At 36.9% G+C, this 72,089-nt stretch overlaps 1 protein-coding gene across 1 annotated transcript; it reads right to left on the minus strand.

Moving 5' to 3' along the window:
- Nucleotides 1-18,262: 18,262 nt before the first annotated feature.
- LOC112703354 (uncharacterized) lies at nt 18,263-20,878 on the minus strand. Its single transcript, XM_025754773.2, has 4 exons — nt 20,256-20,878; nt 19,447-19,584; nt 19,124-19,303; nt 18,263-18,772 (listed from the first exon to the last, which is right to left on the minus strand). Exons 1-4 carry the CDS (start codon nt 20,742-20,744, stop codon nt 18,689-18,691), a joined length of 891 nt encoding a protein of 296 aa, XP_025610558.1. The 5' UTR covers nt 20,745-20,878; the 3' UTR covers nt 18,263-18,688.
- Between the last annotated feature and the right edge of the window lie 51,211 nt (nt 20,879-72,089).

The following is a 72,089-nucleotide window of genomic DNA, read 5'->3' on the forward strand; positions in this document are numbered from 1 at the left end:
ACTAAACCTTACAAGTGGTGCCTCCAAATCTTCAACACAAAATTGCCACTAATTCCAAGTCATGAGTTGGGTAATTTACCTCATGTGGTCCCAGCTCACGCGATGCGTAAGCCACTATGTTTTGGTGTTGCATCAACATGCAACCCAAACTCTTCAAAGAAGCATCACAGTATACTTCAAATGGTTTATGCGGTTCTAGAAAAATGAAAACAGGCGCTGAAGTCAACTTTTGTTTCAAAGTCTAAAAACTCTCCTCAAACTCTGACGTCCACACAAATGGTACCTCCTTCTGGGTTAACATAGTCATCGGTAGTGCAATCCGGGAAAATCCCTCGATGAATCTTCGGTAATATCCGGTCAAGCCCAAGAAACTTCTAATCTCCGTCATCGTAGTCGGTCTCTCCCATTCTATCAGTGGCTCCACTTTCCAAGGATCAATAGCTATTCCTTCTTTGCTCACCACGTGACCTAAGAACTTCACATCTTCTTTCCAAAACTCACACATTGACAATTTAGCATACAATTTCCACTCCTTCAGGATTTGCAACACAATTCTCAAGTGTTCCTCATGCTCCTTTGCTGTCATAGAATAAACTAAGATGTCGTCTATGAAAACCACCACGAATTTGTCCAAAAAGGGACGAAATACTCTATTCATGTAATTCATGAACACAGTAGGTGCATTCGTCAACCCAAAGGACATCGCCACAAACTCATAGTGTCCATAGTGCGTCCTAAATGCAGTTTTCGGAATGTCATCTTCCTTCACCCTTATCTGATGGTAACCGGATCTCAGATCAATCGTGGAGAACACCACAGCTCCTTGCAATTAATCCATTAAGTCGTCGATTCTAGGCAATAGGTACTTGTTTTTCACAGTCACTTTGTTTAACTACCGGTAATCCACGCAAAGTCGCATTCCTCCATCCTTCTACTTCACTAATAAAATTAGCACTCCCCACAGAGATACATTCGGTCCAATGAACCTCTTGTTCAGAAGCTCTTCTAATTGAGTCTTTAATTCTGCCAGCTCTATCGGAACCATTCTATACGGCGCAATCAACACTGGTCCGGCTCCCGACACCAAGTCAATTGAAAATTCAATCTCCCTTTGAGGTGGAAATCAGGAATATCCTCTAGGAACACTTCTGGAAAGTCTTTAACTACCAAAATTTGATCTAACCTCTGATTATCACCTAACGTAATTGCAGGTAACAATATATAACCCTGACACTCTTCTCCACAACAGTTCACCATCACAAAGTTCAGGTAATAGCCCCTTGCTACCACTACCCCTCCTTCTCCTTCCGGCATAAACCAAATAGAACGCTTAAAGAAATCCAACAAAATCCAATTCTTGGACATCAAATCAAATCCCAAAATCATCTCCAACCCAACCATTGGCAAACATATTAAGTCATGAACAAAGTCTCAATCCTCAAGCTTGAAAGATAATTGCCTATAACCTAACTTTGTCAAAATTGTCTGATACGGAGTATGCACATGCAATCAAAAGCTAATTTTGACATTTTCAACCCTAGTTCCTTAACCTTATTAAATGCAATGAAAGAATGCAAAGCCCTAGTATCATACAATGTAACCAACATTTTATCACCAAATAAACAGTTACCTCTCGTCATAGGATCCGCCTTAGCATCATCATTGGCATTCACAACAAACACTCGCCCTTGGTGCTGATTCTGACCCGCGTTTAGGTTCCTCCCACGAGTACAATCCTTCGCCATGTGACCAAGCAAACCACAATTGATACAACCACCTAGACTCAACTTGCACGAGTCATTTAGATGAAAACGTCTACAATGATCACAAGTTAAATACGGGAAAGCCTTACTCTGATTACCTCTCCCTCTCACTTGGTAGTACTGATCAAAAGTGGGTCTCCTAACATTGCCTTGACCTTGAGGGGCATGTTCTCCCTTTTGAAGTTCTGACCCCTCGACTGAAAGTATTTGCCACCTCTACGGTTAGGGTTTCCTCCTCTAGGATCTCTTGATGTTGCCTCTTTCTTTGCACACTCCTCAATAACCCTCTCCTTGTTCACAAGCTCAAAACAGATCCGAATCTCCAAAGGAGCCACAACAGTCATATTTAATGCACTTCTAACTCTCATAGGACTCTGGGGCACCTTGACACAGCCTAGAGAACCTACTGAGTTCCTCAAACCTACTAGCGTATTTGGCCACAAACAACGAGCCTTGCTTCAACTGCATAAGCTCTAACTCCCTTGCTTCTCTCACGGACTCCGGAAAATACTTCCTATAGAAGGCTGTTTGAAATACGTCCCAAGGAATCTCTGCATTCGAAAGTCGCAGCAACTAGCACATTCCTTGCCACCAATGTTGTACCTCTCCTAACAATTGATAGGTCGCAAACTCTACATATTGGTTAGCCAAGACATGCTGAGCCTGTAGTGCACGCTCAAAGCTCGGAACCAATCGTCCGCTTCAGTTGAGTTGTTCGAACCTCTAAAAGTTGGTAGGTGAACTTTTAGAAATAAAACCAAAGTTATTGGAGCACCTCCCAAGTCATCACCATTTTCGTGTCCATTCCCATTTCCATTTCTGTTTCCTGCCGATTGACCTAACCTCTGCACATCTTGCAAAGTTGTAGCAGCATTCGCCTCTATGGTATTAGCAAGATTAGCCATTGCCGCTATAAACTTGGCATGATTATCGGCCAGTTGTTCATTTTTAACCTCTCCTTGTGAACGCATATGACCTCGTCCACGAGTAGCCATTAGGGTTTCTATCTACACCAAACAATTGATATCGAGGTGATCAGTCTCAATATCAAAAGTCTAGTGCTTCAATTATCCCAAAAAGGCACTCACAAACAAGCATGCTATGCAATATCCATGAGATAACCTAAATAGCATCAAAGAAAAGACATAGAGCATGTAATGAAACACAATCGGTCCATCCCTCAGGCTCACGAGGACGAACCGCTCTGATACCACTAAATGTAACACCTGAATTATCCTATCCCTTACCTCGCGTCATAAAGCAAAGGTTAATCAAAGGCTATGACAATTTTAAAGCTAGTACATATATATATATATATATATATATATATATAGAAAGAAAATAATAATTCTAGAACCCCAATGAAGAATTAAGCTCAAAAATAGAGTTTGAAAAGCGCAAAACCTTTACACGAAGCTACAACTTAAGGCACAAGATATACATATAGATATCAAGACATATATATAGATATATAACAGCATAATAGTATAAAGATCTAGCCACAGTCCGCGAAGTTTAATCCGGCTAAGATAATACAAAGTTATTGAAAGTAAAATAGCTTATACAATAATTCTCTCAAAATAAGCCTCTAAGGCATAGATAAATACAAAAATCAGAGATCTAATCAAAATAAATCAAAAGACTTCAAAACATAACAAGGATCCTCCGCTCTGTCACCATAAAAGCAACTCATCGAGATGGGATGCGACCTAAATCTGAAAAACAACAACAGAGTATGGAATGAGAACCGGAGATTTTCAGTATAGTAACAGTACCCGGTGATGTAAGATATAACATTCATGGATGCTAGAGGCAATCCTAGAGTTTCATATCCATCTTGAGATTCAGACTTAAAACATAAGTACTTTTAAAACCATTACTTAAAACTATGGAGAAAAATAAGGGGATCTAACTTAGTGGATTTCTAATCTAACAATTCTCTGCTGTCCCACAGCCTTTGCCTGCCAAACCTCCATGCAATCTCATTTCCACCGCCTTCTAAACCTCCTCAATCCCAATAGAAAACACAAATTGTAACAATTCAAGTAAAGCACAAGTATTGCCACACATATATATTTATACATCAAGTAATTCAATAAGCATTTAGGCATGTTAAGCACTTAGGCAAACAATAAAAGTCGGCAAAGCAAACAAACAGATAGAATATGCACATGATGAACGCTTGTCCTATTTGGTTGTGATATCACATTTTTGGTTCAACTGCCAACCTGACACATCTCCATGGAGATGTCACCCTTCGGTCTCAGAATGGAAACCCCTGAGATATCGTGCCCGGAACACGGTCCAGGATAGAGTGTTTGCATACTCAAGTGATTCCGAAGGGATGTGAGCGCGATACTTTTGCCACGGACCTCACATCTCAACATAAGCAGGATAAACCTATCGTCCTTATGCCATCGCCACGACCTCGACAGGGGGATTAACCTACCGTCCCTACTAAAAGCATAGCGTCTCAACAACCTCATTAGTAATTCATCATTCCACTCCGAGTCCAGACTCATCTCAACCACCATAAATTCATAATTTTCACAACTTATTATGTCAATTGTTATTACAGCACTCAATCATCTGTCTCAACTAATCCATCCTCAGTATACCAGAAACCTAAGTCTCTGTCTTCTAAAGTGCATACAGAGATTTATCTATTTAAGTCTTTAACTCATCATTGGTAGTATTAGGACTTAAGCACTAGATAGTATTCTTAAATGGCTTTTAAAGAATGTTTGGGAAACTAGAGAACCTTTGAAAACAAGGAAAAATAGCTTTTCAGAAAAATAGGGGCAGTCGCGTATGCAACCCCCTGCTCGATTATGCGAGTGCCCCAACCCAAATGGGTTGCTCGCGTCGCGTGTTAAAATTCGTGTATGCAAAGGTTGAATTTTTGATAGCTCGCATACGCATGCAGTACCTCGCGTACGCAAGATGCCCAACCCATATGGTTTGGTCCCGTTGCGTGCACTGTGTCGTGTACACAAAGGTTAAAAGTCTTCTAGCTGGCGTATTCAAGCAGTGTTCGCATACGCGAGTCACCCAATCCGAATGGGTTGGTCGCGTCGGGTGCCTCTTATCACGTATGCAACCCACACTAGACTTAAGAAAAATGTTGCAGAATTCAGTATGCACAAAATCACTAATGGATCACACCAAGCTCAAACCAAGCCACCAATTCAGCTCCAAATGCTCCCAATATCACAATTATCAAGCTTTACACAATTAATTCAATACCTAGGGTTTCTAAATACACAATTTTGCAAGGGATAAGAGCAAGCTTACCTTTCTCGATGGTGTTCGGAGTACAAACCACCAATAACCCAACCTTAAACACCACCTAAACAATTGAAAACACAAAATCTACTCAAAATCAAAGCCTGGATTTTCGAATTTTTGGAAAGAAAGGCTGAGAGAGAAATCAAAATTTCCTTACCAGTTTCTTGGGTAGGTTATGTAGAGCTCTTCGTGGTGATCGCGTGACAGAAAACGGTGTGGCGATCGGAGCTCCGTAACTTAAGTTATGAGCTTGGAAAGTTGTTTGTGAATAGTGACAATGGAGGTTTCTCTCCTTCCCAACTAAGCTGCATGTGTTTATTGTGTTTGTGAATTATGTGTGCTGAATGGGTCAAGTTTGGAGTGTTAAATGTGTTGGGCTTGGGCCCAACTTGGGCCTGGGCCAACCCGTTAGTGTTTTTAGCCCATTTGGCCCAATTTCGGGCCAAACCTTTAAAATTAATGTCCAGTTTTTAATTCTAAATGTTTTCCTAAACTTTTCTACTATTTTTATTATTCTCGCACAGTATCGAACAGACTTAAGCCGATACTGTCGGTTACTTTATTGGTTCCCATTTTTATGCGGTTTTTCGTAGAAAATTACATTTTCTAACTCAGAAAAATCTACTGAATCCAAAAATTATATTTAAATTTTCTAATTAACATTCTAAATTTTTTAAACCTATTTTGGGCAAATTTAATTATTTAATTAATTGATTAATTAATCGCGATTCTTACATATTTAGTAAAGTATTTAGAGAGAATTTCTTTACCTTGATCAGTTTGCCTAGCCTTAAGTTTGCAGCTTGTTTGATTTTTCGTGAGAGTTTTAATAGTTTCAAAAGCATGCAAAGCTTGCTATTCATTAGTGAGTAGATACATACAAGTAAATCTAGAGTAGGCATCAACAAAATTTATATAATATCTATATCTATTTCTAGACAAAATAGGAGCAAGACCTTATATATCAACAAATACCAATTCTAACAGAGAATGATAAATTGTATCAAGTTTAGCAAAGAAAATTTGATGCATTTTAGCCATACTATAATGTTTACAAATATTCATAGATGTATGATCATATTGTGGAAGTAAGGAACAAAGTCTTAAGACATTCAAATATTAGGTATAGCAATATGTCGAAGTCGTTTGTGTCACAACTCAATCATTTGATTTTTATTTATATGATGAACAACCTGAGCAATTTTGGTTACAATGATGATTATAAGTAGAAAAAGAATTAAAAAATAAATTTGAGGTATATTCATAGAATCAAAATCTAATCTTTGAACATGAAGATTGTCAAAACTATATTTGCCATTTTTATCTGTTCCTTGGAGAAGAAGCTTTCAAGAATCCTAATCACACATTAAGAAAAACGGAGGCCAAAATTTGAAAGAATACATGATTATCTGTAGTAAACTTGGAAACACAACAAATTTTGAGTTATAGTAGGCACATGTAAAAGATTTGTAAGCAAGAAATGAATTTTATGATTTTTATCAGTAAGATAAGATGAACCAAAAGTAAGAATTGGAGACCTTGTCCATTACCTAACATATATACAAAGTATTTGAATCAGGCAATGATGGTGTCATAGTGAGAAGATTTGAAGATTCTAAAGTAACATGATGACTAGCTCCAAAATCTGGAACCAAGATGATTCACTTGTAGAGATTAAATTAAAAGATAGGCTTGAGGCTCATGAAAATATGAGGGTGGTGGTGGAGGATGCATTGTTACATAAGGAACTTGTTGTGGTGATTGTGATGAACATGATCCTCTAGCTTGAAATTTTGAATCAAAGCAATGAAAACAAATTTGCACTACATGTCTTTCCTACCACAAAGTTGACATTGTGGCCTTACGGAAGAATAGAAGAATCAACCACCTCCATGACCATTTCTACCACCACGAGCTCTACGGTGGAAACATGTACCCTACCCATAGGTATCCAATCTGACCCAACCTGATTGGGTAGGGTTGCCAACCTGATCCGCAATGGGTAGGGTAGGGTGCGGGTAGGGTTCTCGTGCAGGCCGAATAGGGTGCAGGTTGAGCCTCAACCCTACCCAACCAACGCGCACCCTATATACATATATGTTATACACTTATATAAAAATATGTTTCAAGTAAATGTTGAACCAAAGACCTCTCACTAAGTGCAAAAGATCCTTAGCCATTAAGAAAAGAACATTAATTGATAATTTAATACATTTTTTACATAAAAGTCAGTTTTATTTTAAATTATCATCAAGTTATATAATAATGTTGCATCTTTTAGGTAACCCACGAATAAGGTCGGGTACCCATGGGTTAAGAACGGGTAGAATTAGGATTGGGGTATTCTCAACCCACGTGTAGGGTTAGGGTTGAATCCAAACCTTACCCTACCCTACCCATTGCCACCCCAAAGAAGGAACACCTTTTTCTAGTTGATAATTGTATGGTGTAGCAGCTTGAGCAAGATTGGCCATTAGTAAGCCAACTTGATGTCTCTTAAATCGTCATAGCATATCATCAATGGATTTTAGAAAAGATTTGACTTTGGAAACCTTATAAGAAGACAATTTTGACATTGTTAAAGTAATAAAAATAGTGTATTCCTTTGGTTAATGGTGACAGGCCAAACGTCGGTTTATAATTTCTCAATAAAAGAAATTCCATTGCAAGTATAGTTCCAAACCAACAAATGACTCGTAGCGAAGTTTAAAGTTCTTTGTCACAAATACAAACCAATAAAAATCGAGAATATTCGATCTCGGTTCGTCTCTCAAAGGAATTGCAGCGACGTGTGCGCATTATCGGCTATGAGAATCGGGGTTTTGTAGATAAACAGGTAAGAAATTAAATAACAAGAAAATAAATCTAACAACTAAAGGAAGATAAATACTAAACGACACTCCTGGCAACGATTGAGAATCAAAGCTTCCTATCCAATTCATTGACCACAAACATGGTGATTACCTAGAGTTAATCCCATTTCGTCATCACCAACATCGGGAGAAAGTCAAATAGGCATAGTCAATCTTAATCCATAGGTCTTACTCATTAATGGAAACAAGAACAACTAACAACCGTAAATCACTAATCAATAGTGGACATCAACGATTCTCATCTCACTAACCATGACATGATAATTACAAGAGCAAACCCAATTAGTCAACCTCTAATGGTGAGGTAAGTCAATCGGGCCTAATTAATCTTAATCCATAGGTCTTACTAGTTGATGGAAATGAGATTAATTAAAATCTCCAAATTATCAATGAATTTGGACATTGGTGAGTCAAGCTTACTTCAATTACTGAATTCCAAGCCAATAGTGCAAAAATATACCATATAACTAAGAGAAGTATTTTCCCAAACATTTGGAAGAAAAAAAGTAAAACATGATAAAATTACAATAATGATAAAATCTAAAACTACTAAATGTAACAAAGCAATAACAATAATTCAAACAAGCAACAATAAGCATGAAAACATAAATTGCATTAAAGAAAATCACAATTAACAAGAGTTCAAAAACTAAAAGCAACAAAATAGAGAAATTAACATGATAAACTAAGAAAACTAAGATGCTAGAACAATAAAAAAGTAAGAAAAACTAAATAAAGACAAGACCAAAGCCTAAATTTAAGGAGAAAACTAAACCTAAAATCCTAAATTCTAAAGAAAATTGAGAGCTTCTCTTTCTAGAAATCTAACCTAAAATATGCTAAAAGCTAAACTAATTGCTCCTCCTTCATCTTCCTTGAGTTTGGCCTAAAATACTTCAAAAATGAGTTAGATTGGGCATAAGAAAGTCCTGAAATTGTGGCCCACGTGTTCACCTAAGTGAAATCACGTGTCAGCAGTCATGCGTATGCATGAGGAATACGTATGCGCAACATGGAAAATTTCCAAAATATGCGTACGTATGAGACATACGTATGCACAACTTGAGATTCATGCGTACCCTTAAGGCATGCGTATGCACAACCCTGAGGTGCTCAAAACTTCTTTTCTTTATAAATTTTCTACTTTTGCATGCTTTTTCTTCACTTTTTCAAGCCATCCCTGCCTTCTAAGCCTGAAATCACTCAACAAACATGTCAAGGCATCGAATGGAATTAAAATGAATTAAATTTAGCAATTTAAGTGCCTAAAAAGCATGTTTTTAATCATTAAGCATAATTAGAAGAAATTCACAAAACTATGCTATTTCAGTGAATAAATGCAAGGTAAGTTGATAAATTTCACCCAATTCAATCTAAAATTTACCATAAAATAGTAATTTATCAAACTCCCCACACTTAAACAATAGCAGGTCTTCATGCTAAACATCAAGAAAGACAAGAAAGGAATATTAACATTTATTCGATACAAACTATCTATATGCAATCTATCTAAATGGATGCAACTAATCTACCTAATACTATCTACATATCTATATGTATCTACTTAGTTAAAATAAATCAATTTCCAAAAAAGCATGTAAGCCATCAAGGACTAAAGACAATAGCAACCAATTCAAATCTAACAATTGATTAGAGTCATTAAAAAGAATTTACAACTTGCAAGATAAGAGATAGTACTAGGTAGAAACATAGAATTGAGCAATCAAATTAAGCATAAGGCCAAAATGGACAAACCCTACCAATAAATTACCATCTCTTTTAAACTAAAAGTCAACACAGCATAAGCAGGGTCTCCAGTAGTGGTTTCACTGAGACTATGATCAAATTGGTTCAACAGTTATTATGAGATCATCTACAGTCATATATACACTAGCTTAGTTTGAACACCCTAAGAACATTTTTTTCACCTTCAATTTTAGGGGAAAAATTATTTTCAAGAGCTATATCTTAAATTTTTTATTACAAGTTATTATTTCAAACACAAACTAACTTAATCAAGTAAACACTAAAAAGCATGGCAAAAATTAATCATGTTGATAATTCTCTCACTTAAGAGATATATACAGTAAAAAAATGCACATGATACAATAGCAACACATATTTAAAAGGAAATTGCTTTATCAGCAATTGCTTCTTAATTAATACTATCATCCATAATTAAAATTAATAAATCAATCATGAAATTAAAAGAAGCAGCAGCACATTGAGCAATCAAATAATCATCAACAAGACCATAACTGAACTCAACAATAAGCATTCACCATTCATCACTAATCACACTAAACCTTTCACCAAGGATTAACCAGCAACTAGCAATTACAAAATAGCTATTATACTAACATTGGTACATTATGAAACAGAGGCAATAACTAGAGCGAAATTACAAAACAGAGCCAGCAACCAGCAATTAGCAACCATTTAACAACAATTACAAAATAGCAATTACACTAACATTGGTACATTATGAAATAGAGCCAGTAACCAGAGCGAAATTACAGAACAGAGCCAGCAACCAGCAACCAGCTAACAACAATTACAAAATAGCAATTACACTAACATTGGTACTTGGTGCACGGAATTAAACTTCGCACAACTGAACCAGCAAGTGCACTAGGTCATCCAAGTAATACCTGAGTGAGTCAGAGTCGATCCCATGAGGATTGTGATTTAAAGCAAGCTACGATTATCTTGTAGATTTTAATCAGGTAGAAAAGTTGTTTGATTTTTTAAAAATTATAAATGTAAAATAAAGAAAATGTTACTCAGTTGATGGTGAATGCAATGATATGAAGATGGTTAAGGTTTGGAGATGCTTTGTTCTTCTGGATCAATTCAGTTTTACTGTCTCCTCTAATTGTGAATGATTTCTTCCATTGCAGGTTGTATGTGATCAACGCCTTTCTTGAGAGGTTGCCAATGCTCCTCCAGATTTGAACCCCATGGTTAGTGCGGATCCAGTCTGATTGAGGGTGAAGTTCCTGTAGTCCATTCTTCTTGATGATCCTACTCAATGCCACAGACAAGGTCGAATCTTCTGGATCAGAGAATGATGCGCCTTAGGTTTTAGCCTCTACCACAAAACTCTAATCTCCCTATACATCGGCTGAACTGGTGTCTCTAGAAGTCCCCAACAAAGTCATGGATTAGCCGTCTAAGAGATGTATAATCAAGCTAGTGGTTCATCATTGTCCGATGAAAGACTCACTTTGAACCCATGTAGAATGAGATAACCTTGTGGCGGTTCAACGCATTCATAATGATGAAAAACAAAGATACATCTTAGAATAGAGAATCAAACACAAATTGAAGATAAAACAGTAATACTTAATTTATTAATCCATAAAACTCAGCAGAGCTCCTCCCTTCAACCTAAGAGGTTTAGAGACTCATACTGATAGAAAATGCAATGTAAACGTGTAAAGTGTCTAAGGTCTCTATTTGAATCCTGATATCCTCTGATAGAATAAAAGTTCTCAAATAAATACTAGACTAATGACTAAGGATTACATAAGAAGGGTAAAACAGTATTTTAGTGCTAAAATCCACTTCCGGGGCCCACTTGGTGGGTGTTTGGGCTGAGCTTCATTAAGATCCACGTGCTAGGAGGCCTCTATGGCGTTGAACGTTGGCTAAGGGGTCCTTTTTGGGCGTTAGACACCGGTCTCTTCTCCTTTGGCCGTTGGACGCCAGAATAGGGCAGATCACTGGCGTTGAAAGCCAGTTTTGGGCCTTTAATTCTGAAACAAAATATGGACTATTATACATTTTCAGAAATCTCTAGATGTTAGCTTTCTATAGCCGTTGAGAACGCTCCATTTGGATGTTTGTAGCTCTAGAAAAGCTCTTTTGAGTGCAAGGACGTCAGATCCTGACAGTATCTACAGTGCTTTCTCTGCCTCTAAATCAGACTTTAGCTCCAGCTCCTCAATTTTAGCAAAAAAATACATGAAATTGCATAAAAACACACAAACTCAAAGTAGAATCTAAAAATGTGAATTCTGCACTAAAACCTATGAAAACTTGATAAAACTTAAACAAACATGCTAAAAACTGTATGAAAATGATGACAAAAAGCGTATAAAATATCCGTTCTTCAGTACATTATGAAACAGAGCTAATAACCATAGAAAAATTACAAAATAGAGCTAACAACTAGCAACCAGCAATTACAAAAAACCACAAAACATTAAAATGAAATTTTGAACAAAATTTTCAGAAATTAAAAGGAAGAAGAATTGAGCATTCAGAAACTAAACAGAACCATTAACCAGAGCAAAATTAAAAGGAAGAGCCAGTAACCAGAGTCACAAACCTTCGACAGAGAACGGACAACAACCGGCGAGATGACGGCGAGTGGCGACCCAATGGTGAGCTTCTCCAAGCCATGAATACAGAATCCAAGGAGGATGGGGACGGCGTGCCGAGCTACTTGGGTTCCGAACCGGGGGAAGAGGAAGAAGCAGAGGCATCGAGAACCTAGAGACGGTGGCAGCAAAGAACCTAGAGCTAGGGTTTTGCTTCAGAGGGGGGTGTTGAGTTCAGTTCACGAATGATTTGTGGGGGCGGGTAGGTGTTGGGGGAAGGGGGTTCATGGATGTTTGGTTTTGTTTTTTTTTATATATATAAACAAAATGGAATTGTTTTCTTAGAACTGGCCGATTACCAGTCGGGTCCAACGGGTCGATTCGGCAGTTTTTGCACGGTTCTCTTTCCAGCGGTTATGGGTAGCAGACCGTACCGTTTTCATCGTCGGTTCCTAGTTCGACTGGTTCAACCGGTCGGTCCGATCTGGTTTTCAGAACCATGGTGTGAACATTGTGAGGCTAAGTGAGCTACAGCTTCGATTAAGGTAGCCATGATGTTTTCTTGCCTATTTCAAGTTTCACTTTGTTCTTGAATAAATGAAATGATAGTGTCATCTATGAGTTCTTGAAGGGGAGATGAGGGTTCGCTGTTTAAGAGAAAGGTTTCAAAATTGAGAAGTGGTTTATATTGGTGAGAATATTGAGGTGGTGCATATGGGGTTGGTGTTGTGATGGTGGTGGTTCAACAATTGCTCGTTCATAACGGTCACAAGGGTGTTCATAAGGAGGTTATGGATTTCGATCCTGTGGAGGTGTTTGGTAGTATGGGGCTTGTAAGTATGGTGCTCGTGGCCTATGTTAAGGAAGGGGTTCATAGGCATCTAGTGGTTGTGGTTGATAACCATAAGGAGGTCCACCATAGCCATTAGGTTGGTACGCATCACTGGGCAGATTGTAACCATAACTGACCGGAGGAGGTTGCCAAGAAGGTTGTCTGTAAGCATACGGCTCCTCGCTCAATTGAATTTCTGATCCATAATGCGATCCATCATTGAAGTTCTTATTTCCTGCAACATAGTTGTAACCAAACTCATAGCCAAAAGGGTGAGAATTCATAGAGAAAATAAGAAATAAAAATGGAAAGCTATCAAAAAACAAATAAAAACACACTTTTAACTACTAACAAAAATCAAGAAATAAGCAAAAAGCAACCTATTCACATATTCACATATTAACAATAGCCAATAACAAGCACATATTACAACTCCCCGACAACGGTGCCAAAAACCTGGTGACAGGCCAAACGTCAGTTCAGAATTTCTCAATAAAAGAAATCGCGTTGCAAGTATAGTTCAAAGCCAACAAATAACCCATATCAAAGTTTACTTTGTCACAAATGCAAACCAATAAAAACTGAGAGTATTTGATCTCGAGTCATCTTTCAAAGGAATTGCAGTAAGGTGTGCGTATTATCAACTATGAGAATAGGGGGTTTTACAGATAAACAGGTAAGAAATTAAATGACAAGAAAATAAAGTTAAAAACTAAAGGAAGATAAATGCTAAAAGATACTCCTGGCAAGGATTGAGAATCAAAGCTTCCTATCCAAGTCATTGACCACAAACATGGTGATTACCTAGAGTTAATCCCATTTTGTCATCTCCAACATCGGGAGAAAATCAAATAGGCATAGTCAATCATAATCCATATGTCTTACTCGTCAACGGAAACAAGAACAACTAACAACCCTAAATCACCATCAATATTGAACATCAACGATTCTCGTGTTACTAACCACGACATGACAATTACAAAAACCTAATTAGTCAACCTCTAATGGTGAGGTAAGACAGTCGGGCTTAGCCAATCTCACTTTTGCATGTTTTTCATCACTTTTTCAAGCCATCATTGCTTTCTAAGCCTGAAATCACTCAACAAATATATCAAGGCATCGAATAGAATTAAAGAGAATTAAATTAGCAATTTAAAGGTCTAAAAAACATATTTTTAATCATTAAGTGCAATTAGAAAAAATTCACAAAACTATGTTATTTCAGTTAATAAATGCAAGGTAAGTTAATAAAATCCACCCAATTCAATACAAAATTTACCATAAAATAGTGGTTTATCAATTATCCATCAAGAATAGCAAATATGTGATAATCTTTTTGTAATTTGTAGCCAATTGCATGTAAAGAGTCGACTAACTATTAATTTTTGCTGAGATATTCTAGAACTGAACCAATTTTCTAATTGATTAAAGATGGACCTTTAAACTCTAAATTCTTGTTGCTGAAGATTAAGAGAAATAATCGTTGAGGGCGTTCCAGATTTCATAAAAGTGATGACAATGAAGAATTTTGTTGGAGTAGTTATTGAGGCAAGAACCGAAGTTGAAAGTGTAAGTTTATCAAGTCTCTATGTTTTGAATTATGCAATTTCTACTATTATCTTTTAAGAAGCATCTTCTTCAAATTATTGTGGAATCTTGGATATGCACAAATGAACTTCAAGGCTAAGACTATGAACTGTGAATAGAACCCGGTGCCTCTAGGTGTTGAAGTTATTATCATACAATTTATCTCCAATTATTGGAGATTTGGATTTTTTTGAAGGTGATGAATCTGTGAGTGTAATGAACATGGCAGGAAGAAAGAAGAGAGAAAAAAATAGAAAGAGGATCGAGGAGGAAAAAGAAGCACGCAATAGCTTTTGATAACATAAACGTTTTCTTAGAAGCTTGGTATGGAATTGAACTATAGAAGAATAGGAGTGATAGATTACTGAAGCAGAGAAAGAACAATGAAAGAAAACTTAGAGTAAGAATGTTGAACGTATATCAATTCTATTTCATATTGAAAAATGATTATTACCATCCTAATATTTAGAGATTCTAATGAGTCATATATATAGAATGCTAATATCCTTACATGACTTAAAAAGGCGAAACAGAAATAATAGATTCTCACTCTTCATAATAGAATTTCATTTTCAACTTACTACCCTTAATAATATTTCTCATAAAATTAAAGATATCCCACTTAAGAATTAAATCTCTAAACCTGAACATTCTCTTATTATCATAATATTATATTAATTTGAATATTTTTGACACGACAATAACTTAATTATAAGATTTAAAATGATATAAAAATTTAATTATTAAAAATTTTTAAATTATAAAAATTTAATTATAAATTTAATAAAATTATAGAACTAAAAGAGTAATTTAACTTTTCTTTTATTATTATTTTTTTTACAAATTATATATATTCTACAACTATGTGCAGAATAATTCCTCATCCTCTTCTTTTATTTGGACAATGTATGGGACTGGCACACGCAAGTTAATAGAAAAGCCGTACATGATTTGCTATTAGATAGTACACATACTTGCAAATTGCAACATGTAATATATATGAAAATCGTTTGGTCGAAGCAAGTTTCCTATTTATTCAACGATTTAAGTAAATAAAACTTATATTCTTTTATTATATGTATTTATTATATTATTTAGTTTATTTTTTTTCACATTAGATCTTAAACTTCTATCATAACTGAAGAATAATATAGACACACACTACAACACTATTGGCAGTTAACGATAATTCTGGAACAATATTGTGGTTATTAAATAATGCTGAAAGATAGGTTGCAAAAAAACGGTTAGTGGCAGTTTATGCTAATTGTTGAAATAACCGTCACGTAATATGAATTAATTTTGTGACGATTTTTGTTCACTGTTATAATTATCATTCGAAATGTCTATTAATTTTACAGCAATTTGCAACCGTCACTAAATAGTAAGTCAAGAAAAAATATCGCTCACTTTGCGGTGGCCGTTTTAGCATTTTTGTTACTTTTTCATTGTTTTGCCTCTTTCATTTTATCTCTTTTTCCAACTTTAATTTATTATAAATTAATTTAAATAAGAAACTTGTAACAAAATAAAAAAACAAAATACCATAAGAAATTTAATTATATATACGCAAGCATAATATATATGATAAAATTGTTATAAGTGCACCAATTATATTCTTATAAATTATAATCAGATGATTTTTAACAAAATAATATTAGATAAATATTTTTTTTAGACAACATAAGTCAACTACTTTTCCAAAATTATTTTATTTATCTTAAATTTTAGACTTAAATCATAAAGTTTTTTAATCTAAAATTCTAATTATAAATTTAAACACTAAAATTGATTAATATAACCAACTAAAATAATTAGTTTCCTATATTTTTTTTAATATTAACTAAAGAAAAGCTCCATTTCAATTATTTATTTCCTCCTTGATTATTACCAAATATCCTCTCTCTTTATGTTCTTTCTTTGTTTTCGTTATTTTTTTATTATTGCCTTCGTAACCCACTAATTAACACTTGATACTCTGTTGATTTATCTGTGATATATACTTTACATAATAGCTGCAGAAAAAAATATTAATAAACAACATATATAGTTAATCTTTGGCTTAGATTGAAAATATATGCTATAAATTATATTATATAAGAAGATTAGTATTTCTTCATAACAACCATAGGCGCAATTTCTAAAAGCATAACAACTAAAGTTTAAACAGTAAAAACAAATAAATGAATAATAATGAAATAAATTATAGAAATTTTAAAACCAAATAATCAAAATAACTGAATACTTATATTAAAATAAATAAACATCAGAATAGTGCAACATGCACATCAGAAAGGATTATTTTCTTTTAACTAATTGAAAAAAATTCTTACCTTATGGTGTTTAATTTAGAGGCTTTCTGAAAACTTTAAAATAATAAGTTATAACTTAACTAAAATAAATTTAATTATACCAATATTATGAACTTACTAGTTATTTTAATGTTTTGTGAGATTTTGTATATATACATATTTGAGATTTTATTAATATTATAAAAGTGTTATCATGTTATATATATATGATCCATATAAATATAAAATATATATTAAAAAATTGTGAAACAACATATATATTTTTATACAAATACAAAATAACAGATTTATTATCACTTTTTGTCTATACATAACAATTTTTTTTTTTATAAATATGAAAGAGTTAAAGTAGTTTAACTGCATAGGGATAATTTGTTTAAAACAATTGGACAAGTGGATTTGTATAGCTGAGCGTGCCATTATTCAAAGTATAAATAAATTTACCAAACTAAGATGTAACAGAAAAGCATAATTAAAATTAAAAAAAAAAACTCACAAATCTGAATCTAATTTTCTGTCTTAATATATAGGATTTTAGTATCAATAAATGCAATTCCCTATATTTCCGGATGAAAGAGAATTTAGCATCTCAAATGTTAAATTAAATCTTTCCATACATCCTCTTAATAGTTTATTAAGTATTTAATATATATATATATATATATATATATATATATATATATATATATATATATATATATATATATATATATATATATATATATATATAACAAAACGCTTGTGTTGTATTTTCACAAAAATGTAATAATAATACTATGCTAATTGCGTTGGAAAATACTACTAATCCTATAAATATATTGATTTTTCTCAAGAGAAATTAATCAAAGTATAGTTAGATCGTTGTCATTTTCTTTCTTTTGACTAATTTCTCTTTTACTTAAAATTGGTGAAGAGGTTATTCTCCAAAAAAGCTTAAAACAAAATTTAACTCAAATTAAAGATCGACAAATATATTCATAGATATCCTAGAATATATGAGAGCTAGAATTTCCGATTAGTGGCTTTCAGGTAATCATCACAATGAATGAATTACATCAGTAGAAGAAATTGACTAATTGAAACAGTAGTATTTGATTTGAAGAGATTGTGATGACTTATAAGCTAGCTAGCTAGGTTTATGTATTGGAATATTTTTGTGTCTACTCAAACTTAAAAGCCTTAGTCTCTTTCATGGAATATTATATCTCAATCAACACAAGTATCTAGTCAAACTAGACCCATGTAGAACAAGAGTTCCGTAACAAAGTAGATGCCTATGAAATTAACATGGAAGCAATAATATTATCATTAATTATTAATAATCTACATAGCTATGCTAGCTGGTTATACCGCCATGCATAATTAGAGTTTACAACTACGTGATTAATTATCAAAGAAAAATTAGCAAATATAGTTATAGTGAAATTTCTCTCTCTCTCTCTCTCTCTCTCTCTCTCTCTCTCTCTCTCTCTCTCTCTCTCTCTCTCTCTCTCTCTCTCTCTCTCTCTCTCTCTCTCTCTCTCTCTCTCTCTCTCTCTCTCTCTCTCTCTCTCTCTCTCTCTCTCTCTCTCTCTCTCTCTCTCTCTCTCTCTCTCTCCACTAATTTAATTAAACCCTCCCTAGGAAAAAAAGAAAATAAAAAACACCATATGTGCTTGAAAAGCAAGGGTTAATTATGTTGAATCATACTGATGATGCTAATTAAGCTCTACATGTCTTCTGGTGAAGAGTGAGATAAATAGACCAAACTTGCCATGGCTTCTTGCAACCAATCCTCCTCATCATTCTTTAACTGCCAATAATAAAAAAGACTAGATTATTGTTAATTTCAACTTTTAATTATGACATGCCACAAATTATTATTATTATTATTATTATTATTATTATTATTATTATTATTATTATTATTATTATTATTATTATGTAATATGACAGATTGATTAGTGAATGAATTTAAAAGAGAGCTAATTATCAGGGAGATATTGAAACATTTTATACATAGTTCATGGATAAATTAAAAATCATTTAAAATAAAATTAATTTTAAATGTTAATTATGTCATGTATGTATAGATTCTCTTTAATTCTCACATACATATCCGTATTAACAGTACATAACAGAGAAAGAAAAAAATGAATGTTACCTGGAACTGGATTGATTCACCACCATAAAACTCTTCTTTCAAATCATGATGATGATGATGATGATGATGATTCTCATTCTTCTTTGTAGCCATGTCTTCCTCACATAACAGCTCATTGTTCCTTGCAAACCTTCCCCGAACTCGAACTCGCCTATCGGCTAATGTTTTCCGGCATGCATACTATACATAGAACAATTAATAAATCAATAATGGTTATTGTTTTATAATTGAAAATTTTTAAGTCTAAAAAAAATTAATAAATATATAAAGAAAAGGGACAAGCGTGTGTATGAAAAAAGCTGAGAATAATTATTAGAAGAGACCTTGATGGTTTTGTTAAAGTTTCTTTGATTTCTTTTCTTCAAATATCGGAGAATCCTTTCCTTCCTTTCTTCCTCTGAGTACCTTCCTACCTTTATGTTAGGTTCTTCAATTGCTGGCATTTGATTTCCTTGAATTCCCTGTCGCATAATTTTCAAAAGATTTAATTAACATTTCATCATTAATTAATTAAACACCATATACAAGATCACTGAATACTTCTTAAATTTGATAAAAAGAACTTCAAATTAAAATACTCTTTCAAACATGAAGTGAGATATTATTTTAATTTAAGAAACTTAGTTCTAGCTAGAAGAAAAATAATATCTTAAACTTAAAGAAAAACATACGTATCATATGCTAATTATTGTTTTGTAATAAAAATAATTAGTTAACATCATGCCATGCACTGTCCCTTCCAACCAAGGTTTTTAATTATGATTAGATCTCCACTCTGCACATCAAGGAAAAATGAAAAAGTTGAAATTTTAAATTCAATAAATTGGCAACCGCAGTACACCAATATTGTGCTCGCAACTATAATTTAAAAGGGAAACTCATGTAAATTGTTTTGATGTAAAATTGATGGTTAAAAACTAATAATTTATAATTTAATTAAACATAACAATTTATTTAATATTTTTTAACAAAACGAAAATAACCAATCAGTTATAACTCAAAAGGCACTCATTTAAGACTTAAGAGGTCACGGATTGAGTCTCTCTAATTTTTATAAAAAAAAAAAAACATCAAACGAAAATATAGTCTCTGTATCTAATTCAAAACAAATATAAGTATGCATATTGCGTACCCAATTCTCTCTTGTAGCGTTAGAATAAGTAGGCGGTTTAATATCCTCCTTGAAACCACAACATTCTTCTCCGAAATCGCCAAGACCAGACCGGTAGCCGCTGCTGAAGTCTTGAAATCCGGCAGTGGCGCCGCCATAGAAGCCCATTTTACAGTCAGAGATGGCCGGCACAGCCATATCGGATAAAACACCACCGCCGCCAAGTTGCTCCGCGAAACTTGGCACTACCCAAGAAGAAGAATTCATGGCGTCACAATCAAGTGCTTCATTATCAATAATCAAAGAGTTGGTGGTGTTGTTGTGGTTGTTAATGAAGAAGCAATCTTGACCACTACCCCATATAGCGAAATTGTCCATAATGATTGATGAAGCGTTGTTGTTGTTATTGTTGGGTGCATGATAAGGAAAATCAACAAGATCGGTAGTGAACGTGTAGTTTGAATAGAACTGATGATGAGGGATTGAAGAAGCCATAGTAGAGAGGGGCATTAATGGAATTTTTGTTTCTCTTATTTATTATTTTTGGCTGTGGATTTTGGGCTATTGATTATTATAAACGCGAGGTTTTTGTTTTGGAGTTTTTGGCTTTCTGGCTTGGGATATTGTTATATAGTTGTTGATGTGTGTTAATGTGTGTGTGTGTGTGTGTATTTATATAGAGAGAGGGGTATTATTGTGAAAGTGTGTGTTAGTGGGTTGAGGCAAGTTGTTGAGGCAAGTTGCTAAAGCTATAATTAGTAAAAATGGGTCATTATTAGGCAAGCTTCGAATTTTGGATAGAGAAAAAAAAAATTAACAAACTAGTCAGCTAAACTATTGTGGAGCTTTGTTTAGCTTCTTATATATATATACTAAAAATAAGTCACAAAAATAATTACTATTATAAAATATATATTAAAAATAATTCAAATAAATACATATATTTATATATATAAACACATGGTGATTAACTTTTTTTTATCTATATATAGAGAAAATGTTTAAAAAAATAATTTTTGTCCTCATAAAATTTTAGTGATTTTAGTACAAGACAAAAGAAATAAGTCTATTTATAATTAAGCTTAACTTCAACTCCGGAGAAGAAAAACCTTAGTTCTTGGAATAGTAACATGATTTCATGACTTCTGCATTGCTACTACTGTTGTTTGTTTTGAAGCTTCTTTACTTGGGTTTCTTTCAACTAAGAAACTGTAAATGCGTATATATAGAAGTGGGCAACATAGATATTTTATATCGAGTTTTTATGGATAGCTCTATTAACAGAATTGTCAAAAATAATTACAAAATTATCTTCTTTTAAATTTAGTATATTTTAAAACTTTTTTACGAAATATTTAATTGTATATTTTCTTTCAACTCAATAATCGCAAGTCTTAATTTATTTGTATAAATAAAAAATTTGTGGCCTTCTAACATTTCTCATACACAAAAGCAGTAATTTATACAATATCAACATATATGTATGGAAAGGAGATCAAGTTATTTAATAACTAATCTGAGAAAGAAATTTGCATTACAATTCTGATCAATTTAGAAAGTAAAATAGTTGCATAGCATAGATTGAAAATAAAATAAAATCGACAAAAATCTTAACCAATTTTATTGATTTTATTTTTTAAATTGATCTAAATATATTCTAAACACCCATTATTTAGTTATCTAATTGCTTCATCTCGTTGTCACCATAAGTGAAAATTTTATTTATTGTGTAAACTAGATAAGTGAGAAAATTATATTTATACATATCTTATTTGTAATTGAGATTATAATATATAGCATGCAAATATAAATGATTTCACTTTTGTATAAATGAATAAATATTATATTGTTCTAAAAATAAGAATTAGGGTTTAAGCGGAGAGGGAAAAGGAAAGTGAATAGGAAAAATTATAGACGACTTCACTAATTATTGTGTTATCCTATCCAAAGAACATGAAAAAGGGGTTATTTATAGCCAATGGCTCAATTCCTAACTGACTCAACTTTAGGTTATATTTATAGAAAACATTATAATAGATATTGAAACTGAGGAAGATATTGACCCCAAAAATGAAAGGAGCACAACACGTCTCTGCAGAGATACCAGCCTGACCTCTTCATTTTTAAAGGAATATTACTTGCGTTTTAGAGATCCAAATGATGTGAATTTAGTAGCGTTGGAAAGTTTTCATCTAGAACTTTCCAATAATATATAACATTTCATAGTGAAAAATAAATCTAGAGGTGAAAAATCCCATTCTTTCAGCATCACAAGCTGGGCGAGGGCGTGCCACGCCAATTCCTTTCCTAAAAAGGGCGTGGCACGCCAGGTCTTGAGTGTGTCCCGCCAGTTCTAATAGCCAGATCGGAAGATTTAGTGCATCATTAAAGACGTGGCATGCCAAGCCTGGACGTGGCATGCCGGGGTATTCGACAGACTGACCTTTTCACCTTCAATTGGGCATAACTTGAGCTATAAAAGTCCAAATGAGCTGATTTCAGCAACGTTAAAAAGCTAACATTCAGAGCGTTCCAAAGATGTATATTACTTTATAGTGGGAATGAAATTGGAGTACACACATTAAGCATCTTTGAGCCCCAAAAATACTAAGTTGGCACTGGAAGTGGCACTGCTCAAGTGAGCGCCCAAATGAGTGCCCATACATGCAAAGAACCCCTGGGGTATCATTTAGGTTCACTTAGAGTTACTCAAAACCCACTTAAACTTCAAGTAAGCAAGTCTATAATTGTCAACCAATCAAGACCGCAAGAAGCGTCTAGAATAGTTCACTTTTCATTTCATTGTATTTTGCTTTCAATTTTTATTAAGTTTGTAATTTAGGAGAGCCTATATAAAGGCCTTAGTTTTATAGGAAATGGGGGGAATCTATCATCATCCTTAAAAGGATAGGGGGAATCTATCATCATCCTTAAAAGGATACACACTCCACTGGGAGTGGGTCTTCGGACCCCTCCCTTCCACCCTTCTCTTCTCCTCCATTTTCTTTCTTACTTTGTAAATATTTTAGTTATGAATTACTAACTCTTTCCATTGGGAAAGAGAGCTCTATTGCTATTTGATGGAATGATTGTTTTTATTCTTCTTCTATTCATCTCTATTTGATTTACTAGAAAGAATTTTGTTCTTCATTCTAGCATTCAATCATATTGGGAAAGAGATTGAATGAACTTGAGTTTTATGTGAACCTTGGAAGAGGAATCATAAAACCATGCTTGAAATCATTTCTCACATTGAGTGAATTTGGGTTTCGGGATTAGATAATTGTGACGCTAGATCTACCCACTACTTGGATTTATGAGGATGTGTGGTATAATCAGGGACCAAGCTGCATCTCTTCTCATGAGAAATCAGACCAAGAAATTGGCTATTGATTAAGATTGGGGAGATTGAGTTACCAAGAAATTGGGACTCAATCACTCATGATTGCCAAGAGGTCAATGAGTTGCATGATTGAAGATGAGATGAAATCAATTAATCCGGAGAATGCAATATCTCTTGATCCCCAATGTTTATTTTATCTTTCTTTTTTATATTTACCTTATGGTCATTTATTTTCCAGCACTTTTACTTTCTTGTACTTTACATTTATGCCATTTACTTTCTTGCACTTTATTGCTTTCCTTTACTTTCATGTCATTTATAATTCTTGTTGCTTATCACTTTAATATGCTTGTCTAACTAGAATAATCAATCAACTATTGCTTGCTTAATCCGTTAATCCTTGTGAGATCGACCTCACTCTTAGTGAGTTTTATTACTTAATACAACCCGGTGCACTTGCCAGTAGTTGTTACGGAAGATTAATTTTTTTTCCGTATCAACATGTACAAAACCAATGACCTTTTAATCCACATCGATGACACAAATTTTTCATATTTTTAAATTATTGCTTGAAGTACGCTTCTCATATTTATTCTATTTTTTGTTATGAGTAGAAACTCTACTGTTCCATTTGCCACGACCTTGACCACGGTTTCGACTACTATTCTGACCATGATTTTTTTTATGTTCATATGATGTTGAATTCACTTTAGAGAAAAAAATTGAGCTAGTAGGTGGACTTCATGATTTTTCATTAATAATTTATCATTTTGTTCTGCCAATAGAAGAAAACCTATTAGATCAGAATACCTTTTGAAATCCTTTTCACGATATTGTTGTTGTAACATTACATTGAAAATATGGAATGTAAAAAATGTTTTTTCATTAAGTCCTCATCTGTGACTTTTTGGCCAAACAATTTTAATTAAGCTTATTTTGAAAAGTGTAGAATTGTGTTCACAAATTGTTTCAAAATATTGTAGCATTAAATATATCCACTCATAATGAGTTTTAGGCAATAGTATATGGGTAGTGTTAGGGAGCCAATGGCCTAAGTGTACAATGTGTACAATGGGCTAAACCTACACTATCTAGAATAACCATCCGAATACCAGGGATAATAAACATCTCATGTCATAAAATCACTCATCCTAAAAACTTAAGTTAATTTTGGAGTTCACCAAGGATCGAACCCTTTACCTTTCGGATCTAGAACTCTAATACCATGTCATGAATCCACTCATCCCAAAAACGTAACCTGACAAGACAATATAACACTAATGGTCATATCTCTAATACTTCCTAAACCTCCATTGTACACATTGTACGCTTAGACCATTGGCTCCCTATACTTTTCCATAGTATATTCTTTTAGTGTTCATATCTTTTTTTAAAATTTGTCCATAATTCTTGTGGATATTTAATAGTCAAGTATTCTACTTTCAACCATTTATGAAAGTAATGACGAAGAAAAATTAATGCCTTAAGTGTTCATATCTACTTCGCTTGATGATTCTAGTTTTTTTTTTTTTTTATGGTATTCCCAAACTTTTTGAATACCAAATAACTTTCAGCATCAAGTGTTCAATCTAAATAATTTTTGCCATTTAAATCAAGAGCGACAATTCAAGCTTTTATAAATTTGACATAATAACTCTATTAACAAAAATAAATAAAAACAAATAAATAGTTAAGAATAATAATATTAATAATGTTATCAAAAGAAAGAAAAATAAGTAAAAGAAAAAGAAAAATAAATCTATTTACTTCAGAATATAAATAATTTAAATAAATTATCAAAATTATACATTCATTGCTAAGAACGTAAATAAAATTGTCATTCACGTGAAGGAATAATACTTGTAATATATTTTTTTTTTAAAAAAAATATTTGTCGTTCACTTTGAGGAATGATTATTTAGATGATTAATTATCATTGACTTTGAAAAGTATTTATGTTCATAATTAATTATTATTCACTCTAGAGGATAGTTATCTACATGATTAATTATCATTCACTCCCGAGATTGATATTAGTATTAAATAAAATATTTTATATAAAAAAATAAAAAATCTAAAATAATTAAAAGGAAAAGTATTAGTGAATGAAAAGAAAAAAGCAGTGAAAAAACTGATTATAAAAACAATCGGGAATGACAATAAATATAAATTATAAAGCAATAGAAAATGTGTGATTATTTAATTAACCATTAAGAACATGAAATAAATAACGTAAACGGAAAATATGTATTACTGCTAAATATATTAGGTTTAAAGATAAGTTTACTAAAAAAAAAATACTGAGTACCATTAAAATTACCGTCGAAAAAATAATAAAATTTGATGATACAGTGGTTATTGCCGCATTTTTGATCGGAATTTATCCGACGCAATAAACATTGCTGGAAATATGATACCAGCAGATTTTTGCGTCTGTCGGTAATTTCTGTCGGATTTAGCAACAGAATATGGGTAGTAAGAAAATTGAATCTGTTGAATATTATCATCAAATATTTTCTAATGGTAATATTAGCGTCATATCATATGTCTCCGCGCTATCTTACTCGTGGATTAATCCAACGGTAATACCGATGGAAATTGCTTTTATCTTTTTTTTAAAAAAAAAATTGACTGGACTGTTACCGTTTGTATATTTCGACGGTAGTTTTTTTTATTTTTTAATAATCTTTTTCCGTCCATCTATAATGTACCCTGCCTAGTAATTAATAATTAAAACAGTGCTTTAAACCTGATGTGACATATCAAACATATAAATTAAAAATAAAGAATGATGGAAATTGAAATATCTGAATAATGGAAATTGTATTACATTCTTCTCAAAGTTTGGTAAAAAAATACATTAAACCTATTTAGATTCTTCATATTATTCCTCTGGTTCACCATTCTCCTCTTCCAAGGTAGTTTTTTGATCATCAAACTTGTCTCCCTCTTCTTCGTCGGCATCGATCCCGTCTTCTTCTTGAAGATTGTAGTCCTTTGGTTGTAGTGCATCATCATCATCCATAACAGCCGACCTAAGGGTGATCGGCTTATCGGTATCAACCACCGTTTTCAAAGGAGTTAGATCATCAATTTGGTAAGGTTCCTGACCCTCTGTCCTATCATCATATTTGATGCGGTCTCTTGGCTTAGTTTTAACCATAATTACCCAACTAGACTTGCATGAACCCGAATAAGGCAAATAGTATACCTTTCATGCATTTTGAGGTAGAATGAAAGGTTCGTAGTACCTATATTTCCTGGTTACATTAACTTCAGTAATATTGTAGTCCTTGTGCTTTCGTGTTCCTCGTCGCAAACATGGATCATACCATTCACATTTAAACATTCACACCTTGTACGTTGTGCGACAGAAATCTCTAATTCAATTATGTTGTGCAACACACTAAACCAATCAGAATGACACCGCCTAAATCCCCACGAACCCAAAATCCGGTGTTATCTATTTTCTTTCTAATCAAATACTATAAAGAATGGAACCGATACCCATTAACATTGTATCTCGGGTAGTTAGTGCCTTTATTCATTGGACCTTAACTAAGTGCAACTAATTCTGAATCTGTTGTGTCAGTTAGATGCACACTGACGTATTTTCTTAACCAACATGGACAATTGTTCATTGAGGTATCATGATTTGCCTCTTAGAATAACCTATATGATAGATTAGGAACAAGAAGTCTTGATTAGATTAAAAAGTTAGTATCTTACTGATTGCAATATATACAAAGACTTAAAAAACTCACCCGAGGTAGGTGAAATCTAGTCACAATTAAACAACACATGCAGATGTGCGGCATCGATTTTCTTCTACTCTAATGAGTAGTCACTGCTGGCACCCATTGCAGCTCATTCGGGAGCAAATATTGGATATGTTCTACTTGACGAGGATTCTCCCCTCTCATTGTACCTTGCAACCTTTGTCATACATGACTCAACATGAGGCTGAAAATAGAATGAGCAAAATGCGGTTGTTTCCTTGGCTAGGAATACTTCGCAGATGCTGTCCTCAATCCGAGCTCTGTTCTTCACAACGCGCTTGAATGAACTAATCATTCTCTCAAATGGGTACATCTACCGAAATTAGACTGACCCATATAGTATTGTTTCGTATGGTAGGTGGATTGTTAACTGTTCCATAACGTCAAAAAATGATGGAAAAATTATCCTCTTGGCTTATAAAGTATGATGAAAATGTTCTTGTCCATGACAGTGAGATTATTAATGCTAAGTTTTATAGCACATAACTCCTTAAAGAACTCACTTATTTCTCTGAGGGGTTTCTAGATGTTGGTTGGAAGTTCTCTTAATGAGACAGAAAGCAAATACTCCATGAAGAAATAACAACCATGACTCTTCAGTCCAGCAAGCCTCCCCTGTGACCTGTTTGCATACCTGCTCAAGTTAGAGGCATAACCATCAGGAAACCTTAATTCTCTAATTCACTTACAAATATTTTCGAACCAAGTTGTCTTTCCAACAAGACAATTCCCGAAATATACTCTGTTTAGTCCAATTATGCTCCCTGCCATATTCCAGAGGTCTCACACATGTCCCGTTATCGATGATCTTTGGAATTCTACTAACACGATGCGAAACTTGCCTACCACCCAACCTCATGGGTGCCTCTTGTTGTTCAGTTGTATTCTTTTTGAATGATTTTCTGTTGTGCCGAAAAGGTTTATCCATGTTGAGGAATCTTTGATGGCAATTAAAGCACGAACTCTTACCACCATTCGTCAACCAAAATGCCTTTGTATCCTCCATACAAATAGGATATGCCATTCTGTCTTGAGTGGACCAACCTGACAGCATCTCTATGCAGAAAAGTTGTTAATGGTCCACAATAATGCAGCACGCAGTTGATAGTTTTCCTTTGTCGAAATATCATACGTTTCTACACCATGAATCCACAACTCTTTTAACTCATCCACCAAGGGCTGCAAGAAGACATCTATTTTGGCCTTTGGATTGCTAGGATCAGGTATGATGCAAGTTAGGAACATGTATAGCTTCTTCATGTACATTTTGAGACTCAGTTTATAAGGTGTCACGACTACAGACCAACTAGAGTACGCATTACCAAAACTAGAATTCGGTGCGAACCCGTCAGAGCACAAGCTACTCTAACTTTTTTTTAGCTTGCTAGCAAATGTAGGATGGACCTGATCAAAATGCTTTTAGGTTTCTCCGTGTAATGGATGCATCATAATTCCATCATCTTTCATGTTTTTACTATGCCAGATGAGGAGCCGAATTCATTGATGCACACAATTGTTTTAGCCTAGGGATTAAGGGCAAGTAGTGCATTCGTTTTATTGGAACTTTCTTTAACTGACGTTTACCAATCTGGTCGCTTTCAACTTAGAACTTTGATGATCTACAAAATCTACATTCAGTTAGGTTTGCATCCCTCTTGTAATAAAGCATATAACCATTTGATGACTTGCATCATTTAACCTTTTTTCTTATCTAAAAAAACCATAAAAGAGCATAATCTCATTTGATCATTACAATTCATGCACTAATTGATGAATATTATGGTATATTACTTTGAAATGGATTGTGCTGAATTTCAGGTGAAAAGAGCAACAAAAGGGAAGAAAACAAAAAAATAAAATTGGACGTGTGAAACTGACGTGCCACTGGGAACAAACGCCATGAAAATGTGTGGGCGTGGCACGCCAGTATTGATTTCCAAAAAGGACCCTCAAAGCCTTTACATGGGCGTGGGACGCCAGGAGCTAGGTGTGGCACGCCAATAACGATTTCCAGAGAAGCATGATTGAATCTTTTACATGGGCGTGGCACGCCAGGAGCTGGGCATCGCACACCAGTATAGTTTTCCATAGAGCAATGCCGAAGGCCACAAAAGGGGCATTGCATGCCAAGCTAGGCGTGGCACGCCAAGTCCATCACCGATTATAGGCGTGCCACTTGAACCACTGGGCGTGGCACGCCAGTTCATCAATCCAGAAGGGACAACCACTTGGGCGTGCCACTTGGATTCGAAGGCGTGGCACGCCAGCTCCAAACCATCACTTGGGGCGTGCCACTTGAAGATCCAGGCGTGGCATGCCAAGCTTAAAAGAGCCACCTTAAAGTGTACGTGCCACTTGAGCATCAAGGCGTGGCACGCCAGTATAAGTTTCCAGTGAAGAGGTAGAAGGTCTAAGCACTTAGGCGTACCACTTGGTGTCGAAGGCGTGGCACGCCAAGCTCTCATCCTCACTTGGGCATGCCACTTGGCGTCGAAGGCGTGGCATGCCAACTCTCATTTTTCATCTGGGCGTGCCACTTGAATGCTGGCGTGGCACGCCAGCCATTGGAGCATGGAAGAATGCTGGGCGTGGCACGCCAAACACTGGGCGTGGCACGCCAGACACTAGGCGTGGCACGCCAGTTCTATTTTCCAGAGAAGAGAGTGAAGCGCATACAAGGGGCATGGCACGCCAGACCCTGGGCGTGCCACGCCAGTTCAACTCTCCAGAGAGGAGAAGAAGAAGGAAAAGGCCTGGGCATGCCACTTGGGCTCAAAGGCGTGGCACGCTAGGCCAACCAAAGCTTGAGAAGACCCTGGGCATGCCACTTGGGCTCAAAGACGTGGCACACCAGGGACACCAACACATGGGGCGTGGCGCGCCAAGCCAAATTGGAGGCTGGGCGTGGCACGCCACTTAAACGCCTGTCACACGCCAAGCTGGAAGGTCACGTTTATTGAGTTTTCTTTTCCCTCCAATTGTAATTTTCTTTTCTCTTTTGTATTTTCTTTATTCTAGTGATAGGAGTAGTATAAATAACCCCTTAAAGTATTGAGAAAAGGGGGTTGTTGAGTAGGAGTTTTGTTGAAGCATAGCTAGATTTACTTTTCACATCATCTCTTCTACCTCTTGTACTTTTCTCTTAAGCTATGAGTAGCTAACTTCCCTCTCATTGAGAGAGGGAGCTCTGTTGTACTTGATGGATTAATGATAGTGAATTTCTACTTCTCTTCATCTTCTCTTTGATTTGCTAGAAGGAATTTCCTTTAAATGTTAGTGTTCAATCATCTTGGGAAAGAGGTTGAATGCAAAATTGGTTTCATGGGAACCTTGGAAAAGAAAACATGAAACCATGCTTGAAATCCCTTCTCACACTTGAGTAGAATCTGGGTTTTGGTGATTGGATATGGTGACATATAATCCACCCATTACTTGGACCTATGATGATGTGTGGTATAATTAGGGACCAATCATATCTCTCTTCATAAGCAATTAGACCAAGGAATTAGCTGATTATCAAGATTTGAGAGATTGAGTCACCAATGGATTGGGGCTCAATCAATCATGATTGCCAAGAGGTCAATAAGTTGCATGATTGAAGATGAGATGTGTTGGATTTAATCAAAAGAGAACAACATCTCCTGATCTCAATGAATTTCCCCTATTCTTATCTTCCACATTCTTTATAGATTTCTTTACATTCTGTTAATCCCCAGTCCCATTTACAATTAAGTCATTTATGTTTCTGCACTTTACATTCTTGCCATTTTCTTTTCTGCACTTTACTGCTTCTCTTTACTTTTGAGTTATTTACATTCCTGCTTATTTTCAATTCTGCAATCACACTCTATATTACTCAGCTTGACTAATTTACCCATTAATTAAAATTGGTCGAATCTACCAATCTCTGTGGATACGATCCCACTCCACTGTGGGTTATTACTTGATGACAATTTTGGTGCTCTTGCCAAAGAACAGATTCATTATATGTGTGTAGTGAATTTCGGTCATCACCATTCAAATAACAATAAATTTTCACTGAATTTAGATCCAATTTCGAAACTAGCTTCTTTGCTTTGTAGTGGTTTTGGGGAATACAGTGGTCCCGAAAGATACCAATTCATTGCAAAGGGTGGCCCACTTATCCAAAAGACTCTTGTGTATGATTTGACTTTGACTTAATACTCATCATTCTAACACATGCATAAAAATTCAAATGAATGCATCCCTTGAACAACAGTCTCGCAGCAGATTTTAACAGATGATATTATATCTTTGCCTTCGCGTTAGGCTCTTATTTAGCCTCTTTCTAGCTGTTTTAATAAAAGAGTTAAGTAGATTTATCTACATTGCAAGGAGCTAAGTTTGGTGTTTCACTAAGAACACATTGCATCCTTCAGCATAATTAGTCACTAGTTCCAAACAATCAGAGAAACTAGCTAACAATTGTTTAATTTTTAGTTTATTTCTTAATAAAAGCACTTGATATTTCTTGCATGTATTCACTCTGCTGCATATAGAAGTAGGCAAGGAACTAAGTTTGGTGTTCCCTAATGAATCCATATTTGACGATATATTTTGGTTTGATTTGAGTGGATTTCATCACATAAACCCATATTTATTCATGTAAATAGCATGCTTTTGTGTTTTCTCTCTAAATTGTGCTTAATTGTGAAAACATGCTATTTTGAGCTTAAATTAGTGATTTTAATCCCACTTTTATGCCATTCGATGCTATGACATGTTTGTTGGGTGATTTTAGATCCTAGAGGCATGTTTGGCAAGGAAAAAGTGGAAGGAAGCATGTACAAAGGCAGAGAACATGAAGAAAACAAAGGAGAAGCACACATGGGAGTGTGTGTGCGCACAATCTACTGTGCGTACGCACAAGAACCACAAAGCCATGTGTGCGTATGCACGACTTCCTGTGCGTACGCACAAGAAGTGTGCGTACGCACAGGTCCCAGCGCGTGACTCATTTAATGCAAATTGCTGGGGGCAATTTCTGGGCCTCCAGAGCCCAGTTTTTAGACTTTCTGAAGCTGATTCTTCCTATATCTAAGAAGGCCTCACTCCATGTGAAAAGAGGGGGGGGGGAATTAGGGTTAGTTTAGCATTATGTAGGTTGTTTTCTAGAGAGAGAAGCTCCCCCTTCTCTCTAGAGAAATTAGGGTTCTTAGTTTATTTTCTTTGCAATTTTCTTTTTTTAATTCTTGTTTTAATCTAGTTTCTTCTACCTTTCCTTGTTTTCTTGTCTTAATTTCATTATTTTATCTTGTCATTTTCTCTATTCTTGCCATTTTTATGTATTTGCACTCTTGTTACTTTAATTTACATTTAATGCAATTTTATGTTTCATGCCTCCTTATTGTTTAATTGAGTTGTTATCTTACTTTTCTTCTCTTGGTAGATGTAGCATTTATTATTTCTTGTTATTTTATCATGCTTTACTTTCATGCTTCCCAAGTGTTTGATAAAATGCTTGGGTTGGTTTTAACCTAGTATTTCTCACTCCTGGTTGGAAAATGTGTGGTTTGGGTACTTGAGTGGTGGATGTCTATTCTACATTGTGTGAGGGTTGTTAATTAATTTGGTTTCCCTTAACTCTAAGTGACCCATAAATAGTGTTGACTTAGGACTTAGGGATTAAGATTAATTATGCCTAATTGACTTATCCTCGATGTAGGGTTGACTAATTGGGATTAATCCACACACAATTACTATGTTTGTGGTCCACAACTAGGATAGCAAGCCCTAATTACCCAATTCTCACCAAGAGCTCTTTTTACCATTTAATTTCTATTTTCATTGCTTTTATTTGATTTCATTCAATTATTTGCATGCTTGTTTCATTTATTGCCATTTGCATTCCTTGTCTCATGCCATCAAATCCCCATGTTCCCTCCATAGCCAATAATTTAGCACTTTAATTGCAACTCCTAGGGAAAACAACCCGTGACTTAAAACTCCCGGTTATTGTGTTTTGATCGTGACATATTTTAGATTAACATTTGATTAATTTGTTGTTAGTTTGGACTATGCTACTAACGAAGTGATTCTTATTTTGATTGATTCCAAACTATACAAGGATTCTTCATTGTCAAATTTGGCGCCATTGACGGGGAGTTGCAATTTGTGCTTATTTTTGGAAATTGTAGATATGTTAATATGTAAATAGCTTATTTTGGTTGAGTGTACATATGTTGCTTACTTGTTTTTGCTATTGTAAATAGCTTATTTTGGTTGATTACTTGTTTTTGCTAGTTTTAGGAGTTCATTTTATTTGATCTTATTACCTTTGGTTTTTATCTTCTTTTTATCCTATGAATTCTCATCCATTGCATTGTGAGTTTTGTGCTAATGTGCTGTAGGAATTAGGAATTTCAAATGCTTGTTACCAAGATGGAATTAAAGGAATTCACAACAAGATTTGGGTGCACAAGCTTTGGAATCTCAAAAGCCTTGGAGGATACAAGCATGGGTGTGATTTCAAGGAAGTTTGATGAGAGCTCTCCATCAGTCCAACTTAAGGACAATAAACCAAAGTGTTAGGTGGGAGACACCCCACCATGGTAACACTGTTCCATCCCTTTTTCTTGTATATAATTTTGGTTTATTACATTTTTTTCTATCTTGGTTAGCTTAGGATTAGTTTAATTTTGACTTTAGTAGGTTAATTTGCATATGGATGATGATTTTGTGAAGTTTTGAATGTTTGGGGTTGAGTTTCATTTAGTTGAGGTTTAATGCCTTAGATTTTGAAGAAAATTTTTTGAAAAATAGGGCATCTATGCGTACGCATGAACCTGTGCGTGCGCACTGACGAATGGGTTTTCTATCGGTAAAGAAATTCACAAATATAATTGCGTTGTAAGTATAGCCTCTAAACCAACAGAAAATTCTTCCGTACAAAAGTTTTGTTTGTCACTTAAGCAAACCCAATAAAAATAAAAAACCGAAGTATTCAAACTTCGGGTCATCTTCTCAAGGAATTGCAGGGAGGTGTGTTTTATTATTGGTTATGGGTTTTTCCAAGAATTTTTAAAGTGAGGAATGATAAAATAATTAACTATAAATTAAAGGATGAAAATTAACAAGAGACTTTATGTAATTAAAATAGAAAGCCTTGACCCAGAGAAGATTAATCTGAAGTTCTATCCTTGTTGGATTTCCCAAGATTAATTAGTAATGTGTTGTTATTCCACTTACTTATCCTTCATTGAATAAAGGAAAGTCAAATTGAGAGCCAACTTTTATTCATAAGAAAATAATCCTTTCCCTTGGGAAGGGTTAGTGTTAGCAACTAGAAAGCTGGCCAACAACTTCCAATTACCAATTAACTCTTGAGTATTCCAACTCAAGGGTCTCAAATATTAATCAACTCCGAAGTCAAGTTGGGATCTACTTGGTTAACATAAATGCCATTTTCATAAATCATAAAAGAAGTAAAGAGAGAACATGGTAATTGAAATTAATGGAAGCAATTAAACAAATAATAAAATTAAATGGAAAAATACTCTTTGCATTAATAAATTAAAGAAACATTGAACCTGTGATGAATAAGTAGAAATCCTAATCCTAAAACTAAGAGAAATCCTAATTCCTAAAACCTAAAAACTACATCTAAATTATGAAAAGTGAATTATCAGTCGTCTCTCTTCATTCCTCCACTTTGCAGCCTTTAATCTGTGTTTTCTGGGCTTGAAACTGGGCCGAAAATAGCCCAGAAATCGCTGGGGGCGAAATCTGCCACGCTGATTTTTGTCACTGCGATGCGTCCGCATGGAGCATGCGTTTGCGTCATGTAGCTGTACAGCTACTATGGCAAATTATATATCAAATCGAAGCGCCGGACGTTAGCTTTCAAATGCAACTAGAACCGCGTCATTTGGACCTCTATAGCTCAAGTTATGGTCGTTTTAGTGCGAGAGGGTCAGGCTGACAGCTTTGCAGTTCCTTTAACTTCTTGTATTCCTTCCACTTTTGCATGCTTTCTTTCCATCCTATAAGCCATTCATGCTCTGTAATCTCTGAAAACACTTAACACACATATCACGGCATCAAATGCTAATAAGAGATGATTAAATTTAATATTTTAAATCATAGGAAACATGTTTTCACATATATCATAAAATGAAGAAGGAATAGTAAAACCATGCAATTTACATGAATAAGTGGGTGAAGATTTGATAAAAACCACTCAATTGAGCATTAGATAAACCATAAAATAGGGTTTATCAACCTCTCCATACTTAAACATTAGCATGTCCTCATGCTTAGCTTAAGGAGATAAAATAAATGAGTAGGGAAAAGCAAGACTCATGCAATGCAAACTATGAATGTGAATGCAACTACATGCTAAGATGTTACTTGGTTAACCGCAAACAAGTTCTTCAAGACAAATACAAACCAAATTCCAATAATTTAAATCGTACAATAAAAAGCAAGTAAACTTGTAAGAAGATAGCTCATGAAAGAAGGGAACATAGAATTAAGCACTGAACCCTTACTGGTAGTGTATATCACTCTAACTCTCAAGTGTCTAGGGTCAATCACTCTACTCTTCCCTAGTCATGCTTTCTCAACCTTGTTCTTCATCTAACCAATCAACAAATATTTAGCATACCAATGCAAACATCATGAGATCTTTTTAGGGTTGTAATGGGGCTGAGGTAAAGGTAAGGATATATATATATATACATAAGGCTAAGTGAGCTAACAAAGTGAATCCTTGATTAGTCTAAGATCTCACCTAACATATACATACTTTATATAATTTAAAATGCTTTACCTAGCTACCCAAATTTTTCCCACTTTTGTATTACATGCTCATGTATCAAACTTATTTTTAAATTTTGTCCCATGTGCATTGATTCTTTTTATTTTGTATTTGGGGTAATATTTTTTTTGTTTTTATATCCCCTTATTTAATTACTTAAAAAAATTTATTTTTTATTTTTTTTATTTTTTTATTTTTTTTTATCAATGCACATGGTAATTTAATTATTTTGATTTCACATGAGCATGCTTCCCAAATTTTCAAACAACTTATTCAATTTAATTCCCTACTTTTTTTTATCATCCCATGTTCCCATAAAGTTCTCCACACTTAAATTATATACAATATCTATCTTAAGCTAACCAAGGATTCAATTTGGATTTTTATTTTATTTTTCTAATTAAGGCTAGTAATGTGGTTATGAAATAGAAGTGGGTTAAAAGGCTCAAGGGGGCTAACACGGATGGCATAAAAGGTAGGTTTATTTGAGATAAGCGAGCAAAAATACAATTAATGGCCTCAATCATATGCAAGCATGTAAATATACTAAATAATGGACATATAGAATGGAACAAAATATAGATTGCAGTTATATAGAAGAAAACACACAAGAATAAAAATTTATGGTTAAATAATGTAACCATATAAATAAGCTCAAAATCTCACGGGTTGTGTGTTCTTTGGCTCAAAGACTATGTTCCAAATACAACTTCAAACAAGTTTAACACAAAAAATTTTGATTTTAAATTAGTGAAAATTTTAAAAAATAGGGTCTTTTGAAGAAACTTATTATTTTTCAACCAAGTAGTACTTAAATGCAAACAATCAACTACACATGCAATCTATTATGCAATGCAACAATGAACAAACAAAGAAAATAGAATATTGGTGTTGAGAAGAGAGTAACTAACCCGTGGAGATCGGTATCGACCTCCCCACACTTAAAGATTGCACCGTCCTTGGTGCATGCTAAGATGTACAAGTGGACGGGCTGCTCCAATTGATGCCTTTCTCTATAGATTGTGCAGATTGACTTGCCTGTCTCCCCATTAAGAAGATTTTTCTCTCTCTTCGTGGTGGCCATCCTGAAAGAAGAGAAAAAGGAAGGAAAGTAACCCAAAAATAAAGATAAGAACATAAATAAAATATGGGTGTTAATGCCAAATAAAAAAGGTCTCATGTACATGGTAGCTATAACATGCAACTGAGAAAATAGTGGAAGTAAATGGCATATCAATAGTGCAAAAGTTGCAACAATAGAGAAGATAGTGTGGGTAATGCAAGATAGTGTAAGTGCATATCAATGCAAAAGGAATATCAGTATTATAAAAATTAGCATTAATAATACCCAATTAGAATAAAACAAGTCATGAAGCACCAGAATAATTCAAGAAAAGATGCAATAGTTGAAGAAGAGAATTTTAACACCAATGGAAAAGAAAAAGAAAGTAAGAAAGGAGGAAGAAAGAAATAAGAAGGAAAGAAAAGATTTAGATATGGGGAAGAAAAGATAAGATATTTGGATGATCTGGATAAGCTGTGTGCCGCTTGTGACGCGGACGCGTGAGTGACGCGTTCGCGCAGATAGCGCTTCTATGAAATGACGCAGACGCATCATCCATGCGGTCGCATGGATCGATTTGTGCCATTAGCGTAAGGGCAGCCTCACAGTCGCGCAACTCTCTGTTTGAAACTCATATTGCCAAATTTTAGGGTGACGCGGTCGCGTGGTTGACGCGATCGCGTGAATGGCCAAATTTGAAAAACGACGTGGACGCATGGGGCACGCGTTCGCGTGGTAGGACTTGTGCGTCTAGCACCATTCCAGCCCCACTCCTTCACAACTTGCTGCCATACATCCTTTTTTCGTGGATTTTTAGGGCACGCGTTCGCGTGGGTGACGCGGACGTGTGGGAGCCATTTTTCCCACATGATGCGGACGCGTCAGCAACGCGGTCGTGTGGGTCAAATTGTGCCAAAGGCACGCCTCCAGCCACGCTTTCACGTGGCTCTCTGTTCAATTTTGTTTTCTTTCCAACGCACATATGATGCGGACGCGTCGGCGATGAAGTCACGTCACGTGCGATTTTTTTGATGCAGTATGCAGAATGCAATGCTAATATGAATGTTATGCAAAATTCCAGGTTCAATCAAAACTCAAAAACAAACAAAACATACTAGAATTAAAACTGAAGAGGGACGATCATACCATGGTGGGTTGTCTCCCACCTAGCACTTTTAGTTAAAGTCCTTAAGTTGGACATTAGGTGAGCTCCCTGTTATGGATGCTTGTTCTTGAATTCATCCTGAAATTGCCACCAATGCTTGGACTTCCAGTAAGCTTTAACATCTCTAAATAAATTCCTCAAGCTTTGATGGAGTCCGTCACAAGCTTTGAGCTCCCAAAATTGATCCTCATATATTCCCGGATCCTAAATCTTATTTCCGCACCCATCTTCAAGTTGATTATCATGATTTCATCCGAGTGGTTCAACTTTAGAATTCTCACGTAAGCACCCAAACACCTTCCTAGACCCATTCAATCGAGTTCTACACCCACCTTTGCATTTAAACTTTGAGCTTTCAACCATAACGAACCTAGGATTGTGTTGCCCACCACTAACCATTGTCCTCTTGCTCTTAATGCCATAAAGAGCTCTAAGTTGACCATCCGTCTCCAGTAGCCCATATTCAAGTGGGAAGATAAAGGTCAATGATAAGATTTTTACCCACTTGAATGTTGTGTTGGACGGTAATGTTCTTGGGAGAGGTGTCTCTAATGAACTTTCAAGGTCCACTCCCTTGTGCTATTCTTTGACAACTTCCACATCTTTGCAAGCTTTCTTTCAATTCAATCTCTTCTTCATTGCTTACCAAGGGTATGGGAGGTTGTGCCTCTTCTTTTTGAATCTCCATCTCTTGATCAACCTCTTCCAAGTCTTCAACTATGATATGCCTTGGAGGTTGTACACCTTACTCAACATCAATTTCAAACGTCTTGGAAGGAGGCTCTATGACTTGACCTTCCCATGGAGGTTCAGCATCTCCTAAATCTGCTGATGAGCGAATAATTTATACACTTTTTGGCATTGTTTTTAGGTAGTTTTTAATAGGATCTAGCTACTTTTAGGGATGTTTTTATTATTTTTTATGAAAAATTCACATTTCTGGACTTTACTATGAGTTTGTGTGTTTTTCTGTGATTTCAGGTATTTTCTGGCTGAAATTGAGGGACCTGAGAAAAAATCTGATTCAGGCTGAAAGAGGACTGCTGATGCTGTTGGATTCTGACCTCCGTGCAATCGAGATAGATTTTCTGGAGCTACAAAACTCCAAATGGCGCGCTCTCAACTGCTTTGGAAAGTAGACATCCAGCGCTTTCCAGAAATATATAATAGTCTATACTTTATTCGAGTTTAGATGGCGTAAATTGGCGTCCAACGCCAGTTCCATGCTGCATTCTGGAGTAAAACGCCAGAAACACGTCACAAACCAGAGTTAAACGCCAAAAACACGTTACAACTTGGTGTTTAACTCCAAGAGAAGCCTTTGCACGTGTAAAGCTCAAGCTCAGCCCAAGCACATACCAAGTGGGCCCCGAAAGTGGATTTCTACATCAATTACTTATCTTTGTAACCCTAGTAGCTAGTTTAGTATAAATAGAACTTTTTACTATTGTACTAGGCGTCTTTTAGACCATTGAGTCTTTGACCAGATCTTTGATCAGTTTTATGCTATCTTAGACTTTTGTGGAGGCTGGCCATTCGGCCATGTCTACCCTATTTTCACTTATGTATTTTCAACGGTGGAGTTTCTACACACCATAGATTAAGGTGTGGAGCTCTGCTGTACCTCGAGTATTAATGCAAAGTACTAATGTTCTTCTATTCAATTCATGCTTATTCTTATTATAAGATATCCATTCGCACTTCAACTTGATGAATGTGATGATCCGTGACACTTATCACTATTCTCACTTATGAACGCATGCCTGACAACCACCTCCGTTCTACCTTAGATTGAATGAGTATCTCTTGGATTCATTAATTAGAGTCTTCGTGGTATAAGCTAGAATTATTGGTGGCCATTCCTAAGATCCGGAAAGTCTAAACCTTGTATGTGGTATTTCGAGTAGGATCAGAGATGGGATGACTGTGACGAGCTTCAAACTCGCAAGTGTTGGGCGTAGTGATAGACGCAAAAGAATCACTGGATTCTATTCCAACATGATCGAGAACCGACAGATGATTAGCCATGCTATACAGAGCATTTGGATCATTTTCACTGAGAGGACGGACGGTAGCTATTGACAACAGTGATCCCCAAACATACAGCTTGCCATGGAAAGGAGTAAGAATGATTGGATGAAAGCAGTAAGAAAGCAGAGATTCAGAAGGAACACAGTATCTTCATGCGCTTATCTGAAATTCGCACCAATGAATTACATAAGTATCTCTATCTTTATTTCATGCTTTATTTATCTTTATATTCGAAAACCATTATAACCATTTGAACCTGCCTGACTGAGATTTACAAGATGACCATAGCTTGCTTCATACCGACAATCTCCATGGGATCGACCCTTACTTAGGTAAGGTATTACTTGGACGACCCAATGCACTTGCTGGTTAGTTGTGCGAAGTTGTGACGAAGTGTGATTCACGTTTGAGAGCACCAAGTCTTTGGCGCCATTGTTGATGATCATAATTTTGTGCACCAAGTTTATGGTGCCATTGTCGGGGATTGTTTGAGTTTGGACAACTGACAGTTCATCTTGTTGCTCAGATTAAGTAATTTTCTTTTCAAAATGTTTTCAAAAATCTTTCAAAATTTTTTCTCTTTTTCGTTTTTTTTCTAAAAATAATTTTTGAAAAAAAAATCCAAAAAAATTAATAAAATCATAAAAAAACAAAAATATTTTGTGTTTCTTGTTTGAGTCTAGAGTCAAATTTTAAGTTTGGTGTCAATTGCATGTTTTAAAAATTTGTGCATTTTTTGAAAATTTCATGCATGGTGTTCTTCATGATCTTCAAGTTGTTTTTGGTAAGTCTTCTTGTTTGATCTTCATATTTTCTTGTTTTGTGTCTTTTGTTATTTTTCATATGCATTTTTGCATTCATAGTGTCTAAGCATTAAAAATTTCTAAGTTTGGTGTCTTACATGTTTTCCTCTCTTGAAAATTTTTCAAAAATAAGTCTTGATGTTCATCTTGATCTTCAAAGTGTTCTTGGTGTTCATCTTGACATTCATAGTGTTCTTGCATGCATCATTAGTTTTGATCCAAAATCTTCATGTTTTGGGTCATATTTGTGTTTTTCTCTCTCCTCATTAAAAATTCAAAAATAAAAAATATCTTTTTCTTATTTTACTCATAATTTTCGAAATTTTTGGGTTGACTTAGTCAAAAATTTTTAAAATAAGTTGTTTCATGTAAGTCAAGTGAAGATTTCAATTTTAAAAATCTTATCTTTTCAAAATCTTTTTCAATATCAAATCTTTTCTTTTTCCTTTTTGTTATTTTCGAAATTTTTTTAAAAATTGTTTTTCAAAATCTTTTTTTAATTTTATTTCATGATTTTCAAAAACTTTACTAACAATTAATGTGATTGATTCAAAAATTTGAAGTTTGTTACTTTCTTGTTAAGAAAGGTTCAGTCTTTAATTTCTAGAATCATATATTTTAGTTTCTTGTTAGTCAAGTCATCAATTTTAAAAATCAAATCTTTTTAATTTCTAAATCATATCTTTTTCAAATCATATATTTTTCAAAATCTTTTCTAACTTCTTATCTTTTCAAAATTGATTTTCAAATCTTTTTCAACTAACTAATTGACTTTTTGTTTGTTTCTTATCTTTTTCAAAACCACCTAACTACTTTTCTCTCTCTAATTTTCGAAAATCACTAACCATTTTTCAAAAACAAGTTTTGAAAACTCCTCTCTCTCACCTCCTTCTATTTTACTAACTCTTCTCTTCATTAAAAAATTCGAACCCTCCCTTCACCTCTGTGTTCGAATTTTTCTCATCCTTCTTCTATTCTTTTCTTCTTCTACTCACATAAAGGAATCTCTATACTGTGACATAGAGGATTCCTCTTCCTTTTCTGTTCTCTTCTATTTCATATGAGTAGGAGCAAGGACAAGGACATTCTTGTTGAAGAAGATCCTGAACCTGAAAGGACTCTGAAGAAGAAGCTAAGAAGAAGCTAAAGCACAACAATCCAGAGAAAACCTTACAGAGAATCTCAAAAAAGAAGGAGACATGGCCGAACCCAACAACAATGTAAGGAAGATGCTTGGTGACTTTACTGCACCAAATTCCAACGTACATGGAAAAAGCATCTCAATCCCTACCATTGGAGCAAACAACTTTGAGCTAAAACCTCAATTAGTTTCTCTGATGCAATAGAATTGCAAGTTTCATGGACTTCCATCAGAAGATCCTTTTCAGTTCTTAACTGAATTCTTGCAGATTTGTGATACTGTTAAGACCAATGGGGTTGATCCTGAGGTCTACAGGCTTATACTTTTCCCTTTTGCTGTAAGAGATAGAGCTAGAGTATGGTTGGACTCTCAATCTAAAGATAGCCTGAACTCTTGGGATAAGCTGGTCATGGCCTTCTTGGCCAAGTACTTTCCTCCTCAAAAGCTGAGTAAGATTAGAGTGGATGTTCAAATCTTCAGACAGAAAGAAGGTGAATCCCTCTATGAAGCTTAGGAGAGATACAAGCAACTGACTAAAAAGTGTCCTTCTGACAATGCTTTCAGAATGGACCATCCTGGATATATTCTATGATGGTCTGTCTGAATTGTCTAAGATGTCATTGGACCATTCTGCAAGTGGATCCATTCACCTAAAGAAAATACCTGCAGAAGCTCAAGAACTCATTGTCATGGTTACAAATAACCAATTTATGTACACATCTGAGAAGAATCCTGTGAGTAATGGGACGCCTCAGAGGAAGGGAGTTCTTGAAATTGATGCTCTGAATGCCATATTGGCTCAAAATAAAATGTTGACTTAGCAAGTCAACATGATTTTTCAGAGTCTGAATGGATTGCAAAATGCATCCAACAGTACTAAAGAAGCATCTTCTGAAGAAGAAGCTTATGATCCTGAGAACCCTGTAATGGCAGAGGTGAATTACATGGGTGAAGCCTATGGAAACACTTATAATCCCTCATGGAGAAATCATCCAAATTTCTCATGGAAGGATCAACCAAAGCCCCAACAAGGCTTTAATAATGGTGGAAGAAACAGGTTTAGCAATAGCAAGCCTTTTCCATCATCTTCTCAGCAACAGGCAGAGAATTCTAAGCAGAGCCCCTCTAGCTTAGCAAATATAGTCTCTGATCTATCTAAGGCCACTTTAAGTTTCATGAATGAAACAAGGTCCTCCATTAGAGATTTGGAGGCACAAGTGGGTCAGCTGAGTAAGAAAATCACTGAAACTCCTCCTAGTACACTCCCAAGCAATACAGAAGAGAATCCAAAAAGAAAGTGCAAGGTCATTGATATAATCAAAATGGCCGAATCCAAAGAGGAAGGGGAGGATGTGAATCCCAATGAGGAAGACCTCTTGGGATGTCTCTCAGACAAAAAAGAGTTCCCTATTGAGGACCTAAAGGAATCTGAGGCTCATATAGAGACCATAGAGATTCCATTAAACCTCCGTCTGCCATTCATGAGCTCTGAGAACTATTCTTCCTCTGAAGAGGATGAAGATGTAACTGAAGAGCAAGTTGCTCAATATCTAGGAGCCATCATGAAGCTGAATGCCAAGTTGTTTGGTAATGAGACTTGGGAAGAGGAACCTCCCTTGCTCATTAGTGAACTAAATACATGGGTTCAGCAAACTTTACCTCAAAAGAAACAAGATCCTGGTAAATTCTTAATACGCTGTACCATAGGCACCATGACCTTTGAGAAGGCTCTGTGTGACCTGGGGTCAGGAATAAATCTTATGCCACTCTCTGTAATGGAGAAACTAGGGATCTTTGAGGTACAAGCTGCAAGAATCTCATTAGAGATGGCAGACAAGTCAATAAAACAAGCTTATGGATTGGTAAAGGACGTGTTAGTGAAGGTTAAAGGCCTTTACATCCCTGCTGATTTTATTATCGTAGACACTGGGAAGGATGAGAATGAATCCATCATTCTTGGAAGACCCTTCCTAGCCACAACAAAAGCTGTTATTGATGTTGACAGAGGTGAACTAGTCCTTCAATTGAATGGGGACTACCTTGTGTTTAAAGCTCAAGGTTATCCTTCTGTAAACATGGAAAAGAGGCACGATAAGCTTCTCTCAATACAGAGTCAAACAAAGCCCCCACAATCAAACTCTAAGTTTGGTGTTGGGAGGCCACAACCAAACTCTAAGTTTGGTGTTGAACCCTGACGTTAGGATTTCCTGTCGGTAAAGAATTTATAAAGATATGATAACCGACATAAAATCTTTTCGTACAAATGTTTGGTTGTCACAAGTAACAAACCTCTAAATAAATTGATAACCGAAGTATTTAAACCTCGGGTCGTCTCTCAAGGAATTGCAGGGAGGTGTTCTTATTATTGGTTATGAGTCTTGTAAATTGGGGTTTTTGGAATTTGGGCAATGGGCACAGATATAATTATAAATTAAAGCAATAAAAATAAATAAGAGATTTTATGTAACTAAATTAAAAAGCCTTGACCGGGAGTATGATTAATTGAAAGTTCTATCATTGTTGGAATTTTCTCAAGTGTAGCATTAAAAGGTTGTTATTTTCACTTAGTTAACCCTTACTAAATAAAGGAAAGTAAAGTGATTGAGCTAACTCTTATTCACAAATCCTAATCCTCTCCCTTAGGAAGGACTAGGGTTAGTAAATAGAGAATTAGCCAACAACTTCCAATTTAACTAATCACTTGAGCATTCCAACTCAAGTGTCTCCTTTTAATCAACCCCCATGTCAAGTTGGGAGTCTACTCTATCAACATGCATACCATCTTCATTGTTGGGAGAAGGGAGCAGAAAAGAGACATGATAATAAAATTGAAAGCAATTAAATAAATAATAAAATTAAATGAAAAAGTACGCTTTGCATTAATAATTTAAATGATCATTGAACCTGTGATGAAGAAGTAGAAATCCTAATCCTAAAACTAAGAGAATCCTAAATCCTAATCCTAAGAGAGAGGAGAGAGCCTCTTTCTCTAAAAACTACAACTAAATTCTAAAATATGAATTATGAGTCATCTCCCTTCATTCCTCCACTTTGTGGCCTTTAATCTGTGTTTTCTAGGCTTGAAACTGGGCCGGAAATAGCCCAGGATTCGCTGTTTGCGAAATCTGCAACGCTGATTTTTGTCACTGCGATGCGTCCGCGTGGAGCACACGTTCGCGTCACCTAGGTGTATGGCCAGTATCTCAAATTATATATTAAATCGAAGCCTTGAATGTTAGCTTTTCAACGCAATTGGAACCGCATCATTTGGATCTCTATAACTCAAGTTATGATCGTTTTAGTGCGAGAGGGTCAGGTTGACAGCTTTGCAGTTCCTTCAACTTCTTGTATTCCTTCCACTTTTGCATGCTTCCTTTCCATCCTATAAGCCATTCCTACCCTGTAATCTCTGAAATCACTTAACACACATATCAAGGAATCTAATGGTAATAAGAGAGGATTAATATTAGCAAATATAAGGCCAAAGAAGCATGTTTTCAATCATAACACAAAATCAGGAAGGAGAATGTAAAACCATGCAAATCAAATGAATAATTTGGCAAATGCTTGATAAAAACCACTCAATTGAGCATAAATAGTGGTTTATCAACCTCCTCACACTTAAACATTAGCATGTCCTCATGCTAAGCTCAAGAGAAGCTATAAAGGAGTGAAAAGGAATGATAGAGAATATGCAATGCAACCTATCTATGTGAATGCAACTACATGCAAAATATTTCTACCTACTTGGTTAAAAGTAAATAAGTTCTCCAAGACAAGTATGAATCAAATTTCACTAATTCAAATTATACAATGAAAGATAAGTAAACTTGTAAGAAGATAGCTCATGAAAGCAGGGAACATAGAATCAAGCCTTGAACCCTCACTGGTAGTGTATATCACTCTAGTATCTCAAGTGTATAGGGTAATTCTCTCTATTCTTCTCTAATCATGCTTTTTAAACTTTGTTCTTCATCTAACCAATAAATAAATATTTAGCATACAAATGAAAACATCATGAGGTCTTTTCAGGGTTGTAATGGGGCTGAGGTAAAGGTATATATATATAAGGCTAAGTGAGCTAACAAAGTGAATCCTTGATTAGTCTAAGATCTCACCTAACATATACATACTTTATATAATTTAAAATGCTTTTCCTAGCTACCAAAATTTTTTTTTCACTTTTTTATTACATGCTCATGTATCAAATTTATTTTCGAATTTTGTCCCATGTGCATTGATTCTTTTTATTTTGCATTTGGGGTAATATTTTTTTTTCTTTTTCTTTTTTTTGTATCCCCTTATTTAATTACTTAATAAATTTTTTTTATCAATGCACATGCTAATTTAATTATTTTGATTTCACATGAGCATGCTTCCCAAATTTTCAAATAACTTATTCAATTTAATTCCCTACTTTTTCTATCATCCCATGTTCCCATAAAATTTTCCACACTTAAATTATACACAATATCTATCTTAAGCTAACCAAAAATTCAACTTGGGATTTTTATTTTATTTTTCTACTTAAGCCTAGTAATGTGGTTATGAAATAGAAGGGGGTTAAAAGGCTCAAGGGGGCTAACAAGGATGGCATAAAAGGTAGGTTTATTTGGGATAAGTGAGAAAAATTACAAATAATGGCTTCAATCATATGCAAGCATGTAAATATACTAAACAATGGACATATAGACTGGAACAAAATCTAAATTGCAGTTATAGAGAAGAAAGCACACAAGAATAAAAATTTATGGTTAAATAATGTAACCATGTAAATAAGCTCAAAGTTTTCACGGGTTGTGTGTTCTTTAGCTCAAAAACCATGTTCCAATTACAACTTCCAAACAAATTTAACACATAGAAAAATTTTAATTTTTTTAATTTAAATTAGTGAAATTTTTCAAAAATAGGGTCTTAAAAAGAAACTTATTACTTTTCAACCAAGTGGTACTTAAATGTAAACAATCAACTACACATGCAATCTATTATGCAATGCAACAATGAACAAACAAAGAAAATAAAATATTGGTGTTGAGAGGAGAATAACTAACCCGTGGAGATCGGTATCGACCTCCCCATACTTAAAGATTGCACCGTCCTCGGTGCATGCAAAGTTGTACAAGTGGATGGGCTGCTCCAACTGATGTCTTTCTCTATAGATTGTACAGATTGACTTGCCTGTCTCCCCATTAATAAGCTTTCTCTCTCTTCGTGGTGGCCATCCTGAAAGAAGAGAAAAAGGAAGGAAAGGAACCCAAAAATAAAGATAAGAACATAAATAAAATATGGGTGTTAATGCCAAATAATAAAGGTCTCAATTACATGGTAGCTACAACATGCAAGTGAGAAAACAGTGAAAGCAAATGGCATATCAATAGTGGAAAAAGTGCAACAATGGGGGAGAGAGTGTGGGTAATGCAAGATAGTGTAAGTGTATATCAATGCAAAAAGAATATCAGTATTATAAAAATTAGGATTGATTTATGAATAATAATACCCAATCAGAATAAAACATGTCATGAAGCACTAGAATAATTCAAGAAAAGATACAATAGTTGAAGAAGAGAATTTTAACACCAATGGAAAAAAGAAAAAGAAAGTAAGAAAGGAGGGAGAAAGAAATAAGAAGGAAAGAAAAGATTTAGATATGGGGAAGAAAAGATAAGATATTTGGCTTATCTGGATAAGCTGTACGCCGCTTGTGACGCGGATGCGTGAGTGACGCGTTCGCGCAGATAGCGCTTCTATGAAATGACGCGGACGCGTCATCCACGCGGTCGCGTGGATCGATTTGTGCCATTAACGCGAGGGCATCCTCGCGGTCGCGCAACTCTCTGTTTGAAACTCATATTGCCAAATCTTTGGGTGATGCGGTCGCATGGTTGACGCGATCGCGTGGATGGCCTAAATTTGAAAACGGCGCGGACGCGTGGCAGGGCTTGTACGGCTAGGACAGGTTCCGCCCAGCTCCAGCGCAACTCACTGCCATACACCCTGTTACGTCGAATTATAGGACGCGTGGTGGACGCAGACGCGTGGAGATGCCATTTCACTAATGACGCGATTGCGTCAGCCACGCGGTCGCGTGGGTCAAATGGTGCCAGGGGCACGCCTCCAGCCACACTTTTGCGTGACTCTCTGTTCATGTTATTTTCTTCCATACGCACACGATGCGGACGCATCAGCGACGCAGTCACGTCGTGTGCATTTTTTTTATGCAGTATGCAGAATGCAATGCGAATATGAATGTTATGCAAAATTCCAGGTTCAATCAAAACTCAAAAATAGACTGAAATGGAAAAGGAACGATCATACCATGGTGGGTTGTCTCCCACCTAGCACTTTTAGTTAAAGTCCTTATGTTGGACATTTGATGAGCTTCTTGTTATGGTGGCTTGTGCTTGTACTGATCCAGGAATCCCCACCAATGTTTGTACTTCTAATATCCTCCGGGATCCCAAACTTTGCTTTTGCACCCGTCTTCTTGTTGATCAATATTGTTCCATCCGGGTGGCAAGCAGTCTGAATTCTCACTAAAGCAGCCAAACAACTTCCTAGACCCATTCAGTTGAGCTTTACACCAACCCTTGCATTTAAACTTTGAGCACACAACCATGTTGAACCTTTCCTGACAACTTCCACCACTGACCATCTCCCTCTTACGCTTAATGCCACAAAGGGCTCTAAGCTGACCATCTGTCTCAAGTAAAGCATATTCAAGTGAGCTAATTAAGCTTAGAGATGAGAGATTTACCCACTTGAATGAAGGAATGGACGGTGACGGCTTTGGGGGAGAGGTCTCCAACAACTTTGGCAAGGGGATTTCCAGCTCCATTCCCTTGGGCTCTTCGTTGACAACTTCTACCTCCTTGCAAGTTTCTTCAATATCAACCTCTTCCTCTTGGTAGCTTTCTTCTAATTTGATCTCTTCTTCATTGCTCACCAAGGGCATGGGAGGTTGTGCTTCTTCTTCTTTAAACTCCATATCAAATCCAATGGAAGATGATTTAAATGTAGATAAGAATTCATCAATGATTAAATCCATCTCTTGATCATCCCCTTCAAAGTCTTCAACCATGATATGCCTTGGAGGTTGTACACCCTCCTTAACATCAACATCAAATACCTTGGAAGGAGGCTCTATGAATGGACTTTTCAATGGAGGCTCATCATCTCCTAAGTCTTCGACCACTTCTTCTTCTTCAATAATTCTGGCTTCCTCCACTTGTTCCAGCAACAAGTCATGATCCTTACTATCCACTGGAGTCTCTAGTATCTTCTTCATGCTGCGTTCTTCATTAGATTCTCCACATGAAGCCATGGGGGTTCCTTGAGTGTCCAAACGTCTGGAAGGTAATTGATTTATTGCTTGCTCCAGTTGATGAAGGGTTGCATGAAATTGATCTACTGTTTCCTTGAGGCGAGCCTGTGATTCTTGGGTCGATGGATATGGATATGGTGCATAGGGAAGTAGTGGTTCTCGGGAGTAATTGGATTGGAATTGGTGTGGATATGGGTTAGGGTCATATGGAGGTGAATGGTGGAAAGGGGCTTGTGGTTTGGTGGTTCAAAGGTATGTTGTGGAGGTGGTTCATAAGCATAGGGTGGGGCTTGTTGGTAACTACAAGGGGGTCCACCATATCTATCATTTTGGTATGCATTGTAGAATGGTCTTCGTCCATGATATCTTGGAAGGTGTTGTTGCCTAAAGGGTTGATCAGATCCTCTTGGCTCCATCCATCTTTGATTGCTTTGACCTTGATGCATATTCCTGTTATAGCTTCCTCTTCCTGCAACATAATTGTAACCAGACTCATAGCCAAAGGGGTGAGAGTTCATAGTAGTAGGAGAAAATTATAAACAAAAAATAACAAAAAGAAAATATTTTGAAAAATATATGAAAAAAAGATAAGAAAATATTTTGAAAAAGATATGATTTTTGAAAAAAAAAAATAGGATAAGATTTTGAAAAAGATATGATTTTTGAAATAAGATAAGATAATATTTTGAAAAAGATATGATTTTTTTTTTGAAAAAAGATTTTAATTTTGAAAAATAAGATAAGATAAGATAAAAATCTTAAAATCTGAAAATTTTTTTTGAAAAATATTTACAATAACCAATAATAAGGCACACGTTTGCAATTTCCTGGCAACGGCGCCATTTTGACGTTAGGATTTCCTGTCGGTAAAGAATTTATAAAGATATGATCGCGTTGTAAGTATAGCTTCTAAACCAACAGAAAATCCTTTCGTACAAATGTTTGGTTGTCACAAGTAACAAACCCCTAAATAAATTGATAACCGAAGTATTTAAACCTCGGGTCATCTCTCAAGGAATTGCAGGGAGGTGTTCTTATTATTGGTTATGAGTCTTGTAAATTGGGATTTTTGGAATTTGGGCAATGGGCACAGATATAATTATAAATTAAAGCAATAAAAATAAATAAGAGATTTTATGTAATTAAATTAAAAATCCTTGACCGAGAGTATGATTAATTAGAAGTTCTATCCTTGTTGGAATTTTCTTAAGTGTAGCATCAAAAGGTTATTATTTTCACTTAGTTAACCCTTACTAAATAAAGGAAAGTCAAGTGATTGAGCTAACAATTATTCACAAATCCTAATCCTCTCCCTTAGGAAGGACTAGCGTTAGTAAATAGAGAATTAGCCAACAACTTCCAATTTAACTAATCACTTGAGCATTCCAACTCAAGTGTCTCCTTTTAATCAACCCTAATGTCAAGTTGGGAGTCTACTCTATCAACATGCATACCATCTTCATCGCTGGGAGAAGGGAGTAGAAAAGAGACATGATAATAAAATTTAAAGCAATTAAATAAAAAATAAAATTAAATGAAAAAGTACTCTTTGCATTAATAATTTAAATGAACATTGAACCTGTGATGAAGAAGTAGAAATCCTAATCCTAAAACTAAGAGAATCCTAGATCCTAATCCTAAGAGAGAGGAGAGAGCCTCTCTCTCTCTAAAAACTACATTTAAATTCTAAAAAGTGAATTATGAGTCGTCTCCCTTTATTCCTCCACTTTGTTGCCTTTAATCTATGCTTTCTGGGCTTGAAACTGGGCCGGAAATAGCCCAGGATTCGCTATTTGTGAAATCTGCCATGCTGATTTTTGTCACTGCGACTCATCCACGTGAAGCACGCGTTCGCGTCACCTAGCTGTATGACCAGTATGGTAAATTATATATCAAATCGAAGCCCCAGACGTTATCTTTCCAACGCAACTAGAACCGCATCATTTGGACTTCTGTAACTCAAGTTATGACCGTTTTAGTGCGAGAGGGTCAGGTTGACAGCTTTGCGCTTCCTTCAACTTCTTGTATTCCTTCCACTTTTGCATGCTTCCTTTCCATCCTCTAAGCCATTCCTGCCCTGTAATCTCTGAAATCACTTAACACATATATCAAGGCATCTAATGGTAATAACAGAGGATTAATATTAGCAAATATAAGGCCAAAGAAGTATGTTTTCAATCACAGCACAAAATCAGGAAGGAGAATGTAAAACCATGCAAATCAAATGAATAAGTGGGCAAAGGCTTGATAAAAACCACTCAATTGAGCACAAGATAAACCATAAAATAATGGTTTATCAGACCCCCACATTCAAACTCTAAGTTTGGTGTTGGGAGGTCCCAACAATGCTCTGAACATCTGTGAAGCTCCATGAGAGCTCACTGTCAAGCTATTGACATTAAAGAAGCGCTTATTGGGAGGCAATCCAATTTTTATTTATCTATATTTCTATTGTTCTTTTATGTTTTATTAGGTTTATGATCATGTGGAGTCACAAAACAATTGCAAAAATTAAAAACAGAATAAAAAACAGCAGAAGAAAAAGCACACCCTGGAGGAAGAGCTGTTTGGCGTTTAAATGCCAGAAACAAGCATCTGTCTGGTGTTTAACGCCAGAAACAAGCACCAAGCAGGCATTTAACACCAGCAACAAGCATTAGGCTGGCGTTAAATGCCAGAAACAGGCTACATCTGGGCGTTTAACGCCAAAAACAAGCTACAGTCTAGCGTTAAATGCCAGGATTGCATACAAAGGGTGTTTTACACGTCTAAAAGGTGCAGGGATGAGAAATCCTTGACACCTCAGGATCTGTGGACCCCATAGGATCACCTCAGTATCTGTGGATCCCACAGGATCCCCACCTACCCCACTCCTCTCTTCTTCACACAATCCAATAACACTATACTCTTCACCAATCACCTCAATCTCTCTTCCTCATTACCCTTTCACCAATCACATCCATCCACTCTTCCCCATAAACCCCACCTACCTTCAAATTCAAAATCTCTCTCCCACCCAAACCCACCCTAAATGACCGAACCCAAACCCCTCTCCCTCCACTATATAAACCCCTCCATCCTTCTTCATTTTCACACAACACAACCCTCTCTTCTCCCCCTTAGCCGAATACACACCTCTCTCCCTCTCCTCCGTATCTTCTTCTTCTTCTTCTATTCTTTCTTCTTTTGCTCGAGGGCAAGCAACATTCTAAGTTTGGTGTGGTAAAAGCATAGCTTTTTTGTTTTTCCATAACCATTGATGGCACCTAAGGCCAGAGAAACCTCAAGAAAGAGGAAAGGAAGGCAATTGCTTCTACCTCTGAGTCATGGGAGATGGAGAGATTCATCTCAAAAGTCCATCAAGACCACTTCTATGAAGTTATGGCCAAGAAAAAGGTGATCCCTGAGGTCCCTTTCATGCTCAAGAAAAATGAGTATCCAGAGATCCGACATGAAATCCGAAGAAGAGGTTGGGAAGTTCTCACCAACCCCATTCAACAAGTCAGAATCTTAATGGTTCAAGAGTTCTATGCAAACACATGGATCACTAGGAACCATGATCAAAGCATGAACCCAAACCCAAAGAATTGGCTTACAATGGTTCGGGGGAAATGCTTAGATTTCAGTCCAGAGAACGTAAGGTTAGCATTCAATTTGCCTATGATGCAAGAAGACGCACGCCCCTACACTAGAAGGGTCAACTTTGATCAAAGGTTGGACCAAGTCCTCATGGACATATGTGTGGAAGGAGCTCAATGGAAAAGAGACTCAAAAGGCAAGCCGGTTCAATTGAGAAGACTGGACCTTAAGCCTGTAGCTAGAGGATGGTTGGAGTTCATCCAACGCTCCATTATCCCCACTAGCAACCGATCTGAAGTAACCCTGGATCGGGCCATCATGATCCATAGCATCATGATTGGAGAGGAAGTAGAAGTTCATGAAGTTATCCCTCTAGAACTCTACAAAGTAGCCAAAAAGCCCTCCACCTTAGCAAGGCTAGCTTTTCCTCATCTCATTTGTCATCTATGCAACTTAGCTGGAATTGTCATAGAAGGAGACATCCTCATTGAAGAGGACAAGCCCATCACTAAGAAGAGGATGGAGCAAACAAGAGAGCCCATTCATGGATCTTAAGAGACGCATGAGGAAGCTCATCGTCAAGAAATCCCTGAGATGCCTCAAGGGATGCATTTTCCTCCAAACAACTATTGGAAGCAACTCAACACTTCTCTAGAAGGATTGAGTCATAACATGAACCAATTAAGGGTGGAACACCAAGAGCACTCCATCATTCTCAATAAGATTAGAGAAGATCAAAGAGCTATGAGGGAGGAGCAACAAAGGCAAGGAAGAGACATAGAGGAGCTCAAGAACACCATTGGTCCTTCAAGAAGAAGGTGCCACCCTCACTAAGGTGGACTCATTCCTTAACTTCCTTGTTCTTATCTCTCTATTTTTCGACTTTATGCTTTATGTTTGTCTATGTTTTGAGTCTTTACTACATGATCATTAGTATTTGGTAACTATGTCTTAAGGCTATGAATAATTCCATGAATCCTTCACCTTTCTTAAATGAAAAATGCTTTTAATACAAAAGAACCAGAAGTACATGAGTTTTGAATTCATCCTTGAAATTGGTTTAATTATATTGATGTGGTGACAATACTTTTTGTTTTTTGAATGAATGCTTAAACAGTGCATATTTTTTTTTATCTTGTTGTTTATGAATGTTAAAATTGTTGGCTCTTGAAAAAATGATAAAAAGGAGAAATGTTATTGATGATTTGAAAAATCATAAAATTGATTCTTGAAGTAAGAAAAAGCAGTGAAGAACAAAGCTTGCGAAAAAATTTTTTTAAGAAAAAGCAAGCAAAAAAAGCCAATAACCCTTAAAACCAAAAGGAAAAGGTAAAAAGGATCAAAGGCTTTGAGCATCAGTGGATAGGAGGGCCCAAGGAAATAAAATTCAGGCCTAAGTGGCTAAATCAAGCTGTCCCTAACCATGTGCTTGTGGCATGCAGGTCCAAGTGAAAAGCTTGAGACTGAGTGGTTAAAGTCGTGATCCAAGGGAAAAAGAGTGTGCTTAAGAGCTCTGGACACCTCTAACTGGGGACTTTAGCAAAGCTGAGTCACAATCTGAAAAGGTTCACACAGTCATGTGTCTGTGGCATTTATGTATCTGGTGGTAATATTGGAAAACAAAGTGCTTAGGGCCACGACCAAGACTCATAAAAGTAGCTGTGTTCAAGAATCAACATACTAAACTAGGAAAATAAATAATGCTATCTGAACTCTGAGTTCCTATAGATGCCAATCATTCTAAACTTCAAAGGAAAAAGTGAGATGCCAAAACTGTTCATAAGCAAAAAGCTACAAGTCCCGCTCATCTAATTAGAACTAATATTCATTGATATTTTGGGATTTATAGTATATTCTCTTCTTTTTATCCTAATTGATTTTCAGTTGCTTGGGGACAAGCAACAATTTAAGTTTGGTGTTATGATGAGCGGATAATTTATACGCTTTTTGGCATTGATTTTAGGTAGTTTTTAGTAGGATCTAGCTACTTTTAGGGATGTTTTTATTAGTTTTTATACAAAATTCACATTTCTGGACTTTACTATGAGTTTGTGTGTTTTTCTGTGATTTTAGGTATTTTCTGGCTGAAATTGAGGGACCTGAGCAAAAATCTGATTTAGGCTGAAAGAGGACTGCTGATGCTGTTGGATTCTGACCTCCCTGCACTCGAGATAGATTTTCTGGAGCTACAGAACTCTAAATGGCGCGATCTCAACTGCGTTGGAAAGTAGACATCCAGGGCTTTCCAGCGATATAGAATAGTCTATACTTTATTCGAGTTTAGGCGACACAAACTGGTGTCCAACACCAGTTCCATGCTGCATTCTGGAGTAAAACGCCAGAAACACGTCACAAACCAGAGTTAAACGCCAAAAACACGTTACAACTTGGCGTTTAACTCCAAGAGAAGCCTTTGCACGTGTAAAGCTCAAGCTCAGCCCAAGCACACACCAAGTGGGCCCCGGAAGTGGATTTCTACATCAATTACATATCTCTGTAACCCTAGTAGCTAGTTTAGTAAAAATAGAACTTTTTACTATTGTACTAGGCATCTTTTAGACCATTAAGTCTTTGAACAGATCTTTGATCAGTTTTATGCTATCTTAGACTTTTGTGGAGGCTGGCCATTCGGCCATGTCTACCCTATTTTCACTTATGTATTTTCAACGGTGGAGTTTCTACACACTATAGATTAAGGTGTGGAGCTCTGCTGTACCTCAAGTATTAATGCAAAGTACTACTATTCTTCTATTCAATTCACGTTTATTCTTATTCTAAGATATCCATTCGCACTTCAACCTGATGAATGTGATGATCCGTGACACTCATCACTATTCTCACTTTTGAATGCGTGCCTGACAACCACCTCCGTTCTACCTTAGATTGAATGATTATCTCTTGGATTCCTTAATCAGAGTCTTCGTGGTATAAGCTAGAATTATTGGAGTCCATTCCTAAGATCCGAAAGGTCTAAACCTTGTCTGTGGTATTCTGAGTAGGATCTGAGATGGGATAACTGTGACGAACTTCAAACTCGCGAGTGTTGGGCGTAGTGACAGACTCAAAAGAATCACTGGATTCTATTCCAACATGATCGAGAACCGACAGATGATTACCTGTGCTGTGACAGAGCATTTGGACCATTTTCACTGAGAGGACGGATGGTAGCCATTGACAACGGTGATCCCCCAACATACAGCTTGCCATGGAAAGGAGTAAGAATGATTGGATGAAAGCAGTAAGAAAGCAGAGATTCAGAAGGAACACAGTATCTTCATGCGCTTATCTGAAATTCACACCAGTGAATTACATAAGTATCTCTATCTTTATTTTATGCTTTATTTATCTTTATATTCGAAAACCATTATAACCATTTGAATCCGCTTGACTGAGATTTACAAGATGACCATAGCTTGCTTCATACCGACAATCTCTATGGGATCGATCCTTACTCACGTAAGGTATTACTTGGACGGCCCAGTGCACTTGCTAGTTAGTTGTGTGAAGTTGTGACGAAGTGTGATTCACGTTTGAGAGCACCAAATCTTTGGCACCATTGTTGATGATCACAATTTCGTGCACCATCTGCAACCACTTTTTCCTTTTCAATAATTGCTGCTTTGTCCAGTTGTTTAAGTATAAAATCGTACTCCTCCTTGATGATTTCTTTTCTATGACAACTCCCTTCAACTACACTTTCATCTGCAAAGGTCTCTTCTACCTTCACTTTTAGTGCCTCCTCTAGCTCCTTATGATGTATGGATTCGCGAAGATGATCCCTTCTCTCTTGTTCCATGTCAATAGCATCATTGGGATCATGTTGCTCTTGGATTGATGGATGTGGGTGCTCTTCCATGGATGGTGGTGATGGGATGGAGAGATTATTCTATGGTTGAGATGGAAGTGCACTGGAGTTTGAGGGTTGATCCATGCGGGATATGAGATTTTGGAGTTTAGAGGTGAGACTAATGAGAGAGGTAAGTGTGTTCTCTATGGGGGTTTGGGGTGGATAGGATGGTTCATTATTATGGAGAAAGGGTACATGGTAGGAAGGTGGTTCATCTTGATAATGATAAGGAGATGGTGTATATTCAGGTGGTGGTTCTAAGTATGGCTCATAGGGTGGTTGGTATGGTGGATACGGGTTAGGGTCATATGGAGGTGAATGGTGGAAAGGGGCTTGTGAGTATGGTGGTCCAAAGTCATGTTGAGAAGGGGGTTCATAGGCATATGGTGGTGGTTGTTGATAATCAAAAGAGTGCTCACCATAGCCATTGCCTTGATATGCATCACAGAATGGTTGTTGATAGTCCATTGGAGGTAGTTGTTGCCATGAGGGTTGATCAAATCCTTGTGGCTCCTCCCATCTTTGATACTTCCAACCTTGATGCCTGTTGTCATTATAATCTCCTCTTCCTGCAACATAATTGTAACCAGACTCATAGCCAAAGGGGTGAGAGTTCATAGTAGTAGGAGAAAATAGAAACAAAAACTAACAAAAAGAAAATATTTTGAAAAAGATATGATTTTTGAAAAAAAAGATAAGATAAGATTTTGAAATAAGATAAGATAAGATTTGGAAAAAGATATGATTTTTTTGAAAAAGAATTGAATTTTGAAATTTAAAACTAAGATAAGATAAGATAAAAATTTTAAAATAAAAATCTGAAATTCTTTTTTTTTTTGAAAAATATTTACAATAACCAATAATAAGGCACACGTTTGCAATTCCCCGCCAACGGCGCCATTTTGACGAATGGTTTTTCTATCGGTAAAGAAAGTCACAAATATTATCGTGTTGTAAGTATAGCCTCGAAACCAACAGAGAATCCCTTCGTACAAAAGTTTTGTTTGTCACTTAAGCAAACCCAATAAAAATAAATAACCGAAGTATTCAAACCTCGAGTCGTCTTCTCAAGAAATTGCAGGGAGGTGTGTTTTATTATTGGTTATGGGTTTTTCCAAGAATTTTAGAGTGAGGAATGATAAAAGAATTAACTATAAATTAAAGCGATGAAAATAACTGAAGTTCTATCCTTGTTGGATTTCCCAAGATTAATTAGTAATGGGTTGTTATTCCACTTAGTTATTCTTCATTGAATAAAGGAAAGTCAAATTGAGAGCCAACTTCTATTCACAAGAAAATAATCCTTTCCCTTGGGAAGGGTTAGTGTTAGCAACTAGAAAGCTAGCCAACAACTTTCAATTACCGATTAACTCTTGAGTATTCCAACTCAAGGGTATCAAATATTAATCAACTCCGAAGTCAAGTTGGGATCTACTTGGTTAACATAAATGCCATTTTCATAAATCATAAAAGAAGTAAAGAGAGAACATGGTAATTGAAATTAATGGAAGCAATTAAACAAATAATAAAATTAAATGGAAAAATACTCTTTGCATTAATAAATTAAAGGAACATTGAACCTGTGATGAATAAGTAGAAATCCTAATCCTAAAACTAAGAGAAATCCTAATTCCTAAAACCTAAAAGAGAGAATAGAACCTCTCTCTCTCTAAAAACTACATCAAAATTTTGAAAAGAGAATTATGAGTCATTTCTCTTCATTCCTCCACTTTGCAGCCTTTAATCTGTGTTTTCTGGGCTTGAAACTAGGCCGGAAATAGCCCAGAAATCGCTGGGGGCGAAATCTGCCACGCTGATTTTTGTCACTGCGACGTGTCTGCGTGGAGCATGCGTTCGCGTCACCTAGCTGTACGGCCACAATGGCATATTTTATATCAAATCGAAGCTCCGGACGTTAGCTTTCCAACGCAACTGGAACCGCATTATTTAGACCTCTATAGCTTAAGTTATGGTCGTTTTAGTGCGAGAGGGTCAGGCTGACACCTTTGCAGTTCCTTTAACTTCTTGTATTCGTTCCACTTTTGTATGCTTCCTTTCCATCCTCTAAGCCATTCCTGCCCTGTAATCTCTGAAAACACTTAACACACATATCATAGCATCGAATGGTAATAAGATATGATTAAATTTAATATTTTTAAAGCATAGGAAACATGTTTTCACATATATCATAAAATGAGGAAGGAATAGTAAAACCATGCAATTTACATGAATAAGTGGGTGAAGATTTGATAAAAACTACTCAATTGAGCATAAGATAAACCATAAAATAGTGGTTTATCATGCACAAATCCTATATATTTTGTGTGCTGTGCGTGCACACAGGACTGTGCGTGCACACACTCTCAAGCATGCTCTCTGTTTGGAGCGCTCGCATGTCTTGTGCATGGGCGCTCCCCTGTTTCCCTGCGCCTTGTGCGTACGCACGCAACCTCGGTTTCATACACCTTGTGCAGGCGCACAGGCTTGTGCGTGTGCATGCCAACTTACACCTATTCTGGTGGGAGCGTTGGCACAGCCTGTGCGCATGAATCCCACCCCTTTTTATTCTGTTCGTGCGCACAGACCCGTATGCGCACGCACACATGATCCATGCCTAAAAGAAATCTTCTGTGCATGCGCACACCGTTGTGCGCACCCACATTTCTGAATCCCTCTTCTGCCAGGGGCGCTCGCATAGAGTGTGCGAGCGCACACCATTCTTTTTCCTCATAGTGTGCGTACGCACGCCTCTGTTTCTCATTATTATGCTTCTTTTCTCTTTTTCTCTTCTCTCTACTTGTTCTCTTATTTTTTTTTCCTCCCTCTTCTTCTCTTTTCACCGTATTTTCTACTTGTTCTTGTCCATTTTATTTGCGTTTCATTTTCACTTTAGTAATTATATTAGATTTAGTTTAGTTGTTTGTTAAGTAAATAAGTTTCAAGTGTTTGTTGATGTTGATTGGGTTGATTCTTTCTTGAATTTGGTTTCAATTTTGATAAATGTGTGCACTAAACATTTAAGCTTTGTTTGATTGCCTAAGTGAATTGTGAGTTTGATTCATATGTTGTAGCTACCATATACATTAGACTGTATCCTTGTTTGGAATCTTGAATTGTGCACTTTTACTTTATTGAATTGAATTGGAATTACTTGCTCTTCATGATTTTCATATCAATTTCATCACTTGTCCAGTACTTATTCCTTGTTAATGCTTGGCATTTGTTTGAGTGACTTAACTTGATTCTTATTAAGCTTATCACTTTTTGTAACAAGTATCTCTACCATGTGACTTTTTCTTTATATGTCATGATGAATAAGTAGTTTTTCGTTCATTAATGGATTGGTTGTTGTTTGTTGTGCTATTTTATACCAATTTTGCGCTTTCACATGCACAATTTCAATAACCAATATCAGATACTCAATTCACTTTTGTGTTACCTAGGGTTGCTTGTGCCTTAAGTTTAGCCTCACTTGCAACCTAGGATACTAAATTGAGGAACGCATGCTATTTCTTTTGAATAGGTGGTTGCTATTTTTACCCCGCTAATGTTTGTGTTCTAAATTGTGCGTGCATTTAGAATACACACATTCCCTTTTATCACACCACACACATCTTACTTTTCCTCAATTGTTGTTTATTTGTTCAAAAAAGCAACCGGAACCCCCGGAGCTCACCAGCTGAAGGTGGAGCCTCATAGTCTTTCATCCCCCGGATCATGTGCTTGCACGGAGTTAATGTATTTGAATAGAGTTAAGCATACTTACAAAGACGGGAACTAATATAGAGGAGGATCAGCATCATCAAAAGCATGGGAAGTAGAGTGATAGAGAGAGTAACAAATAAGTTGGTGGAGTGAATGAGGCTAAGATGGCTTCAACACTCTCCAAGTCACAATTTGGCGCCAGATATCTTTAGATGAAACACAAAGGGACAAAATTTCCCTCAAAACACCATCAAATTCAATGGCTTCTTCCACTAATAACCTTACGTCAACAAAGTCCTTCACTTGCAACTCCCTTATGGTCTTTTCCATTTCTACTTTCCAAGTCAGAAGCAAGATTCCGCTTCAATAGGAATCCCACATAAGATCATTTGCAACGCAGTGTAGTCATCCATTTCACTATGGTTTAGAGCAACTGCATATAAATGATGGTTAGAAAGCTTTGCTTGGTCAGATTTCAACACATTTAAAATAGTAAATTAATTCAACTCTTATCCAAAATAACTAAATAAGTAAGACCTTGATGAAATATGACTAAATAAATCTAATAATCTTCATGAACAACCTCTAAATGCAGCACACTTATTAGAGAAGATTTGGTCAACATATTTGTTAACCGTAAAATGGAGCAGAGCAAAGCAATTGTTTTATATGTTAACTGTAAGGTATTATTAATAAAACAAGAGAGAGCAGAGCAAAGAAGCAACAACCACAAGGAGCAAGAGAGTAGAATAATATTATAGCTATTACCTGCAAGCTCCAATTATTCAATTTGTTCAAAATAGATTAAATTGATCATAATAGGTGTAAAAGCCCTAACAGAGTAGATGAAATTGATTGGAATCTAGATTAGGAAAGAGTACTTACTAGAGAAATTGATGAAGACGGCAGCGACAACACCGAGATACCAGAAGACAAAGGCGATGGTGCTGCGAGCTAAAGATGACGGCGGTGACGGCGCAGAAGACAACGTGACGGTGACAACGTAGAAGACAATGCAATGGTGACGGTGCAGAACACAACGACGACGGCGCCGAGATCTCAAAGATGAAGGCGGCGGCACAACGAACTCAGTCGACGACGAAGACCCTGCGAAGAGAGGTGCTTTAAGCGGTGGTTGCATCAAGAACTGTGAGAAGATGAGAGTGTGGTGGCCTTGGGGGTGAATTAGGGTTAGAGAGGATAGATTAATTTAGTAATTATTTTATTTTATTTAAATTACCGACCGATTTTGCGACCGATTAGTTTAACATTATTTTTTACTGGTCACTAATTCAATTGCTAAGGATTAAATTTTCAACCAATATAGTGACTACAATTTAGTGACTGAATTAGCAACCAAAATTTTCCACCCTATTTATTCTATCGATTGCAAAATAGGTCACTAAATAGTGACCGATTTTGCAACCAATTGCTTTAAATCAGTATTTATATTTGGTTGCTAAATCGGTCGCTATCTTAATTATTAGCAACCGATTTAGCAACCACCAGCTTAGCGACTAAATTAGCGACCAACCATTTTTAGCTTCTTTTTTTATTGGTTGCAAAATCAGTCGCTAAATCAAAAAATAGCAATCAATTTTGTGACCAACAATCCCAAGCGTTATTTTCTCAATTCGGTTGCTAATTCGATCGCTAAGTTAAAATATAGTGACCATTTTATCGACCAACTTTATGTTACTCGCATAATAAACTTATCGGTCGCTATTAATAATCGATTTCTTCGGTCACTAAAATCGGTCGCTGAATATAATTTTAGTAACCGATTTAGCGACCGATTTTTTTCTAGTCCTGGAAATCCTATATTGGTATCTAAATCAGTCGCTATTAGTAACCACTTTTTTCGGTCGCTAAAATTGGTCACTATTCTGGTAATTTCTTGTAATGTATTAGGAAGGCTCTGCCATATACTAGGCATAGGTGGTGCTTATGGCATTAAATGAAAAATGTTTATCAGAAGTTGAAAGGATATGATTGCTATGAAGATGTTCAGGTTACAATGAGTGAAGTAGTTCACTGATAAACCACTATTTCATGGTTTATATTGTATTTAATTGAATGGTTTTATCAAGCTTTTCACCCACTTATTCATAGGATTTGCATGATTTTACAATTCCTTCCTAGTTTAGTTCTATGATTGAAAACATGCTTCTTTGGTCTTAATTTAGCTAATCTTAATCCTCTCTTATTACCATTCGATGCCTTGATCTGTGTGTTAAGTGTTTCAGGCTTCATAGGGCAGGAATGGATTAGAGAATGAAGAAGAAGTGTGCAAAGATGGAAGGAACACAATGAATTGAAGAGATGACCAGCGAAAAGTGACGCGGTCGCATGGCTCATGCGACCGCGCGAAATGGAAGAAATCAGAGTGACGCGTTCGCGTGCCTGACGCGACCGCGCGGATTGGAAGCTGCACGAACGACGCGAATGCGTGGACGACACGCACGCGTGGTACGAAAAACGCTGAGTAACGCGATCGCGTGGACGACGCGGACGCGTGTCATGCGCGATCAGCAGAATTACAAAAGTTGCTGGCAGAGATTTTGGGCCGCATTTCAACCCAGTTTTTGGCCCAGAAACATAGATTAAGGTCAGGGAACTTGCAGAGACTCAACATGCTCTCATAATTCACACACTCTTCAGCAACCCTACACTTGTTTACCAACTCGGAGAAAGTCCTAATCTCCATTGGTCCCACTGAACTGAAAATATCACTCCGGAGTCCTCCTTCATACTTATCACACTTCCATTCCTCATAGTCCACCGGAGTCCCTTGGCACATACGAGAGAACTTGAACAGCTCCTGAAACTTGTCAGTATACTCTGATATGGACATAGTACCCTGCTTCAGCTATAACAATTCAAGTTCCTTAGCCGTCCTAGCAGAAGTCGGAAAGTACTTCTTATAGAACTCCTCTTGGAAAACATTCCAAGTGATATAGTCATCACCCTGCTGTAGAAGACGTCGGATACCTTGCCACCAATGGGATGCTTCACCGACAAGCATATAGGTAGCAAACTCGACACGCTGTCCTTCAGGCACCACTTGCGCTTGCAGCGCTCGCTCTATAGCTTGAAACCATGTGTCAGCCTCAGTCGGACTAGTAGTTCCCTTGAACGTAGGCGGATTGACCTTCAAAAAGTTTGCCAAGGTCATCGGACCCTGAACTCCACCTCCATCATTACCATGGTTGTTCATCTGTTGACCAAGAGCCTCAGCAGTGGCTTGCATAGCAGCAGCCATGTTCTCCAACGCAGCCATAAAGTTTACCGGGTCATTAGGGTTATTCTCCGGTGCACGAGCATTCGTACGACCTCTCGCACTACCTCTACCGCGTCCACGAGGCGCCATCTGGTTCCTATACATACCCAACAATCGATATTAAGTTGATCAGTCTCAATATCGGAAGTCTAGTACTTCAAAGTCCCAAATGCATGCTCATGAACGTTTATGCCAATTATATCAAGCAGATATACTAATAGCACATAACACACACACACACACAGAATGCACAGAAGCATAATAATCAGTCCATCCCTCAGGCTCTACAGGAACGAACTGCTCTGATACCATAATGTAACACCCTACCATACAAAGTCTTATGCTTAAGTCATAATTCAGAGATGGCAAGGTATTACGACCTCTAAAACAAAAATTAGTACATATAGTAGTATGAATAATTGATTATAACTAGGAGCCTTTGTAGAAAAAAAAGGGTAAACAAAAACCGCAACCATAAAGCGCAACACTCCGATCGAAAACGTAACATATAAGGATAAACCAACGAGAGATTATATATATATACAAGGAGTGTCAAAAACAGGAATATCAAGACTCAAGATCCGGATGCGAAGATAACCGGTCCGAGCATAACAATATGTACATATGATAAAATAAGGAAAACCCCAAAGGGACACAAATACATAAAACCTATTCTCCAAAATCTCCCATAAGAGGAGTCATCACAGTTTATATTATTTAATGGAGATAAAAGTATCTAAGCAAAACATATAAACCAAAACATAGCCCCAAGAACAAAGGATCTTCGCAATAACAGAAGTCTCCAGCATGCATCAGCGGGACACCTCACGTCCTGCATCTGAAAACCACAAAATCCGCATGGGTGAGAACCAGAGGTTCCCAGCAGGTAACAGTTTCCACATATATAATACATAATAATAGAGGAAAGCCAAAGGCAATCCTAGACTTCCTCCAATAATATCAAAGCTTAAAACAAGCTAACCATATAAGGGCATCTGACTAAAGATTCTTCAGTCTAACTAATACTTCCCTTTCCAATTCCTTCAACCTCCCAACCACCAGCAGGAGTATAATATAGCAAACACAGTTATATCAAACAAGAATATACAAATAGGAGCAGTAAGACATTTAGACAATAGCAATTATATGCAGTCAAATAGGCAATCTCAAACAATTCACATAGTATGCATATGATGAATGCCTGTCCCTAGTGGCGATGATATCATCTGTCGGTTATAGAGCCAACCCGACAAGTCCTGGTAGCTAACCATCAGACTGTCCCTCTGTCATGCATCCCCAACTCGAGTTATACTCGTCATAAACTTGATCATAACATGATCATATCATCACCCTCACTGGTGAATATTACGGGGGCGAGCTCATCCGGGTCTTTCACAGTGCCCGGCCACACTTATGACATAGGGTCAAAGAGTACCAGTCTCAACCTGGAGCACGTGGTGGCTAGTCACTGCTACTACCCAGGGAAACTCGTAACTCGAGAGTGGAAGTGCAAATCACAAATATCAATAATTCAGCATAAACATGCATGAATTCTCATCCATGGATCAACATCCATATCAGCCATCCGGCTCACGGTTAAATCCATAACCAGCCAATATCCATAGCATACACAGCTATTCCGGCTCACGGTTCAATCCAGAACCAGCCATTCATAAACAATTACGGCCCTTCGGCCAATGGCATAACAAGCACTTCCACCACCATCCTCCACATCTCACATATTCATCAATGATCCTCAATGATCATTCATTTTACCTTGCTTCACTCGCAAGTTACCACACCACTAGCTCCTTCTCTCATAGCTAGGCATATCATAATGATTTAAGATATAAGTGGTGAGTTCGGAGGCTTAGAAGTATGAAATTTGGCTTTTAAAACTCAAAAATCAACTTTGAGATGAAAACAGGGCCACGCGTACGCGCACTCCACGCGCACGCGTGGATGGCCTTAAAAACTCATCGACGCGTAAGCGTCATGCACGCTAACGCGTGGATACCAAACTTGCCCATCGGCGCGCACGCGTCAACCACGCGTACGCGCGGGTGTTCTCGTGCCCCAGGCACAACACCGGCACAGTCCTGGCATAACTCTCTGGAAAATGGCGGGCATTGGGTGCAGCACAATCGGCGCGCCCGCGCACATCACGCGTACGCGTGGATGGCACTTCTCGGAAGATCGGCGCGTACGCGCCAGGTGCGCCCACGCGCAAGGGGTCGTTCTGCTAAAAATTTTCTAAGTTAAAAGCTGCAGAATTTCACAGTTTACACCCCAATCTTCCAACGGACATAACTTCCTCATTTTAAATCGTTTTTCACCCGTTCTTCAACGGCATGACATCCCGGATCCAATTTCATTTCTAAACAGATTTGGTACAAAACGGAGATCCGTAGTCCAAGTTATGTCCGTCAAAGTATGCCCAAAAACCATATTTTCATACAAAACCACAATATGCCATTTTCAAAACAAACCATTTTCAACTCTTTCCAAAATCAACCAAAACATGCCAATTTCATCCCTTTTCTTTGAAATCAATTCAAACGTATCAAATTCAACATCAAGCCTCCTCAACTCACACATTGACACATAACCCACAATATACAAAATCACTATATCATCATTTTATCCCACTTCACCCAAGTGGCTCAAACTCAAACATATTGACATATCATATACTATTCCTCATGCCAATTCTCAACAACACCAATTCCAATAAATCATTATGGTACACAAACAACATCATACTCACCATCAACATGGTTCAACCCACAATTCAACCATAACCAATCATCAAGCATATATCACAACATGCATATTTCTCATACATCATACCACCAAGACATCAATAATCATCATCACATATATGACCACATCATATATCTCAATCATTCAACAACATCAACCATTCAATGCCTATCTTAGGGCCTCTAGCCTAAGTATTTCCTACCACATTACATATTAGATACGGGAAACCGAAACCATACCTTAGCCGATTTTCCCAAGCTCCACCGGAGCACTTCCAAATCACTTATCCACAAGCTCTCAAGGCCTCAACACCTCCAAGAACGGATTTTTCACCACCAAACCCTTTCCAAGCTTTTCAAATCACCAATCAAGCTCCAATATCCACACATACACAACCTAAGCCACAACCATCATACCCATACACAACATCTCAAAACCCAAACATCATAAAACAACAAAATACACTAGGGTTGAGAATCTTACCACACCCAAGGTCCAAGGAGACAAGATTAACCTTCTCCTTCAAGAGAGTTGGGTCCTATAACATCAAAGAACCCAAAATCTCAACATTTCACCCATAAAACTCGAAAATAGGGGCTGAGATTTCGAACAGCAAGGTGTGGCTTACCTCAAGATTGGTTGTATGGGTTTTGTAGAGCTCTCCGCGGTGAACGCGTGGCCGCAAACGGGGCGGCAATCGGAGCTCTAGATCAAAAGTTATGGTGGTTTGAAGATCAACCAAGGGAGAGAACTTGAGAGAGTGTTCTTCCTCCCTTTCTTTCTAATTTCAGCTTGTGTGTGTAACAAATGAGGAGAGAGAATGCTGAAAACTAGGGTTTTGGTTAAGTTATGTTGGGCCAAGGGCCCACTTTGGGTCCAATTGGCCCGGTTTGGCCCGTTCGGTCCAATCTTGGTCCGAATTCTATAAAATTGGTACCAAAATTCTCGTCTCAATCTCCTCTATCACTTTTAACCATAAAAATCACATTTTTGGGCTTTCAAGAATAAATTCTCATTTATGGGTTAATTAGCCGTTAATTAACCGGGTTTTACATTCTACCCACCTAATTGGGAATTTTGCCCACAAAATTCAAATGCAATTACCTGAGAATAAATGCGGATAGTCCTTTCGCATCTCCGACTCAAGTTCCCAAGTGTGTTCCTCAACACCGCCTCGACTCCAAGCCACTTTGACTAAGGAAACCTCTTTTCCACGCAACCGTTTGATACTATTATCATCAATTCTGACTGGAGCCACTGGAAGCGTCAAATCTTCCCTTAACTGAACCGACTCAGGTTCTAACACATGGCTAGCATCAGGGGTGTACTTCCGAAGCTGCGACACGTGAAACACGTCGTGCAGGTTCGAAAGATGAGGTGGTAGAGCCATCCGATACGCCACCGGTCCAATCCTCTCCAGGATTTGAAATGGACCAATGTATCGAGGATTCAACTTCTTTGCCTTAATCGCCCTACCTACTCCCGTGGTCGGAGTAACCTTAAGGAAAACATGATCTCCTTCCTCAAATTCTAAGGGCTTTCGCCTCTGATCGGCGTAACTCTTTTGACGACTCTGCGCCGTAAGCATCCTATCACGGATTTTCTTGACTTGTTCAGTAGTCTCAGCTATCATTTCCGGCCCTAACAAGCTTTTCTCTCCAGCTTCATACCAACATAGCGGAGATTGACATTTCCTCCCATACAAGGCCTCATACGGAGCCATTCCGATGCTCGCATGATAACTATTATTGTATGCAAACTCCACCAATGGCATATACCGATCCCAACTCGCCGGTTGGTCCAAAACACAAGCTCTCAACATATCCTCTAGCGTTTGGATCGTCCTCTCAGATTGACCATCGGTTTGAGGATGGTAAGCCGTGCTCAAGCTTAATCGGGTTCCAAAAGCTTTCTGAAATGCACCCCAAAACCTTGAAGTGAAACGAGGATCTCTATCAGAGATTATAGTAGCAGGTACACCATGAAGTCTCACAATCTCCTTTATGTATAACCGTGCTAGCTCCTCAAGGGTGTAAGTCATCCGAATGGGTAAAAAGTGAGCTGACTTCGTTAGTCGGTCCACAATCACCCAAATAGCATCAAAACCAGCCCTAGTCCTTGGCAATCCCGACACAAAGTCCATTGCAATACTTTCCCACTTCCATTGTGGAATCTCTAAAGGCTGCAACATCCCGGAAGGTCTTTGATGTTCAATCTTTACCTTTTGACAAGTTAAGCACTTTGAAACATATTCCGCCACATCATTCTTCATACCCGGCCACCAGAACATTGCCTTTAAATCATGGTACATCTTAGTACTTCCCGGGTGAATGGAGAATCCGCTTTTGTGTGCCTCCTTTAAAATATCTTGCCTCAAAGTGTCAACATCCGGCACAATGATCCTACCCTTGAATCTCCATAACCCATCTTTTTCTTCCGACACTCTCCACTGTTTTCCTTGCTCAATAGCCGGTAACACTTTCCATAACGCTTCATCATTTTGATGAGCCTTTAGGAGTTCGGACTTAAAGTCACTTGAGATTTCTAATCGGCTCAAACACAAAGTTCCGGATACTTCTCGAGCACCAATTTTTAGACTCTCAAATCCCTTGAGCAACTTCTCCTCTTGAAGCATCATCCAAGCCGCATATAACGACTTTCGACTTAACGCATCCGCCACTACGTTCGCCTTTCCCGGATGGTAATTCAACTCAAAGTCGTAGTCCTTCAACAATTCCATCCACCTCCTCTGCCTCATATTGAGCTCTTTCTGATCAAAGAGATACTTCAAGCTCTTATGATCAGAGAAAACTTGGAACTTAACCCCGTAGAGATAATGCCTCCACACCTTCAAGGCAAACACAACCGCAGCGAGTTCCAAATCGTGCGTAGGGTAACTAACTTCATGAGGTCTCAACTGTCGTGAGGCATACGCCACCACATTACGATGCTGCATCAGCACGCACCCTAGACCCTTCAATGAGGCATCACAATACACCTCAAATGGCTCATTCTGCTCGGGTAACACTAACACAGGTGCAGTGGTCAACTTTTTCTTCAATGTCTGAAAGCTCTCCTCGCACTCAGGAGTCCAAACAAATGGAGTGTCTTTGCGGGTTAACTTTGTCATTGGCAAAGCTATCTGTGAAAAGCCTTTGATAAACCTTCGGTAATAGCCAGCTAAACCCAGAAAACTCCTTATCTCTGTTACGGTGGTTGGTTGCTTCCAATCCATCACAGCCTCCACCTTAGTTGGATCTACGGCTATTCCCTTCTTACTCACCACATGGCCCAAAAACTTCACCTCACTCTTCCAAAACTCACACTTCGACAGTTTTGCATAGAGTTTCTTCTCCTTTAGAATCTGCAACACGGTCCTCAAGTGTTCCGCATGCTCCTCTTCAGTCTTGGAGTAAATTAGTATGTCATCAATGAAGACAACAACGAATTTATCCAGAAACGGACGGAAAACTCTATTCATGTAATCCATGAAACCTGCAGGAGCATTCGTCAACCCAAAAGACATTACAGTGTACTCGTAATGACCATAACGAGTCCTAAAAGCGGTCTTAGGGATATCCTCACCCCTCACCCTTATCTGGTGATAACCGGATCGCAAATCGATCTTGGAGAAAACTCCAGCTCCTTGTAATTGATCCATGAGATCATCGATTCTCGGCAATGGGTACTTATTCTTTATTGTAACCTTGTTCAGTTGCCTGTAATCCACACAGAGCCGCATACTCCCATCCTTTTCTTCACCAGTAACACTGGAGCACCCCACGGAGAGACACTTGGTCGTATAAAATTCTTTCCCAACAAATCCTCTAACTGAGACTTTAGCTCGTTCATCTCTAAAGGTGACATCCTATAAGGAGCACTTGAGATTGGTCCCGCCCCGGGCACCAATTCAATAGCAAACTCAACCTCTCGATTAGGTGGAAACTCATCAATATCATCAGGAAACACTTCCGGAAACTCACACACAATCGGAATCTGTTCCAACCTTTGATCATCACCCGAAACACCCGCTGTTAACAACATGATACCCTGACATTCGGTTCCGAACAATTCACCCATCATCGAATTCAAGCAATAATTATTTACCACGACCGGCCCTTCTGTATCTTCCGGCATAAAGTACACCGACTTTGTAGAACAATCAAGCAAAACATGGTTCTTAGATAACCAGTCCAATCCCAAGATAAGATCAAGACCAATCATCGGCAAGCAGATTAAATTATGAACAAAATCACGCTGCTTGAACCTAAAGGACTTCCGGGCATCCTAGCCTAGTTACCATGGCTTCATGGGTAGCATTATACACTCTTAGATCATAACCTAAAGTTACAATCTTCAATCCTAACTCATGGGCTTTCTCAAATGCAATGAATGAATGTGATGCTCCCGAATCAAATAAAGCATTTAAAGTTTGACCAGCCATTTCACAGTTACCTCGAATGAGTGTCTCAGATCCCTCAGCTCCTACAGCTAAGTGGTGAACACCCGACCAGTCTGTTGTGCCTTTCCAGCACCTTGTTTCTGCTTCTCAGGACAATTTACAGCTTTATGCCCTGCCTTTCCACAAGTGTAGCACAAACCCCATCCGGACTTGCATGGTGCTCCCGGATGGTGACTCCCACATCTAGTACAAGCTTGATCATTCTGAGGCTGTTTCCCAAACCTTTTTCCTTGGGAGTTGTTGTTGTTGTGGGCCTCCTAAAAGAGCTTCCCCTCTTGAAAGACGGACCTCTAGGTGCAAAGCTCTTCCCTCGGTTCTGTGGGAACGATCCCCTTTGACTCCCCTTCTCGCGGTTGCCCTCTTCACACACTCTTCAGCAACCCTACACTTGTTTACCAACTCGGAGAAAGTCCTAATCTCCATTGGTCCCACTGAACTGAAAATGTCACTCCGGAGTCCTCCTTCATACTTAACACACTTCCATTCCTCATACTCCACCGGAGTCCCTTGGCACATACGAGAGAACCTGAACAGCTCCTCAAACTTGTCAGTATACTCTGATATGGACATAGTACCCTGCTTCAGTTGTAACAATTCAAGTTCCTTAGCCGTCCTAGCAGAAGTCGGAAAGTACTTCTTATAGAACTCCTCTTGGAAAACATTCCAAGTGATATAGTCATCACCCTGCTGCAGAAGACGTCGGATACCTTGCCACCAATGGGATGCTTCACCGACAAGCATATAGGTAGCAAACTCGACACGCTGTCCTTCAGGCACCACTTGCGCTTGCAGCG

This window comes from Arachis hypogaea, chromosome 7 (genome assembly GCF_003086295.3).
Source record: "Arachis hypogaea cultivar Tifrunner chromosome 7, arahy.Tifrunner.gnm2.J5K5, whole genome shotgun sequence".
Taxonomy (NCBI): domain Eukaryota; kingdom Viridiplantae; phylum Streptophyta; class Magnoliopsida; order Fabales; family Fabaceae; genus Arachis; species Arachis hypogaea.

What these genes read in the sequence shown, in the direction of transcription:
- LOC112703354 (XM_025754773.2), bottom strand. Translation starts at nt 20,744, where the DNA reads ATGCCCCTCTCTACTATGGCTTCTTCAATCCCTCATCATCAGTTCTAT. An exon ending in ACGCTACAAGAGAGAATTGG is followed by an intron (nt 19,585 to 20,255) that starts GTACGCAATATG and finishes ATTATGCGACAG; the next exon opens with GGAATTCAAGGAAATCAAAT. An exon ending in ACTTTAACAAAACCATCAAG is followed by an intron (nt 19,304 to 19,446) that starts GTCTCTTCTAAT and finishes TTCTATGTATAG; the next exon opens with TATGCATGCCGGAAAACATT.